At 42.0% G+C, this 71,418-nt stretch overlaps 1 protein-coding gene and 8 non-coding genes across 11 annotated transcripts; all 9 read left to right on the top strand.

The window, feature by feature from the left end:
- The first annotated feature begins 28,132 nt into the window (after positions 1-28,132).
- Positions 28,133-28,254, top strand: TRNAF-AAA (transfer RNA phenylalanine (anticodon AAA)). The gene is made up of 2 exons: positions 28,133-28,170; positions 28,209-28,254. It is a non-coding gene; the product is annotated as a tRNA-Phe (tRNA).
- Positions 28,255-30,589: 2,335 nt separating this feature from the next.
- TRNAF-AAA (transfer RNA phenylalanine (anticodon AAA)) lies at positions 30,590-30,711 on the top strand. Its single transcript has 2 exons — positions 30,590-30,627; positions 30,666-30,711. It is a non-coding gene; the product is annotated as a tRNA-Phe (tRNA).
- Positions 30,712-32,415: 1,704 nt separating this feature from the next.
- LOC149659228 (uncharacterized) lies at positions 32,416-38,806 on the top strand. 3 transcript variants are annotated; one of them, XM_089843967.1, is made up of 6 exons: positions 32,416-35,531; positions 35,593-35,820; positions 35,875-36,013; positions 36,127-36,440; positions 37,572-37,932; positions 38,212-38,806. In XM_089843967.1, the coding sequence occupies exons 1-6, from the start codon at positions 35,361-35,363 to the stop codon at positions 38,688-38,690; spliced, it is 1,692 nt and encodes a 563-aa protein (XP_089700093.1). In that variant the 5' UTR covers positions 32,416-35,360; the 3' UTR covers positions 38,691-38,806. The 3 variants fall into 3 exon arrangements, with proteins under 3 accessions (XP_089700093.1, XP_089700092.1, XP_089700095.1); XM_089843966.1 differs by having other exon boundaries at positions 36,127-36,485; XM_089843969.1 differs by having other exon boundaries at positions 35,399-35,531; positions 35,615-35,820; positions 36,127-36,485.
- Positions 38,807-40,445: 1,639 nt separating this feature from the next.
- On the top strand, positions 40,446-40,567 carry TRNAF-AAA (transfer RNA phenylalanine (anticodon AAA)). The gene is made up of 2 exons: positions 40,446-40,483; positions 40,522-40,567. It is a non-coding gene; the product is annotated as a tRNA-Phe (tRNA).
- A 2,148-nt stretch (positions 40,568-42,715) lies between these two features.
- TRNAF-AAA (transfer RNA phenylalanine (anticodon AAA)) lies at positions 42,716-42,837 on the top strand. The gene is made up of 2 exons: positions 42,716-42,753; positions 42,792-42,837. It is a non-coding gene; the product is annotated as a tRNA-Phe (tRNA).
- Positions 42,838-52,369: 9,532 nt separating this feature from the next.
- On the top strand, positions 52,370-52,491 carry TRNAL-CAA (transfer RNA leucine (anticodon CAA)). The gene is made up of 2 exons: positions 52,370-52,407; positions 52,446-52,491. It is a non-coding gene; the product is annotated as a tRNA-Leu (tRNA).
- Positions 52,492-52,935: 444 nt separating this feature from the next.
- On the top strand, positions 52,936-53,057 carry TRNAF-AAA (transfer RNA phenylalanine (anticodon AAA)). The gene is made up of 2 exons: positions 52,936-52,973; positions 53,012-53,057. It is a non-coding gene; the product is annotated as a tRNA-Phe (tRNA).
- A 4,603-nt stretch (positions 53,058-57,660) lies between these two features.
- On the top strand, positions 57,661-57,782 carry TRNAL-CAA (transfer RNA leucine (anticodon CAA)). Its single transcript has 2 exons — positions 57,661-57,698; positions 57,737-57,782. It is a non-coding gene; the product is annotated as a tRNA-Leu (tRNA).
- A 444-nt stretch (positions 57,783-58,226) lies between these two features.
- TRNAF-AAA (transfer RNA phenylalanine (anticodon AAA)) lies at positions 58,227-58,348 on the top strand. Its single transcript has 2 exons — positions 58,227-58,264; positions 58,303-58,348. It is a non-coding gene; the product is annotated as a tRNA-Phe (tRNA).
- Positions 58,349-71,418: the final 13,070 nt, after the last annotated feature.

The following is a 71,418-nucleotide window of genomic DNA, read 5'->3' as shown; positions in this document are numbered from 1 at the left end:
TCATTTTTACTGTTGAAGATAAATATATTTTTAAGTTTTATTTTTATATTTATATTTATATATATATATTCATATTTTCACAACCATTACCCACTGGAATTAACCAAGGTCGAGGCCCGGCCGGGCCCCGGAGAGGGGGTAGCCCTCACATGAGCGGTTCCAGTATGAGCGGATTCCGAACTAGCGGTTCCCTAAATAGCGGTCCTCATAACAGCGGTTCCCTAAATAGCAGTTTTCCCGAAATGACAGTTTACCCGTTACAGCAGTTACCGATACAGTTGTTCTCGTAAACGTGGCGTACCGTTACAGCAGTTCTCAAAAGAGCAGAAAAACGGGGATGCGAAAAACTATAGTTATTTATTATGGTGCAGGCTGGGTTATATGAACTCAAATAGAACTAGGTCAGAAACGTATATTCTGGTTTGGTTAAGTTGATTATTTGAACTCCATAGTATTAGGTCAGGCCAGGTTGGGTTGGTTTGGGATTTTAAGGGGTTTTCTTTTGGTATAGTCCCATTGGACCGAAACCGCTTTTTGGTTTTTTATGGAGAATATATTTAAATTTCCAGCCCAATGGCGGGTTTCTGCTGAGTGCGAATTTATTTGAAAGAATTAGTTAATTAAATGTCTGTAAGGATTTCAAATCACTGCAGCAGCATGGTAGAATATCAGGCTTTTAATTCAGATGCTCGGGTTCAAACCCAGAGAAGGAAATGGTAAGTTTGGTTAGGTTTAGTTTGGTTAGGTCAGGTTCGGTTCGGTTCGGTTAGGTTAGGTTAGGTTATTATCCTATTAATTAGCTGCCACCTTTTCCAAAACATTATCTTACTAATTAGCTGCCACCTTTTCCAAAATATTCTCCTAATAGTTATTTGCCACCTTTTTCAAAACAATGCAATTCTCTGCATTATCAATCATTCTGAAAATTAAATTTTGCATTTCAAACATCAATATAGGCCTATATATACAACGAAAACAGTAGGGTAAAAATAATTCCTTAAAAAAAAGTGAAAACGTTTGATTTTTAAATTTTGATATATATTTTCCCAAAACCGCACATTTGGGCTGTTTTCGGTTGAATGGGAAACGCGTTCGGTCGAATGGGACACAAGCTTTTTTTCGATTGGTTTGAGTTAGGTTAGTTATATTTTGGAAATAGTGTAACAATGTTAGGCCTTTTCCAAAATATTGTTGTTTATCATCATAGACTTTCCAATTAATAATATGCCTTTTCCAAAAAATTAGGTCACTTTACCAATGTTACGCCTTTTCCAAAATATTGTGTTTATCTTCATTAACTTCCCAAATTCTAGGAGAGCGGTCGCTCTCTTAGATAAGACTTGATACTCCCTCTAATGCTAAAGGAGGGTTCTTTGATTGGCTGTAACTTTTTTCGTATTGTGTTTGCCGCTTTGAAATTTTGCAAGTGAACTAAAATTTGGGCCCTACTTTTGTGGTTAAAATTTCAAAGAGATCCAACTAATATTTAATTCTATAATGAAAAAAGTTGTTAAGGGTGGTTTTAGAATCCATAAAATTATTAAGACATTTGGTGAAAGATACTATATTGTTCCATTGAGATAACATGGGATTTTTTGGAAAAATGACCTTAATTGCGATCGTGTATAAAGAAAACTATTCATTCGTTACGTTTGGGAACCATCTTAAATGAAAGATATTAGTCCATAGATGTGCCTTTTCTTAGTTTCAATAAGATAAATTAAGTTTAAGTATTGATTTTTATCATTATTAACACATACTTTGACTTACGTTGTTTTGGGTATTGGAATTACGGCGTTTTACCACTGTTAGAGACACGCATTTTAGCCCTAATTTTTTATGTTGGACTTACGGCGTTTTTGTTGTGATTCACGCCGTTAGAGGGATATTAAGCAAGAAAAACATGGCGTTTGAGCTCTTGTAGGTGCTTTGCCCAGGTTTTTGTGGGTACTTGTGGGTTCTTGTGGGTGCTTTTAGGTACTTGTGGGTGCTTGTAGGTACTTGTGGGTTCTTGTGGGTACATGTGGGTTCTTGTGGGTACTTGTGGGTACTTGTAGGTACTTGTGGGTTCTTGTGGGTTCTTGAGGGTGCTGGTAGGTACTTGTGGGTTCTTGTGGGTTCTTGACAGTGCTTGTAGGTACTTGTGGGTTCTTGTGGGTACTTGTGGGTTCTTGTGGGTGCTTGTAGGTACTTGTGTGTTCTTGTGGGTACTTGTGGGTGCTTGTAGGTACTTGTGGGTGCTTATAGGTGCTTGTGGACACTTGTGGGTGCTTGTAGGTACGTGTGGGTGCTTGTAGGTACTTATGGGTACTTGCAGGTACTTGTAGGTACTTGTGGGTGCTTGTAGGTACTTGTAGGTACTTTGGGTACTTGTGGGTACTTGTAGGTACTCGTGGGTACTTGTAGGTACTTGTGGGTACTTGTAGGTACTTGTGGGTGCTTGTAGGTACTTGTGGGTGCTTGTAGGTGCTTGTGGGTACTTTTAGGTACTTGTGGGTACTTTTAGGTACTTGTGGGTACTTTTAGGTACTTGTGGGTACTTTTAGGTACTTGAAGGTACTTGTGGGTGCTTGTGGGTACTTGTGGGTGCTTGTAGGTACTTGTGGGTACTTGTAGGTACTTGTGGGTACTTGTAGGTACTTGTGGGTACTTGTAGGTACTTATGGGTACTTGTAGGTACTTGTGGGTACTTGTGGGTACTTGTAGGTACTTGTGGGTACTTGTAGGTACTTGTGGGTACTTGTGGGTACTTGCCCCGGGTACTTGTGGGTGCTTGAAGGTACTTGTGGGCACTTGCCTCGGGTACTTGTAGGTACTTGCCCCGGGTACTTGTGGGTGCTTGAAGGTACTTGTGGGTACTTGCCACGGTTGCCTCTGGGTACTTGCCACGGATGCCTCTGGGTGCTTGCAGGTACTTGACCCGGGTGCTCCTGGGTGCTTACCCCGGGTGCTTGTAGGTACTTGTGGGTGCTTGTAGGTACTTGTGGGTGCTTGTGGGTACTTGTGGGTGCTTGTGGGTACTTGTGGGTGCTTGTGGGTACTTGTGGGTACTTGTAGGTACCTGTGGGTACTTGTGGATACTTGTGGGTACTTGTGGGTGCTTGTAGGTGCTTGTGGATACTTGTAGGTGCTTTTGGGTGCTTGTAGGTACTTGTATGTACTTGTGGGTACTCGTTGGTATTTGTGGGTACTTGTAGGTACTTGTGGGTACTTGTGGGTACTTGTAGGTACTTGTGGGTACTTGTAGGTACTTGTGGGTACTTGTGGGTACTTGTAGGTACTTGTAGGTACTTGTAGGTACTTATGGGTACTTGTAGGTACTTGTGGGTACTTGTAGGTACTTGTGGGTACTTGTAGATACTTGTGGGTACTTGTGGGTACTTGTAGATACTTGTGGGTACTTGTGGGTACTTGTAGATACTTGTTAGTGCTTGTAGATACTTGTGGGTACTTGTAGATACTTGTGGGTACTTGTAGATACTTGTGGGTACTTGTGGGTACTTGTAGATACTTGTGGGTACTTGTAGATACTTGTGGGTACTTGTAGATACTTGTGGGTATTTGTAGGTACTTTTGGGTGCTTGTGGGTGCTTGTGGGTGCTTGTAGGTACTTGTGGGTGCTTGTGGGTACTTGTGGGTGCTTGTTGGTACTTGTAGGTACTTGTGGGTGCTTGTAGGTACTTGTAGGTACTTGTGGGTGCTTGTGGGTACTTGTGGGTGCTTGTGGGTGCTTGTGGGTACTTGTAGGTACTTGTGGGTGCTTGTGGGTACTTGTAGGTACTTGTGGGTACTTGTGGGTACTTGTAGGTAATTGTGGGTGCTTATAGGTACTTGTGGGTGCTTGAAGATACTTGTGGGTGCTTGTGGGTACTTACCCCGGGTGTTTGTCCCGGGTACTTGTGGGTGCTTGTGAGTGCTTTTGGGTACTTGTGGGAGCTTGTGGGTACTTGTGGGTGCTTGTAGATACTTGTGGGTACTTACCCCGGGTGCTTGTCCCGGGTACTTGTGGGTGCTTGTGAGTGCTTTTGGGTACTTGTCGGTGCTTGTAGGTACTTGTGGGTGCTTGTAGGTACTTGTGGGTGCTTGTAGGTACTTGTGGGTTCTTGTGGGTACTTGTGGGTCCCTTATCACTGTCCCAACCTACGCGACTTCCAACCACTAGCATAGCCCACTCGATCACGCTCTCTTTTCTCCGGCTACATATTTTGAAGATGGCACTTTCTAGGCGTATTAACAATCTTGGATCATCTTTGTGAACTTTTAGGGTAGCCCTGACAATATTTTTTTTAAGGTTTTAAGCTTAATATCAAACAAACGTTAGTTTATGCTTCAAAAAAAGTGTGAAATTGAAAATCTCGGATCGTCTTTATGAAGTTTTAAGGATATCGGAATTTCATATTGGGCTTATGACAATTTTGAGCTAAATGATAAACGGACATCAGCATTTTTAAAAATTTTGTAAAATTGTCAATTTGGTCCTATTTCTGGAATTTTTAGGGGGGGACGCCTCGCGTTTAAATAAATAATTGTAAAAAAATTGTATTATGTACAGTTAATTACAATAAGAATACAAACTTTTATTGATTTACGTTTTTTTTTGAAGTATCATTAGAAATAAATGTCTGATTGAGCTAAAGTTATGGTCCCCTATATATATATGTTTCTGCTTCGTGCAGATTTTGAAAATGTAAAACAGTTTCTTAACATTCTTAATTAAAATGAAGACTGAAGGAACAGATATTAATCAAAAATGTCTTGATTAGAATCAAGACATAAAAGTATCGATAAGACTGAGGTTATCACTTGTCTGAAGGATCAGATATTAATTTTTCTTTTTAATTGAAACTTAAATGCATGCTTAAGAAAAAACAACGTTCCATTACCGTTTTCCGTTGAAATAAATTATTTTACTGGTAATCGATTTCAAAAATTTACTTACCTCGGCTTTTCGACCACAATTCCATTCCCCGAAAACATTTTATCATTACATTAATTACTTTTGGGAGATAACGTGTCAAAATAACCTATAAAACAATAAAAAACTGTAATAGCGGTCTGTTAAGCCATGACAACAACCTTTTATAAGTTACAACGACTATATAACCCATTCGAGACTAACAGGACCTGAGCAAACTATAGCTTAACCTGCTACTAGTACGAAGAGGGAGAATTGATGTAAACTGGAGTGGAAATTTCATCATGTGCGACCTGCGGCCCAGAAACTCTCCCATAGTCTCAGTGTGTGTAGAACATAATGTTTTTCGCTGTTATCTGCCAAAATCAATCTTTCTAGGTAGTGACGCCTCCTCACTTGAATATTTCATGATATATTAAGGTTAGAACGAACAAAATTCTAGATTACTATTTTCACTACCATGTCCCTCTGCTACCTTGAAGCAAAATTTCCTCTCTTTTTGCTGCTCATTACCGGTGCCATTCCCTTGACTTTCTGTTCGTTATAACTACTATCATGAGTTATTTATTTCAAACCAAAATATAAAAAATGGATTCTTTTTCCATTTGTGCTACTTAGAATATAACGTTGTGCCGCGCCTTATCAAATAGTCTCTAACTATTGTTAGAATCTAGAGAGAGAAATTGGGCAGTAACACTGATCATGCCCTGAACTATGAGAAAGAACAATACGACGGTTCACTAAAGTACACTTGATATTACATCATTTTGCAAAACCGCGAGTAAAAATGTTACTGTCCCTATTGAATTTGGCGCCATTGGTTTTAGAATAATTAAAATGTTCCACTGCGAAGCGTGCTGGTCAAGAATGGGGATGTAACGTCTTTAGGAACCTTTTAAAACGCAAAAGCCATACACGTACTCTCCCAAAAGTAATTAATGTAATGATAAAATGTTTTCGGGGAATGGAATTGTGGTCGAAAAGCCGAGATAAGTAAATTTTTGAAATTGATTACCAGTAAAATAATTTATTTCAACGGAAAACGGTAATGGAACGTTGTTTTTTCTTAAGAATGCATTTAAGTTTCAATTAAAAAGAAAAATTAATATCTGATCCTTCAGACAAGTGATAACCTCAGTCTTATCGATACTTTTATGTCTTGATTCTAATCAAGACATTTTTGATTAATAATAATATGCCCTTTTTAAAAAATTAGTTCACATTACTGATTAAATTATCACTGAATAAACTAACATAAAAACCAACGAACATAACTGTATTGTTAAGAAATGCTCAAAACTCAAGACAAACACTGCTATTTCCCAAAATAGCAGCTGCTATTTCTTGAAGAGCAGTTATGATTAACGCCGCTGTTTTTTGGAATCGCGGTTGCTATTTCGAGAACTGCTATTCGGAGTATTGCTGATACGAGTCACACCCCCCCCCTGAGAGGTACGGGCCCCGGGAAAATGGACCGAATTGCCCCCTCTCTCGACGGCCCAGAAGATGTTGAAGCTTTTCCGTGGCCTATCGCGAGAGAAACAAAACTTAAACCTCCGTTTATATTTTACTTTCATGCTTAGTGAGAAAAGGGGAAAACAAGGGACTGAGAGCACATTAAGAGAAGGTTAAAGTTTAAAAACTACTACTCTTCATCACTTTTTGAATTTTACTGTTTACCTCTGGTTGAAGATAAATTTATTTTTAAGTTTTATATTTATATTTTTACAACCATTATCCACTAGAATTAACCAAGGTCGAGGCCCGGCCGGGCCCCCGAGAGGTACGGGCCCGGGAAAAAGGACCGAACTGCCCCCTCTCTCAACGGCCCTGTGCATTATAACGACATACTCCCCTCTCATTTTAGGGGTCGGCTTGGGGGGCCCTTTTCAAAACGGTGGCAGATGGCTGTGCAGCTTGCCAGTCCGCCCCCGTCGATGATCCTGCCGTTGATGGTCGAATATCCGTTCCAAGATGGTTGATTTTCCTGCCGTTTATTGTCGGTAGTCCGTTCAAACCTGGTCGTGTTTCTGTGTAACTTCGCGCAATCAAATTAATGTGCACATTAGCACATGGTTTAATCTGTCCAGATTGGTTAAAAATCTCTGCTGTCTCAGAGTCACTACTCTGCACATGATTTTGTCCAAGATTGAACAGTTTTTTTAACAGTGTAGGCGAAAATGGCCAACTTTGTTGTGTATGAGACAGCCTGGCAGTCCGGTATTTGTTTACCTCTAAGCTGACAAGTCAGCTGGTTTTCAACTTTAGAGTTAATACAGCCCTTTGAAGTTAAATAATTAGAAATTAGAAATATTATTAAATGAATGAATCTCTACGGTTGCAGTTGTGTCGAAATGAGACCAATTAAATATGTGTCATTGATATTTAGCTCTGATATTTTCAGAAATTTAATAAAAAATAGTGTTACGTATTTAACCAGAATTTATCTTAATTCATTTAACAATAATAAAGTGTTGTAAAATAAAAAGCCAGAGAATGGGATCCTCTTAATAACCAATACCACGATCCATAAGCGTAAGTTTGTAAAATTTTTGGTAAACCACACTTGCGCCTAAGAAACATTTATTACCAATAATTTCAGAAACTTTGATTTCATTGAGAAGGCTTAGTAGCAGAACCGCTGAACAGTGTGTTACTTATTGAACATAAACCGAAAATAATATCATTTAATTAAATATTGTGTTACAAAAGACTTAAAAAAAACAGCCGCAAATTGGAAGAGCTACGTTGGTATGTCGAAACTAAGAAAACGTGTTAGAGATCCAATGAACCACAATGGTTCTTAATTTTAATATAGAACTTTATTAAATGAAAGAATCTATACAGTTCTGTTTGTCATTATTTCCCTTGAAAAGTTATCGCCAGCGTTTAGTCAGCGACTCAGCGGAGGTTTTATCATTAAGGTGTAAAATTTAACTCTACATCTTATTAATGTGTCCCAGCTTTCACAGATAACAATATAGTAATTGTTTGATCTACCAGTAAGATAAATAACTTATTTTTTAATAATTTATTTGAATCTACCACCAGTATTCATAATGTCTGGCTTTTGCTCCAAATAACCGAAGTTGATGTTGCCTATAACATCAACATAACGCTATTTTGACCGAGACTTAGCAAAAATTGCTTAATAATGAAGTATTCTGGTGATTCTAAAGATTAAAATAATTGTAGTAAATTTCAATGAGGTTTTTTTTACGAAAATAATAAAAATCAGACCTAATTAGCCTGCATTTCAATTCCAATTAAAAACATTTTTTTTTAACCGGGTGCTCGAACGCCATGTTTTTCTTCCTTAAGTCCCCCTAACGGAAACGGCGTGAAATGGTGAATCACGACAAAACGCCGTAAGTCCCACATAATAAATTATTCGTAAATTGCGTGTCTCTTACATTGATAAAACGCAGTAACTTTAATACCCAAAACAACGTAAGTCAAGGCATGTAATTAAAATTATGAGAAACAATACTTAATCTAAATTTTTCTTAATGAAAATAATTAACGCCAATTATGATAACGGGGCTTTCATTTAAGACCGTTTTCAAATCTATCAAACGTATAGTTATTTTTGCAAGGGTATGGACAAAATGGCCAAGTTTAGAAAATTTCCTTTGTTATTTCTATGGAGATTTTCAAGTTTTTCGTCAAAATCTGTGATTAATTTTATGGATGTGAAAACCACCCTTAGCAACTTCATAATTTATAAAATTAACTATTACAAATATCTTCTTGAAATTTTAACCACACATAAAGGGCCAGGATTTTAGTTAAGTGGCATTTTTTCAAAACCGTAAACATAATACGAAACAAGTTACGGCCAACCATCCTTATACATTAGAGGCAGTATGAAGTCTTATCTAAGAGAGCTACCGCTCACCTAGAATACCATCAGTAGTCTATAACCGTGACCTTAAAATATGGTCGCATGGGTCGCATGTGCCAGAGTGCATAGGAATAGGGCTGCGAGAATAAGAAATAACAATGTTTTTGGTAGAGATAGTAGGATTACAATATTAAAAATACCATAATATATGGATTTGAAAATTTGGAAGATAATAAATATCCTGAATTTTTACCAATTTATATTGACAAGTTTCACAGTTAGAAAAACTTGCACCACCCAAGTTTACACTGCTAATTAAAGGTGCATAGCTTCGAAATTATTAAGTATTACTATAAACAACATTTGCTACTCTCTTGTTTGTAGTCTGTCAAAATGATTAATTTTCCTTTTTATCCCGCTTAATAGTTAGCTTGACCGTTTTGATACTTCCTAGTTTGCTTTTGTTTAGTACTTTGGTTGCTTTCAAACCGTTTGAAATTGGTCAACCGTAAGCAATAAAAGATTGTATCATTATTACGCATTTTATTAGTATCTGTGCAAACCGTATGGATTTTAGTGGCCGCCCCTAAGGCCGCGCGCGGTCTATGTTTTGGAGCAGACGCCGCATGTACCACTAATTCCTTTGTCCCACGTGACCTAAGTTCTCTGGACTCAATTTGGCCCAGCTCCAGCCCGTCACATCCGCATATGTCGCACATATTTGGTGGCCGCCATTTTGGCCAAGTTGGAAATCCAAAATACGTAGTATTTATATAAATCCATGCTTTGGCTATGCTAAGCCTTAGTGTGATCAGAGTTAGTGATATTCAATTGTCAGAAGTACGGTAGTTCACTGGAGTCTTTTAATTATTTGTTATATTAATTAAAGTTATTATTAAAAAGGTCAAACATAACTATTATTATACACGGGTGTAAAGTAATTTAGAAAATTAATGAAATTTACGGAGATAAACCACGTGTAATTAGAGTTAAATAATAATTTATTTAAAACATCCAAATTAAAAATGAGACGTTTCGAGCCGCGGCTCGTCGTTCAGTCTCAAGTTTTTCGAAGCTCAAATTAGACAATTAGCATCTGTGTATTCTGGTCCTCGTATGAGGGGGTGGGTTCGAATCCCACTTCTGACACGATATGTTTTATGAAATTAACTGGAAGATATGTAATTTATAAAACGTCCAAATTAGAAGTGACCACGTCAGGATGGCGGAGCGGTCTAAGGCGCAAGACTCAAGGGGCGTAGTTTCTTTCGTTCACAACGTGAATCTGTGTATTCTGGTCCTCGTATGAGGGCGTGGGTTCGAATCCCACTTCTGACACGATATGTTTTATGAAATTAACTGGAAGAGATGTAATTTATAAAACGTCCCAATTGGATGAATCCAAGTCAGGATGGCCGAGCGGTATAAGCCGCCAGACTCAAGGGGCTCAGTTTCTTTCGTTCACAACGTGAATCTGTGTATTCTGGTCCTCGTATGAGGGCGTGGGTTCGAATCCCACTTCTGACACGATATGTTTTATGAAATTAACTGGAAGAGATGTAATTTATAAAACGTCCCAATTGAATGAATCCAAGTCAGGGTGGCCGAGCGGTCTAAGGCGCCAGACTCAAGGGGCTCAGTTTCCTTCGTTCACAACGTGAATCTGTGTATTCTGGTCCTCGTATGAGGGCGTGGTTTCGAATCCCACTTCTGACACGTTATGTTTTATGAAATTAACTGGAAGAGATGTAATTTATAAAACGTCCAAATTAGAAGTGACCACGTCAGGATGGCGGAGCGGTCTAAGGCGCAAGACTCAAGGGGTCGTAGTTTCTTTCGTTCACAACGTCAATCTGTGTATTCTGGTCCTCGTATGAGGGCGTGGGTTCGAATCCCAATTCTGACACGATATGTTTTATGAAATTAACTGGAAGAGATGTAATTTATAAAACTTCCAAATTAGAAGTGACCACGTCAGGATGGCGGATCGGCCTAAGGCGCAAAACTCAAGGGGCTCAGTTTCCTTCGTTCACAACGTGAATCTGTGTATTCTGGTCCTCGTATGAGGGGGTGGGTTCGAATGCCACTTCTGACACGATATGTTTTATGAAATTAACTGGAAGAGATGTAATTTATAAAACGTCCAAATTAGAAGTGACCACGTCAGGATGGCGGAGCGGTCTAAGGCGCAAGACTCAGGGGGCGTAGTTTCTTTCGTTCACAACGTGAATCTGTGTATTCTGGTCCTCGTATGAGGGCGTGGGTTCGAATGCCACTTCTGACACGATATGTTTTATGAAATTAACTGGAAGAGATGTAATTTATAAAATGTCCCAATTGAATGAATCCAAGTCAGGGTGGCCGAGCGGTGTAAGGCGCCAGACTCAAGGGGCTCAGTTTCCTTCGTTCACAACGTGAATCTGTGTATTCTGGTCATCGTATGAGGGCGTGAGTTCGAATCCCTTTTCTGACACGAAGTGGTTTATGAAATTAACTGGAAGAGATGTAATTTATAAAACGTCCCAATTGGATGAATCCAAGTCAGGATGGCCGAGCGGTCTAAGCCGCCAGACACAAGGGGCTCAGTTTCTTTCGTTCACAACGTGAATCTGTGTATTCTGGTCCTCGTATGAGGGCGTGGGTTCGAATCCCACTTCTCACACGATATGTTTTATGAAATTAACTGGAAGAGATGTAATTTATAAAACGTCCAAATTAGAAGTGACCACGTCAGGATGGCGGAGCGGTCTAAGGCGCAAGACTCAAGGGGTCGTAGTTTCTTTCGTTCACAACGTGAATCTGTATATTCCGGTCCTCGTATGAGGGCGTGGGTTCGAAGCCCACTTCTGACACGATATGTTTTATGAAATTAACTAGAATAGATGTAATTTATAAAACGTCCAAATTAGAAGTGACCACGTCAGGATGGCGGATCGGTCTAAGGCGCAAAACTCAAGGGGCTCAGTTTCCTTCGTTCACAACGTGAATCTGTGTATTCTGGTCCTCGTATGAGGGGGTGGGTTCGAATGCCACTTCTGACACGATATGTTTTATGAAATTAACTGGAAGAGATGTAATTTCTAAAACGTCCCAATTGAAAGAATCCATGTCAGGATGGCCGAGCGGTCTAAGGCGCAAGACTCAAGGGGTTAGTTTCTTTCGTTCACAACGTGAATCTGTGTATTCTGGTCCTCGTATGAGGGCGTGGGTTCGAATCCCACTTCTGACACGATATGTTTTATGAAATTAACTGGAAGAGATGTAATTTATAAAACGTCCCAATTGAATGAACCCAAGTCAGGGTGGCCGAGCGGTCTAAGGCGCCAGACTTAAGGGGCTCAGTTTCCTTCGTTCACAACGTGAATCTGTGTATTCTGGTCATCGTATGAGGGCGTGGGTTCGAATCCCACTTCTGACACGAAGTGGTTTATGAAATTAACTGGAAGAGATGTAATTTATAAAACGTCCAAATTAGAAGTGACCACGTCAGGATGGCGGAGCGGTCTAAGGCGCAAGACTCAAGGGGCGTAGTTTCTTTCGTTCACAACGTGAATCTGTGTATTCTGGTCCTCGTATGAGGGCGTGGGTTCGAATCCCACTTCTGACACGATATGTTTTATGAAATTAACTGGAAGAGATGTAATTTATAAAACGTCCCAATTGGATGAATCCAAGTCAGGATGGCCGAGCGGTATAAGCCGCCAGACTCAAGGGGCTCAGTTTCTTTCGTTCACAACGTGAATCTGTGTATTCTGGTCCTCGTATGAGGGCGTGGGTTCGAATCCCACTTCTGACACGATATGTTTTATGAAATTAACTGGAAGAGATGTAATTTATAAAACGTCCCAATTGAATGAATCCAAGTCAGGGTGGCCGAGCGGTCTAAGGCGCCAGACTCAAGGGGCTCAGTTTCCTTCGTTCACAACGTGAATCTGTGTATTCTGGTCCTCGTATGAGGGCGTGGTTTCGAATCCCACTTCTGACACGTTATGTTTTATGAAATTAACTGGAAGAGATGTAATTTATAAAACGTCCAAATTAGAAGTGACCACGTCAGGATGGCGGAGCGGTCTAAGGCGCAAGACTCAAGGGGTCGTAGTTTCTTTCGTTCACAACGTCAATCTGTGTATTCTGGTCCTCGTATGAGGGCGTGGGTTCGAATCCCAATTCTGACACGATATGTTTTATGAAATTAACTGGAAGAGATATAATTTATAAAACTTCCAAATTAGAAGTGACCACGTCAGGATGGCGGATCGGCCTAAGGCGCAAAACTCAAGGGGCTCAGTTTCCTTCGTTCACAACGTGAATCTGTGTATTCTGGTCCTCGTATGAGGGGGTGGGTTCGAATGCCACTTCTGACACGATATGTTTTATGAAATTAACTGGAAGAGATGTAATTTATAAAACGTCCAAATTAGAAGTGACCACGTCAGGATGGCGGAGCGGTCTAAGGCGCAAGACTCAGGGGGCGTAGTTTCTTTCGTTCACAACGTGAATGTGTGTATTCTGGTCCTCGTATGAGGGCGTGGGTTCGAATGCCACTTTTGACACGATATGTTTTATGAAACTAACTGGAAGAGATGTAATTTATAAAACGTCCAAATTAGAAGTGACCACGTCAGGATGGCGGATCGGTCTAAGGCGCAAAACTCAAGGGGCTCAGTTTCCTTCGTTCACAACGTGAATTTGTGTATTCTGGTCCTCGTATGAGGGGGTGGGTTCGAATGCCACTTCTGACACGATATGTTTTATGAAATTAACTGGAAGAGATGTAATTTATAAAAAGTCCAAATTTGAAGTGACCACGTCAGGATGGCGGAGCGGTCTAAGGCGCAAGACTCAAGGGGCGTAGTTTCTTTCGTTCACAACGTGAATCTGTGTATTCTGGTCCTCGTATGAGGGCGTGGGTTCGAATCCCACTTCTGACACGATATGTTTTATGAAATTAACTGGAAGAGATGTAATTTATAAAACGTCCCAATTGGATGAATCCAAGTCAGGATGGCCGAGCGGTCTAAGCCGCCAGACTCAAGGGGCTCAGTTTCTTTCGTTCACAACGTGAATCTGTGTATTCTGGTCCTCGTATGAGGGCGTGGGTTCGAATCCCACTTCTGACACGATATGTTTTATGAAATTAACTGGAAGAGATGTAATTTATAAAACGTCCCAATTGAATGAATCCAAGTCAGGGTGGCCGAGCGGTCTAAGGCGCCAGACTCAAGGGGCTCAGTTTCCTTCGTTCACAACGTGAATCTGTGTATTCTGGTCCTCGTATGAGGGCGTGGTTTCGAATCCGACTGCTGACACGATATGTTTTATGAAATTAACTGGAAGAGATGTAATTTATAAAACGTCCAAATTAGAAGTGACCACGTCAGGATGGCGGAGCGGTCTAAGGCGCAAGACTCAAGGGGTCGTAGTTTCTTTCGTTCACAACGTGAATCTGTGTATTCTGGTCCTCGTATGAGGGCGTGCGTTCGAATCCCACTTCTGACACGATATGTTTTATGAAATTAACTGGAAGAGATGTAATTTATAAAACGTCGCAATTGGATGAATCCAAGTCAGGATGGCCGAGCGGTCTAAGCCGCCAGACTCAAGGGGCGTAGTTTCTTTCGTTCACAACGTGAATCTGTGTATTCTGGTCCTCGTATGAGGGCGTGGGTTCGAATCCCAATTCTGACACGATATGTTTTATGAAATTAACTGGAAGAGATGTAATTTATAAAACGTCCCAATTGAATGAATCCAAGTCAGGGTGGCCGAGCGGTCTAAGGCGCCAGACTTAAGGGGCTCAGTTTCCTTCGTTCACAACGTGAATCTGTGTATTCTGGTCATCGTATGAGGGCGTGGGTTCGAATCCCACTTCTGACACGAAGTGGTTTATGAAATTAACTGGAAGAGATGTAATTTATAAAACGTCCAAATTAGAAGTGACCACGTCAGGATGGCGGAGCGGTCTAAGGCGCAAGACTCAAGGGGCGTAGTTTCTTTCGTTCACATCGTGAATCTGTGTATTCTGGTCCTCGTATGAGGGCGTGGGTTCGAATCCCACTTCTGACACGATATGTTCTATGAAATTAACTGGAAGAGATGTAATTTATAAAACGTCCCAATTGGATGAATCCAAGTCAGGATGGCCGAGCGGTATAAGCCCCCAGACTCAAGGGGCTCAGTTTCTTTCGTTCACAACGTGAATCTGTGTATTCTGGTCCTCGTATGAGGGCGTGGGTTCGAATCCCACTTCTGACACGATATGTTTTATGAAATTAACTGGAAGAGATGTAATTTATAAAACGTCCCAATTGAATGAATCCAAGTTAGGGTGGCCGAGCGGTCTAAGGCGCCAGACTCAAGGGGCTCAGTTTCCTTCGTTCACAACGTGAATCTGTGTATTCTGGTCCTCGTATGAGGGCGTGGTTTCGAATCCCACTTCTGACACGTTATGTTTTATGAAATTAACTGGAAGAGATGTAATTTATAAAACGTCCAAATTAGAAGTGACCACGTCAGGATGGCGGAGCGGTCTAAGGCGCAAGACTCAAGGGGTCGTAGTTTCTTTCGTTCACAACGTCAATCTGTGTATTCTGGTCCTCGTATGAGGGCGTGGGTTCGAATGCCACTTCTGACACGATATGTTTTATGAAATTAACTGGAAGAGATGTAATTTATAAAACGTCCAAATTAGAAGTGACCACGTCAGGATGGCGGAGCGGTCTAAGGCGCAAGACTCAGGGGGCGTAGTTTCTTTCGTTCACAACGTGAATGTGTGTATTCTGGTCCTCGTATGAGGGCGTGGGTTCGAATGCCACTTTTGACACGATATGTTTTATGAAACTAACTGGAAGAGATGTAATTTATAAAACGTCCAAATTAGAAGTGACCACGTCAGGATGGCGGATCGGTCTAAGGCGCAAAACTCAAGGGGCTCAGTTTCCTTCGTTCACAACGTGAATTTGTGTATTCTGGTCCTCGTATGAGGGGGTGGGTTCGAATGCCACTTCTGACACGATATGTTTTATGAAATTAACTGGAAGAGATGTAATTTATAAAAAGTCCAAATTTGAAGTGACCACGTCAGGATGGCGGAGCGGTCTAAGGCGCAAGACTCAAGGGGCGTAGTTTCTTTCGTTCACAACGTGAATCTGTGTATTCTGGTCCTCGTATGAGGGCGTGGGTTCGAATCCCACTTCTGACACGATATGTTTTATGAAATTAACTGGAAGAGATGTAATTTATAAAACGTCCCAATTGGATGAATCCAAGTCAGGATGGCCGAGCGGTCTAAGCCGCCAGACTCAAGGGGCTCAGTTTCTTTCGTTCACAACGTGAATCTGTGTATTCTGGTCCTCGTATGAGGGCGTGGGTTCGAATCCCACTTCTGACACGATATGTTTTATGAAATTAACTGGAAGAGATGTAATTTATAAAACGTCCCAATTGAATGAATCCAAGTCAGGGTGGCCGAGCGGTCTAAGGCGCCAGACTCAAGGGGCTCAGTTTCCTTCGTTCACAACGTGAATCTGTGTATTCTGGTCCTCGTATGAGGGCGTGGTTTCGAATCCGACTGCTGACACGATATGTTTTATGAAATTAACTGGAAGAGATGTAATTTATAAAACGTCCAAATTAGAAGTGACCACGTCAGGATGGCGGAGCGGTCTAAGGCGCAAGACTCAAGGGGTCGTAGTTTCTTTCGTTCACAACGTGAATCTGTGTATTCTGGTCCTCGTATGAGGGCGTGCGTTCGAATCCCACTTCTGACACGATATGTTTTATGAAATTAACTGGAAGAGATGTAATTTATAAAACGTCGCAATTGGATGAATCCAAGTCAGGATGGCCGAGCGGTCTAAGCCGCCAGACTCAAGGGGCGTAGTTTCTTTCGTTCACAACGTGAATCTGTGTATTCTGGTCCTCGTATGAGGGCGTGGGTTCGAATCCCAATTCTGACACGATATGTTTTATGAAATTAACTGGAAGAGATGTAATTTATAAAACGTCCCAATTGAATGAATCCAAGTCAGGGTGGCCGAGCGGTCTAAGGCGCCAGACTTAAGGGGCTCAGTTTCCTTCGTTCACAACGTGAATCTGTGTATTCTGGTCATCGTATGAGGGCGTGGGTTCGAATCCCACTTCTGACACGAAGTGGTTTATGAAATTAACTGGAAGAGATGTAATTTATAAAACGTCCAAATTAGAAGTGACCACGTCAGGATGGCGGAGCGGTCTAAGGCGCAAGACTCAAGGGGCGTAGTTTCTTTCGTTCACATCGTGAATCTGTGTATTCTGGTCCTCGTATGAGGGCGTGGGTTCGAATCCCACTTCTGACACGATATGTTCTATGAAATTAACTGGAAGAGATGTAATTTATAAAACGTCCCAATTGGATGAATCCAAGTCAGGATGGCCGAGCGGTATAAGCCCCCAGACTCAAGGGGCTCAGTTTCTTTCGTTCACAACGTGAATCTGTGTATTCTGGTCCTCGTATGAGGGCGTGGGTTCGAATCCCACTTCTGACACGATATGTTTTATGAAATTAACTGGAAGAGATGTAATTTATAAAACGTCCCAATTGAATGAATCCAAGTTAGGGTGGCCGAGCGGTCTAAGGCGCCAGACTCAAGGGGCTCAGTTTCCTTCGTTCACAACGTGAATCTGTGTATTCTGGTCCTCGTATGAGGGCGTGGTTTCGAATCCCACTTCTGACACGTTATGTTTTATGAAATTAACTGGAAGAGATGTAATTTATAAAACGTCCAAATTAGAAGTGACCACGTCAGGATGGCGGAGCGGTCTAAGGCGCAAGACTCAAGGGGTCGTAGTTTCTTTCGTTCACAACGTCAATCTGTGTATTCTGGTCCTCGTATGAGGGCGTGGGTTCGAATGCCACTTCTGACACGATATGTTTTATGAAATTAACTGGAAGAGATGTAATTTATAAAACGTCCAAATTAGAAGTGACCACGTCAGGATGGCGGAGCGGTCTAAGGCGCAAGACTCAGGGGGCGTAGTTTCTTTCGTTCACAACGTGAATGTGTGTATTCTGGTCCTCGTATGAGGGCGTGGGTTCGAATGCCACTTTTGACACGATATGTTTTATGAAACTAACTGGAAGAGATGTAATTTATAAAACGTCCAAATTAAAAGTGACCACGTCAGGATGGCGGATCGGTCTAAGGCGCAAAACTCAAGGGGCTCAGTTTCCTTCGTTCACAACGTGAATTTGTGTATTCTGGTCCTCGTATGAGGGGGTGGGTTCGAATGCCACTTCTGACACGATATGTTTTATGAAATTAACTGGAAGAGATGTAATTTATAAAAAGTCCAAATTTGAAGTGACCACGTCAGGATGGCGGAGCGGTCTAAGGCGCAAGACTCAAGGGGCGTAGTTTCTTTCGTTCACAACGTGAATCTGTGTATTCTGGTCCTCGTATGAGGGCGTGGGTTCGAATCCCACTTCTGACACGATATGTTTTATGAAATTAACTGGAAGAGATGTAATTTATAAAACGTCCCAATTGGATGAATCCAAGTCAGGATGGCCGAGCGGTCTAAGCCGCCAGACTCAAGGGGCTCAGTTTCTTTCGTTCACAACGTGAATCTGTGTATTCTGGTCCTCGTATGAGGGCGTGGGTTCGAATCCCACTTCTGACACGATATGTTTTATGAAATTAACTGGAAGAGATGTAATTTATAAAACGTCCCAATTGAATGAATCCAAGTCAGGGTGGCCGAGCGGTCTAAGGCGCCAGACTCAAGGGGCTCAGTTTCCTTCGTTCACAACGTGAATCTGTGTATTCTGGTCCTCTTATGAGGGCGTGGTTTCGAATCCGACTGCTGACACGATATGTTTTATGAAATTAACTGGAAGAGATGTAATTTATAAAACGTCCAAATTAGAAGTGACCACGTCAGGATGGCGGAGCGGTCTAAGGCGCAAGACTCAAGGGGTCGTAGTTTCTTTCGTTCACAACGTGAATCTGTGTATTCTGGTCCTCGTATGAGGGCGTGCGTTCGAATCCCACTTCTGACACGATATGTTTTATGAAATTAACTGGAAGAGATGTAATTTATAAAACGTCCCAATTGGATGAATCCAAGTCAGGATGGCCGAGCGGTCTAAGCCGCCAGACTCAAGGGGCGTAGTTTCTTTCGTTCACAACGTGAATCTGTGTATTCTGGTCCTCGTATGAGGGCGTGGGTTCGAATCCCAATTCTGACACGATATGTTTTATGAAATTAACTGGAAGAGATGTAATTTATAAAACGTCCCAATTGAATGAATCCAAGTCAGGGTGGCCGAGCGGTCTAAGGCGCCAGACTTAAGGGGCTCAGTTTCCTTCGTTCACAACGTGAATCTGTGTATTCTGGTCATCGTATGAGGGCGTGGGTTCGAATCCCACTTCTGACACGAAGTGGTTTATGAAATTAACTGGAAGAGATGTAATTTATAAAACGTCCAAATTAGAAGTGACCACGTCAGGATGGCGGAGCGGTCTAAGGCGCAAGACTCAAGGGGCGTAGTTTCTTTCGTTCACATCGTGAATCTGTGTATTCTGGTCCTCGTATGAGGGCGTGGGTTCGAATCCCACTTCTGACACGATATGTTCTATGAAATTAACTGGAAGAGATGTAATTTATAAAACGTCCCAATTGGATGAATCCAAGTCAGGATGGCCGAGCGGTATAAGCCCCCAGACTCAAGGGGCTCAGTTTCTTTCGTTCACAACGTGAATCTGTGTATTCTGGTCCTCGTATGAGGGCGTGGGTTCGAATCCCACTTCTGACACGATATGTTTTATGAAATTAACTGGAAGAGATGTAATTTATAAAACGTCCCATTTGAATGAATCCAAGTCAGGGTGGCCGAGCGGTCTAAGGCGCCAGACTCAAGGGGCTCAGTTTCCTTCGTTCACAACGTGAATCTGTGTATTCTGGTCCTCGTATGAGGGCGTGGTTTCGAATCCCACTTCTGACACGTTATGTTTTATGAAATTAACTGGAAGAGATGTAATTTATAAAACGTCCAAATTAGAAGTGACCACGTCAGGATGGCGGAGCGGTCTAAGGCGCAAGACTCAAGGGGTCGTAGTTTCTTTCGTTCACAACGTCAATCTGTGTATTCTGGTCCTCGTATGAGGGCGTGGGTTCGAATCCCAATTCTGACACGATATGTTTTATGAAATTAACTGGAAGAGATGTAATTTATAAAACTTCCAAATTAGAAGTGACCACGTCAGGATGGCGGATCGGCCTAAGGCGCAAAACTCAAGGGGCTCAGTTTCCTTCGTTCACAACGTGAATCTGTGTATTCTGGTCCTCGTATGAGGGGGTGGGTTCGAATGCCACTTCTGACACGATATGTTTTATGAAATTAACTGGAAGAGATGTAATTTATAAAACGTCCAAATTTGAAGTGACCACGTCAGGATGGCGGAGCGGTCTAAGGCGCAAGACTCAAGGGGTCGTAGTTTCTTTCGTTCACAACGTCAATCTGTGTATTCTGGTCCTCGTATGAGGGCGTGGGTTCGAATCCCAATTCTGACACGATATGTTTTATGAAATTAACTGGAAGAGATGTAATTTATAAAACTTCCAAATTAGAAGTGACCACGTCAGGATGGCGGATCGGCCTAAGGCGCAAAACTCAAGGGGCTCAGTTTCCTTCGTTCACAACGTGAATCTGTGTATTCTGGTCCTCGTATGAGGGGGTGGGTTCGAATGCCACTTCTGACACGATATGTTTTATGAAATTAACTGGAAGAGATGTAATTTATAAAACTTCCAAATTAGAAGTGACCACGTCAGGATGGCGGATCGGCCTAAGGCGCAAAACTCAAGGGGCTCAGTTTCCTTCGTTCACAACGTGAATCTGTGTATTCTGGTCCTCGTATGAGGGGGTGGGTTCGAATGCCACTTCTGACACGATATGTTTTATGAAATTAACTGGAAGAGATGTAATTTATAAAACGTCCAAATTTGAAGTGACCACGTCAGGATGGCGGAGCGGTCTAAGGCGCAAGACTCAAGGGGTCGTAGTTTCTTTCGTTCACAACGTCAATCTGTGTATTCTGGTCCTCGTATGAGGGCGTGGGTTCGAATCCCAATTCTGACACGATATGTTTTATGAAATTAACTGGAAGAGATGTAATTTATAAAACTTCCAAATTAGAAGTGACCACGTCAGGATGGCGGATCGGCCTAAGGCGCAAAACTCAAGGGGCTCAGTTTCCTTCGTTCACAACGTGAATCTGTGTATTCTGGTCCTCGTATGAGGGGGTGGGTTCGAATGCCACTTCTGACACGATATGTTTTATGAAATTAACTGGAAGAGATGTAATTTATAAAACGTCCAAATTAGAAGTGACCACGTCAGGATGGCGGAGCGGTCTAAGGCGCAAGACTCAAGGGGAGTAGTTTCTTTCGTTCACAACGTGAATCTGTGTATTCTGGTCCTCGTATGAGGGCGTGGGTTCGAATGCCACTTTTGACACGATATGTTTTATGAAACTAACTGGAAGAGATGTAATTTATAAAACGTCCAAATTAGAAGTGACCACGTCAGGATGGCCGAGCGGTCTAAGCCGCCAGACTCAAGGGGCGTAGTTTCTTTCGTTCACAACGTGAATCTGTGTATTCTGGTCCTCGTATGAGGGCGTGGGTTCGAATCCCAATTCTGACACGATATGTTTTATGAAATTAACTGGAAGAGATGTAATTTATAAAACGTCCCAATTGAATGAATCCAAGTCAGGGTGGCCGAGCGGTCTAAGGCGCCAGACTTAAGGGGCTCAGTTTCCTTCGTTCACAACGTGAATCTGTGTATTCTGGTCATCGTATGAGGGCGTGGGTTCGAATCCCACTTCTGACACGAAGTGGTTTATGAAATTAACTGGAAGAGATGTAATTTATAAAACGTCCAAATTAGAAGTGACCACGTCAGGATGGCGGAGCGGTCTAAGGCGCAAGACTCAAGGGGCTCAGTTTCCTTCGTTCACAACGTGAATCTGTGTATTCTGGTCCTCGTATGAGGGCGTGGTTTCGAATCCCACTTCTGACACGATATGTTTTATGAAATGAACTGGAAGAGATGTAATTTATAAAAAGTCCAAATTAGAAGTGACCACGTCAGGATGGCGGAGCGGTCTAAGGCGCAAGACTCAAGGGGCGTAGTTTCTTTCGTTCACATCGTGAATCTGTGTATTCTGGTCCTCGTATGAGGGCGTGGGTTCGAATCCCACTTCTGACACGATATGTTCTATGAAATTAACTGGAAGAGATGTAATTTATAAAACGTCCCAATTGGATGAATCCAAGTCAGGATGGCCGAGCGGTATAAGCCCCCAGACTCAAGGGGCTCAGTTTCTTTCGTTCACAACGTGAATCTGTGTATTCTGGTCCTCGTATGAGGGCGTGGGTTCGAATCCCACTTCTGACACGATATGTTTTATGAAATTAACTGGAAGAGATGTAATTTATAAAACGTCCCAATTGAATGAATCCAAGTTAGGGTGGCCGAGCGGTCTAAGGCGCCAGACTCAAGGGGCTCAGTTTCCTTCGTTCACAACGTGAATCTGTGTATTCTGGTCCTCGTATGAGGGCGTGGTTTCGAATCCCACTTCTGACACGTTATGTTTTATGAAATTAACTGGAAGAGATGTAATTTATAAAACGTCCAAATTAGAAGTGACCACGTCAGGATGGCGGAGCGGTCTAAGGCGCAAGACTCAAGGGGTCGTAGTTTCTTTCGTTCACAACGTCAATCTGTGTATTCTGGTCCTCGTATGAGGGCGTGGGTTCGAATCCCAATTCTGACACGATATGTTTTATGAAATTAACTGGAAGAGATGTAATTTATAAAACTTCCAAATTAGAAGTGACCACGTCAGGATGGCGGATCGGCCTAAGGCGCAAAACTCAAGGGGCTCAGTTTCCTTCGTTCACAACGTGAATCTGTGTATTCTGGTCCTCGTATGAGGGGGTGGGTTCGAATGCCACTTCTGACACGATATGTTTTATGAAATTAACTGGAAGAGATGTAATTTATAAAACGTCCAAATTTGAAGTGACCACGTCAGGATGGCGGAGCGGTCTAAGGCGCAAGACTCAAGGGGTCGTAGTTTCTTTCGTTCACAACGTCAATCTGTGTATTCTGGTCCTCGTATGAGGGCGTGGGTTCGAATCCCAATTCTGACACGATATGTTTTATGAAATTAACTGGAAGAGATGTAATTTATAAAACTTCCAAATTAGAAGTGACCACGTCAGGATGGCGGATCGGCCTAAGGCGCAAAACTCAAGGGGCTCAGTTTCCTTCGTTCACAACGTGAATCTGTGTATTCTGGTCCTCGTATGAGGGGGTGGGTTCGAATGCCACTTCTGACACGATATGTTTTATGAAATTAACTGGAAGAGATGTAATTTATAAAACGTCCAAATTAGAAGTGACCACGTCAGGATGGCGGAGCGGTCTAAGGCGCAAGACTCAAGGGGAGTAGTTTCTTTCGTTCACAACGTGAATCTGTGTATTCTGGTCCTCGTATGAGGGCGTGGGTTCGAATGCCACTTTTGACACGATATGTTTTATGAAACTAACTGGAAGAGATGTAATTTATAAAACGTCCAAATTAGAAGTGACCACGTCAGGATGGCCGAGCGGTCTAAGCCGCCAGACTCAAGGGGCGTAGTTTCTTTCGTTCACAACGTGAATCTGTGTATTCTGGTCCTCGTATGAGGGCGTGGGTTCGAATCCCAATTCTGACACGATATGTTTTATGAAATTAACTGGAAGAGATGTAATTTATAAAACGTCCCAATTGAATGAATCCAAGTCAGGGTGGCCGAGCGGTCTAAGGCGCCAGACTTTAGGGGCTCAGTTTCCTTCGTTCACAACGTGAATCTGTGTATTCTGGTCATCGTATGAGGGCGTGGGTTCGAATCCCACTTCTGACACGAAGTGGTTTATGAAATTAACTGGAAGAGATGTAATTTATAAAACGTCCAAATTAGAAGTGACCACGTCAGGATGGCGGAGCGGTCTAAGGCGCAAGACTCAAGAGGCTCAGTTTCCTTCGTTCACAACGTGAATCTGTGTATTCTGGTCCTCGTATGAGGGCGTGGTTTCGAATCCCACTTCTGACACGATATGTTTTATGAAATGAACTGGAAGAGATGTAATTTATAAAAAGTCCAAATTAGAAGTGACCACGTCAGGATGGCGGAGCGGTCTAAGGCGCAAGACTCAAGGGGCGTAGTTTCTTTCGTTCACATCGTGAATCTGTGTATTCTGGTCCTCGTATGAGGGCGTGGGTTCGAATCCCACTTCTGACACGATATGTTCTATGAAATTAACTGGAAGAGATGTAATTTATAAAACGTCCCAATTGGATGAATCCAAGTCAGGATGTCCGAGCGGTATAAGCCCCCAGACTCAAGGGGCTCAGTTTTTTTCGTTCACAACGTGAATCTGTGTATTCTGGTCCTCGTATGAGGGCGTGGGTTCGAATCCCACTTCTGACACGATATGTTTTATGAAATTAACTGGAAGAGATGTAATTTATAAAACGTCCCAATTGAATGAATCCAAGTTAGGGTGGCCGAGCGGTCTAAGGCGCCAGACTCAAGGGGCTCAGTTTCCTTCGTTCACAACGTGAATCTGTGTATTCTGGTCCTCGTATGAGGGCGTGGTTTCGAATCCCACTTCTGACACGTTATGTTTTATGAAATTAACTGGAAGAGATGTAATTTATAAAACGTCCAAATTAGAAGTGACCACGTCAGGATGGCGGAGCGGTCTAAGGCGCAAGACTCAAGGGGTCGTAGTTTCTTTCGTTCACAACGTCAATCTGTGTATTCTGGTCCTCGTATGAGGGCGTGGGTTCGAATGCCACTTCTGACACGATATGTTTTATGAAATTAACTGGAAGAGATGTAATTTATAAAACGTCCAAATTAGAAGTGACCACGTCAGGATGGCGGAGCGGTCTAAGGCGCAAGACTCAGGGGGCGTAGTTTCTTTCGTTCACAACGTGAATGTGTGTATTCTGGTCCTCGTATGAGGGCGTGGGTTCGAATGCCACTTTTGACACGATATGTTTTATGAAACTAACTGGAAGAGATGTAATTTATAAAACGTCCAAATTAAAAGTGACCACGTCAGGATGGCGGATCGGTCTAAGGCGCAAAACTCAAGGGGCTCAGTTTCCTTCGTTCACAACGTGAATTTGTGTATTCTGGTCCTCGTATGAGGGGGTGGGTTCGAATGCCACTTCTGACACGATATGTTTTATGAAATGAACTGGAAGAGATGTAATTTATAAAAAGTCCAAATTTGAAGTGACCACGTCAGGATGGCGGAGCGGTCTAAGGCGCAAGACTCAAGGGGCGTAGTTTCTTTCGTTCACAACGTGAATCTGTGTATTCTGGTCCTCGTATGAGGGCGTGGGTTCGAATCCCACTTCTGACACGATATGTTTTATGAAATTAACTGGAAGAGATGTAATTTATAAAACGTCCCAATTGGATGAATCCAAGTCAGGATGGCCGAGCGGTCTAAGCCGCCAGACTCAAGGGGCTCAGTTTCTTTCGTTCACAACGTGAATCTGTGTATTCTGGTCCTCGTATGAGGGCGTGGGTTCGAATCCCACTTCTGACACGATATGTTTTATGAAATTAACTGGAAGAGATGTAATTTATAAAACGTCCCAATTGAATGAATCCAAGTCAGGGTGGCCGAGCGGTCTAAGGCGCCAGACTCAAGGGGCTCAGTTTCCTTCGTTCACAACGTGAATCTGTGTATTCTGGTCCTCGTATGAGGGCGTGGTTTCGAATCCGACTGCTGACACGATATGTTTTATGAAATTAACTGGAAGAGATGTAATTTATAAAACGTCCAAATTAGAAGTGACCACGTCAGGATGGCGGAGCGGTCTAAGGCGCAAGACTCAAGGGGTCGTAGTTTCTTTCGTTCACAACGTGAATCTGTGTATTCTGGTCCTCGTATGAGGGCGTGCGTTCGAATCCCACTTCTGACACGATATGTTTTATGAAATTAACTGGAAGAGATGTAATTTATAAAACGTCCCAATTGGATGAATCCAAGTCAGGATGGCCGAGCGGTCTAAGCCGCCAGACTCAAGGGGCGTAGTTTCTTTCGTTCACAACGCGAATCTGTGTATTCTGGTCCTCGTATGAGGGCGTGGGTTCGAATCCCAATTCTGACACGATATGTTTTATGAAATTAACTGGAAGAGATGTAATTTATAAAACGTCCCAATTGAATGAATCCAAGTCAGGGTGGCCGAGCGGTCTAAGGCGCCAGACTTAAGGGGCTCAGTTTCCTTCGTTCACAACGTGAATCTGTGTATTCTGGTCATCGTATGAGGGCGTGGGTTCGAATCCCACTTCTGACACGAAGTGGTTTATGAAATTAACTGGAAGAGATGTAATTTATAAAACGTCCAAATTAGAAGTGACCACGTCAGGATGGCGGAGCGGTCTAAGGCGCAAGACTCAAGTGGCGTAGTTTCTTTCGTTCACATCGTGAATCTGTGTATTCTGGTCCTCGTATGAGGGCGTGGGTTCGAATCCCACTTCTGACACGATATGTTCTATGAAATTAACTGGAAGAGATGTAATTTATAAAACGTCCCAATTGGATGAATCCAAGTCAGGATGGCCGAGCGGTATAAGCCCCCAGACTCAAGGGGCTCAGTTTCTTTCGTTCACAACGTGAATCTGTGTATTCTGGTCCTCGTATGAGGGCGTGGGTTCGAATCCCACTTCTGACACGATATGTTTTATGAAATTAACTGGAAGAGATGTAATTTATAAAACGTCCCATTTGAATGAATCCAAGTCAGGGTGGCCGAGCGGTCTAAGGCGCCAGACTCAAGGGGCTCAGTTTCCTTCGTTCACAACGTGAATCTGTGTATTCTGGTCCTCGTATGAGGGCGTGGTTTCGAATCCCACTTCTGACACGTTATGTTTTATGAAATTAACTGGAAGAGATGTAATTTATAAAACGTCCAAATTAGAAGTGACCACGTCAGGATGGCGGAGCGGTCTAAGGCGCAAGACTCAAGGGGTCGTAGTTTCTTTCGTTCACAACGTCAATCTGTGTATTCTGGTCCTCGTATGAGGGCGTGGGTTCGAATCCCAATTCTGACACGATATGTTTTATGAAATTAACTGGAAGAGATGTAATTTATAAAACTTCCAAATTAGAAGTGACCACGTCAGGATGGCGGATCGGCCTAAGGCGCAAAACTCAAGGGGCTCAGTTTCCTTCGTTCACAACGTGAATCTGTGTATTCTGGTCCTCGTATGAGGGGGTGGGTTCGAATGCCACTTCTGACACGATATGTTTTATGAAATTAACTGGAAGAGATGTAATTTATAAAACGTCCAAATTAGAAGTGACCACGTCAGGATGGCGGAGCGGTCTAAGGCGCAAGACTCAAGGGGAGTAGTTTCTTTCGTTCACAACGTGAATCTGTGTATTCTGGTCCTCGTATGAGGGCGTGGGTTCGAATGCCACTTTTGACACGATATGTTTTATGAAACTAACTGGAAGAGATGTAATTTATAAAACGTCCAAATTAGAAGTGACCACGTCAGGATGGCGGATCGGTCTAAGGCGCAAAACTCAAGGGGCTCAGTTTCCTTCGTTCACAACGTGAATTTGTGTATTCTGGTCCTCGTATGAGGGGGTGGGTTCGAATGCCACTTCTGACACGATATGTTTTATGCAATTAACTGGAAGAGATGTAATTTATAAAAAGTCCAAATTTGAAGTGACCACGTCAGGATGGCGGAGCGGTCTAAGGCGCAAGACTCAAGGGGCGTAGTTTCTTTCGTTCACAACCTGAATCTGTGTATTCTGGTCCTCGTATGAGGGGTGGGTTCGAATGCCACTTCTGACACGATATGTTTTATGAAATTAACTGGAAGAGATGTAATTTATAAAAAGTCCAAATTAGAAGTGACCACGTCAGGATGGCGGAGCAGTCTAAGGCGCAAGACTCAAGGGGCGTAGTTTCTTTCGTTCACAACGTGAATCTGTGTATTCTGGTCCTCGTATGAGGGCGTGGGTTCGAATCCCACTTCTGACACGATATGTTTTATGAAATTAACTGGAAGAGATGTAATTTATAAAAAGTCCAAATTAGAAGTGACCACGTCAGGATGGCGGAGCGGTCTAAGGCGCAAGACTCAAGGGGTTAGTTTCTTTCGTTCACAACGTGAATCTGTGTATTCTGGTCCTCGTATGAGGGCGTGGGTTCGAATTCCACTTCTGACACGAAGTGGTTTATGAAATTAACTGGAAGAGATGTAATTTATAAAACGTCCAAATTAGAAGTGACCACGTCAGGATGGCGGAGCGGTCTAAGACGCCAGACTAAAGGGGCTTAGTTTCTTTCGTTCATAACGTGAATCTGTGTATTCTGGTCCTCGTATGAGGGCGTGGGTTCGAATCCCACTTCTGACACGATATGTTTTATGAAATTAACTGGAAGAGATGTAATTTATAAAAAGTCCAAATTTGAAGTGACCACGTCAGGATGGCGGAGCGGTCTAAGGCGCAAGACTCAAGGGGCGTAGTTTCTTTCGTTCACAACGTGAATCTGTGTATTCTGGTCCTCGTATGAGGGCGTGGGTTCGAATGCCACTTCTGACACGATATGTTTTATGAAATTAACTGGAAGAGATGTAATTTCTAAAACGTCCCAATTGGATGAATCCAAGTCAGGATGGCCGAGCGGTCTAAGCCGCCAGACTCAAGGGGTCGTAGTTTCTTTCGTTCACAACGTGAATCTGTGTATTCCGGTCCTCGTATGAGGGCGTGGGTTCGAAGCCCACTTCTGACACGATATGTTTTATGAAATTAACTAGAATAGATGTAATTTATAAAACGTCCAAATTAGAAGTGACCACGTCAGGATGGCGGATCGGTCTAAGGCGCAAAACTCAAGGGGCTCAGTTTCCTTCGTTCACAACGTGAATCTGTGTATTCTGGTCCTCGTATGAGGGGGTGGGTTCGAATGCCACTTCTGACACGATATGTTTTATGAAATTAACTGGAAGAGATGTAATTTCTAAAACGTCCCAATTGAAAGAATCCATGTCAGGATGGCCGAGCGGTCTAAGGCGCAAGACTCAAGGGACTCAGTTTCCTTCGTTCACAACGTGAATCTGTGTATTCTGGTCCTCGTATGAGGGCGTGGGTTCGAATCCCACTTCTGACACGAAGTGGTTTATGAAATTAACTGGAAGAGATGTAATTTATAAAATGTCCCAATTGAATGAATCCAAGTCAGGGTGGCAGGGCGGTGTAAGGCGCCAGACTCAAGGGGCTCAGTTTCCTTCGTTCACAACGTGAATCTGTGTATTCTGGTCATCGTATGAGGGCGTGGGTTCGAATCCCACTTCTGACACGAAGTGGTTTATGAAATTAACTGCAAGAGATGTAATTTATAAAACGTCCAAATTAGAAGTGACCACGTCAGGATGGCGGATCGGTTTAAGGCGCAAGACTCAAGGGGCGTAGTTTCTTTCGTTCACAACGTGAATCTGTGTATTCTGGTCCTCGTATGAGGGCGTGGTTTCGAATCCCACTTCTGACACGATATGTTTTATGAAATGAACTGGAAGAGATGTAATTTATAAAAAGTCCAAATTAGAAGTGACCACGTCAGGATGGCGGAGCGGTCTAAGGCGCAAGACTCAAGGGGCGTAGTTTCTTTCGTTCACAACGTGAATCTGTGTATTCTGGTCCTCGTTTGAGGGCGTGGGTTCGAATCCCACTTCTGACACGATATGTTTTATGAAATTAACTGGAAGAGATGTAATTTATAAAATGTCCCAATTGAATGAATCCAAGTCAGGGTGGCCGAGCGGTGTAAGGCGCCAGACTCAAGGGGCTCAGTTTCCTTCGTTTACAACGTGAATCTGTGTATTCTGGTCATCGTATGAGGGCGTGGGTTCGAATCCCACTACTGACACGAAGTGGTTTATGAAATTAACTGGAAGAGATGTAATTTATAAAACGTCCAAATTAGAAGTGACCACGTCAGGATGGCGGAGCGGTCTAAGACGCCAGTCTTAAGGGGCTTAGTTTCTTTCATTCACTACGTGAATCTGTGGATTCTGCTCCTCGTATGAGGGCGTGGGTTCGAATCCCACTTCTCACACGATATGTTTTATGAAATTAACTGGAAGAGATGTAATTTATAAAACGTCCAAATTAGAAGTGACCACGTCAGGATGGCGGATCGGTCTAAGGCGCAAAACTCAAGGGGCTCAGTTTCCTTCGTTCACAACGTGAATCTGTGTATTCTGGTCCTCGTATGAGGGGGTGGGTTCGAATCCCACTTCTGACACGATATGTTTTATGAAATTAACTGGAAGAGATGTAATTTATAAAAAGTCCAAATTAGAAGTGACCACGTCAGGATGGCGGAGCAGTCTAAGGCGCAAGACTCAAGGGGCGTAGTTTCTTTCGTTCACAACTTGAATCTGTGTATTCTGGTCCTCGTATGAGGGCGTGGGTTCGAATCCCACTTCTGACACGATATGTTTTATGAAATTAACTGGAAGAGATGTAATTTATAAAAAGTCCAAATTAGAAGTGACCACGTCAGGATGGCGGAGCGGTCTAAGGCACAAGACTCAAGGGGTTAGTTTCTTTCGTTCACAACGTGAATCTGTGTATTCTGGTCCTCGTATGAGGGCGTGGGTTCGAATGCCACTTCTGACACGAAGTGGTTTATGAAATTAACTGGAAGAGATGTAATTTATAAAACGTCCAAATTAGAAGTGACCACGTCAGGATGGCGGAGCGGTCTAAGACGCCAGACTAAAGGGGCTTAGTTTCTTTCGTTCACAACGTGAATCTGTGTATTCTGGTCCTCGTATGAGGGCGTGGGTTCGAATCCCACTTCTGACACGATATGTTTTATGAAATTAACTGGAAGAGATGTAATTTATAAAATGTCCCAATTGAATGAATCCAAGTCAGGGTGGCCGAGCGGTGTAAGGCGCCAGACTCAAGGGGCTCAGTTTCCTTCGTTTACAACGTGAATCTGTGTATTCTGGTCATCGTATGAGGGCGTGGGTTCGAATCCCACTACTGACACGAAGTGGTTTATGAAATTAACTGGAAGAGATGTAATTTATAAAACGTCCAAATTAGAAGTGACCACGTCAGGATGGCGGAGCGGTCTAAGACGCCAGTCTTAAGGGGCTTAGTTTCTTTCATTCACAACGTGAATCTGTGGATTCTGCTCCTCGTATGAGGGCGTGGGTTCGAATCCCACTTCTCACACGATATGTTTTATGAAATTAACTGGAAGAGATGTAATTTATAAAACGTCCAAATTAGAAGTGACCACGTCAGGATGGCGGATCGGTCTAAGGCGCAAAACTCAAGGGGCTCAGTTTCCTTCGTTCACAACGTGAATCTGTGTATTCTGGTCCTCGTATGAGGGGGTGGGTTCGAATCCCACTTCTGACACGATATGTTTTATGAAATTAACTGGAAGAGATGTAATTTATAAAAAGTCCAAATTAGAAGTGACCACGTCAGGATGGCGGAGCAGTCTAAGGCGCAAGACTCAAGGGGCGTAGTTTCTTTCGTTCACAACTTGAATCTGTGTATTCTGGTCCTCGTATGAGGGCGTGGGTTCGAATCCCACTTCTGACACGATATGTTTTATGAAATTAACTGGAAGAGATGTAATTTATAAAAAGTCCAAATTAGAAGTGACCACGTCAGGATGGCGGAGCGGTCTAAGGCACAAGACTCAAGGGGTTAGTTTCTTTCGTTCACAACGTGAATCTGTGTATTCTGGTCCTCGTATGAGGGCGTGGGTTCGAATGCCACTTCTGACACGAAGTGGTTTATGAAATTAACTGGAAGAGATGTAATTTATAAAACGTCCAAATTAGAAGTGACCACGTCAGGATGGCGGAGCGGTCTAAGACGCCAGACTAAAGGGGCTTAGTTTCTTTCGTTCACAACGTGAATCTGTGTATTCTGCTCCTCGTATGAGGGCGTGGGTTCGAATCCCACTTCTCACACGATATGTTTTATGAAATTAACTGGAAGAGATGTAATTTATAAAACGTCCAAATTAGAAGTGACCACGTCAGGATGGCGGATCGGTCTAAGGCGCAAAACTCAAGGGGCTCAGTTTCCTTCGTTCACAACGTGAATCTGTGTATTCTGGTCCTCGTATGAGGGGGTGGGTTCGAATCCCACTTCTGACACGATATGTTTTATGAAATTAACTGGAAGAGATGTAATTTATAAAAAGTCCAAATTAGAAGTGACCACGTCAGGATGGCGGAGCAGTCTAAGGCGCAAGACTCAAGGGGCGTAGTTTCTTTCGTTCACAACTTGAATCTGTGTATTCTGGTCCTCGTATGAGGGCGTGGGTTCGAATCCCACTTCTGACACGATATGTTTTATGAAATTAACTGGAAGAGATGTAATTTATAAAAAGTCCAAATTAGAAGTGACCACGTCAGGATGGCGGAGCGGTCTAAGGCACAAGACTCAAGGGGTTAGTTTCTTTCGTTCACAACGTGAATCTGTGTATTCTGGTCCTCGTATGAGGGCGTGGGTTCGAATGCCACTTCTGACCAGTAGTGGGCACCTTCTGAAGACCCTTCCTTGGGAGTGCGCCACCACGCCTTCTTTACCCATAATTTCCTTGGAGGGGAGAATGAATGTTTGTAGGACAATATAGCCTTCATTAAAAACAAGACTTGTCATTGGAAGATGCTCATACTCTTCAAATTAGCGTACCTTCCATAAAACTGTCAACGGCCCTGGAAATAAACTTGCTTTGGAGTACCTTCCCGCTCTAAGAAATGGAAGGTACTTCTATGTTAGGCAAAATGAGTCTCCTTTTTTCGGGAAAAAGTTCCTCTTTCCTTATTAAAGAATGCAACAAGCTAAGGATGTAGGGTCACCTTTTTTGTTTTTGAATACACAGTGCCAAAGATAAACGTTTTTGGTGGGGTGGGGGGATATTCATTGCCGAAGAAGGGAAATTTTTTAGTGCGTGGGGGAGTATTCATTGCCGAAGAATGGATCTTCCCGGTGGGTGGGTGAATAGGCAATGCCAAAAAGGGATATTTTTGAAGGGGGGGGTGAATTCGCATTGGTCAAGAAGAGACCTTTTTATTGTTGTTGTGAGTTCAATGTCAAGGAAATAGGTTACGACCTTAAAAAATTATAAATAAAAAAACGGATAACGTACAAAAGGGGTCTTGGGTGGTTTCCATTTGATTGTAATTTAGAACTTAACGGAGCTATCAGCGATAAGAGTTTAAAAACCTTCAAGTGGCCCAAAAAAGTAATCGAATTTCTGGCAATGAACAACAGGCGGCTTTCACGGTGAATTAGTCTTACATAATATAGTGAATACACAAGACATGGGTACACGTACGTTTCCATTAAACTTTATTCATCTGAGATTCGACGTTTTTGTGTGTTAATCAAAGAATAATTATATTATTCCATCAATGTCTCAAGACTCACAGGATTGTCAAAACCTGTAAGTTTAATCGGCTATTCGTATTATCAGGATATTATATGTAATAGTCCGATTGTAAAAATGCATCCAGAGAAAGAAGGGCATAAGGTCACGCCGCCAAGATGCACCGCTAGAGGTGGCCTGATTTGATAGCCTCCCATATCATACATATAGTGATCTCGGGTTCTGTCTTGCGTTGCCTCTTAGGGTGAGGGAATTCTCCCGACTTGTTAAATTAGATCTCCTTACCGGTGTTACCTGGTGTTCCTTTTCAATCGCAACTTGCTGAAGGTACTCTGTAGCATAGGGCTAACCACCAGCCGTCTGTGCATTGAAAAGGGACCCTCCTGTAAAACTACAAGTGTTGCACGATGATAGTGATTTCAAAACCCTTCTATCTATACGTAACATTTATGGTTTTATGAAACCGAATTCTAGAGCTGCGTGTTGTAGTGAAACGAAATTCGTCAAGTGTCGTAGATGTTATGTTAAATATGCCTTATTCCATTTAAATGTGTCTATACCGAGGTCTATACTCGGTTTCAGTCGGAACTGAGGGACATTAAGTTGATTCCTGCGATGTGTTACTTTATGGCATACGACTCAGCGTGTCCGGTTCTCTCAATAAGCCATATGGCGATATCATTAAATTTATGTCTTGAGTGAAACCGGGTATACCGCTGTTTAACATTTAAACACCTAATATTTGATTTCATGCCTAGCTTAACAGATTCCTTGCTATCAGCGGACTGTAGTTGTGACGTAGGTCACGCGACACCTTGTTCGTCGCAAAGGAGCGAAAGACCATCTAATTACAATGCTGAGCTTAATGACGACGATTTTCTAAACAAATTTTTGTCAGGAAAGTTTGGTAAAAAGAACATTCAGGATCACTTTGTTTATAAGCACAGTTTACCAAAACCTTCAAAGAAAGTGGTGCTCAGTTGCAAGTACTGTGCGAAATGTCTTCAGTCGGATTCTGCCAACAATTTTGAGCGGCATATTTTGGTATATATAACTAATTACTAGTCTAATCAGGTCTCATCGTAAGGCATATTGTATCGTGGTTCTCATGCATACTAGAAAATAAGGCATAAGTAACACAATTACACCGGTTCAAGGCCTACGAGATATCTTTAGAGGATGTCTGAATATGTCCCTCAAAACGGGAGAATTTAAAGTTAAAATCGAGTAACATAGTCCACCTCTTTTGGTTTTGGAAGAAAGTATCAACGGCCGTGTTTTGCTTATCAGAGGTAATTTTGGTAGTTGTGTAAAGGGGATGTAAATTGAGGTGGCGATTTGTGGTGGAGAGAGGTATCATGCTAATTTGAGGTATCATGCTAATTTGAGGTCCACAGGCTTACGCTGTCTCGTCCGTTCTAGTCTTTCCACGTACACACTAGGTAGTGTAAAACGTTTTTGTACAGTGGAAGGCAGATGTTTACATTTGTTTGTATTTTACTTTTTATGGTTGCATGGTGAGAAAATGTCTCGTTTATGCCAAGGTCCCAATTCCATGCAAATCCGCCCGTTCATACGGTGAAACTTTGCTCCCACTGGGTTTTCTAGCAAACTGTACCAGACCTCGCTGGTCAATGTCCCTGACGGTGCGAACGTAACGCCTCGACGATAAAGAGAGCAATCACGAGCGAATGTGGAAGGAAACATTTGGACGTGGCCTTGTCGTACCGCTTGGCGTATACGTTCGTGCTCGATGGTTGGTTGTTTTATCAATTTTGTGGGAGGAACGTCACAGACATTCACCCAGTCCCCCAGAATATGCCGTTTAATAATGGATAGTCTTATTGCTGCGTCAATGATGCTAGATTTACCATGGGCGGGAGGGTATGCAACGGGTGCACGATTCCTCCGGAATTCACCTTTAACTACCTGATTTAGTTCAAATTCAATTATTTATCAGCAAAAACATCCGGACAAATTTTTAAAACCCATTCCTGAGAAGAGACCTCAAGACGATTTGCTACCTGATTTTGGAAGGAAGAAAACTAAGAAAGTTAAATTAAGTGACACCGCGCAAACTTCCTACAAAATGGGCATTGTGGACCTTATTTGCAGTGCCGCTCTGCCATTTAACCTTGTCGACAGTGATGGATGGCGCCGGTTTATGGGCACTGTTGCACCGCACATTAATGTCCAGTGTCGTCGTACGGTCGTACGTGATTTGGGAGATATTGTAAATGAATTGAAGCCCAAAATTAAAGTCAGCATTATTTGAGGCCTTTGAATTTGAAATCCATTTCTAACATTAGGTTAATGTTTAGTCTCTTCTTTCTGGGATTCAAGAAAAAACCCTACACATAACATTAGATGTATGGAGTAGCCGACAACGCCAATCGGTTTTGGGCATCAGATGCCAATACATATGTAACAAATGGCAAATGAACAATATTTTGGTTTCCTTCTCACACTTTCCGGGTAAGCACTCTGGTGAAGCTATCTACGCCAAGATACTAGAAGAGTTGGCTGAAGTTGGAATTGAACCATCTCAAGTATAACTAATACAATGTGTAGTTGTTTAATGGAACTAACAATGAAAGTTTTAGGTTTCGTGTATCTGTGCAGACAATGCAGCGAATATCACAAAAGCCTTAAACATGTTCGAGGTTTTCCACGAACCTTGGCTTATACATGAAGATGATGTGGATTCTCAGGATTCATCAGAAAACGTAGTACTTGACGAAGGTAAAGTTAATTACTTGAGTAGTGCCGCGCAATAAATAAATTGAAATACGAAGAATGTCAGCAGCTTCGAGTCTTCTACAATAAATTGTACTTGTCCTTTATTTATCTTGCAGCTTGGGGTGAGATGGCAGCACGTTTTGGATTCACAAAATTATCCGAGAAATCGCCAGATAAACATTTAATTGCTGAAAACATAGACGATTTAAAGGACTTTGAGCCTATAGTCAGAACGACTGCTTGGGAACGTAAATACTGTGTTGCTCATACGCTACAGCTAGCCATTAACGATTCAATCAAAACCGATGAAGTAGCCAAACCCTTGTTAAGTCGTTTGCAAGCATGGATTAACTTCTTCCGGCGTTCTGCGAAGTGGACTGATGAACTTAAGTCCAAAACCAATGGCATAGACCTTAAACAAGCCGGAGGAGTAAGATGGTCAGCTTTATTTTTCGCTCTAGAGCGATTTACAAGGGTTAGTTAAAACAACCATAGCAGAGAAAAGGACATACTGTTCTTAGAATATGTATACTTTGTAGCCATTAAGTGATAATGAGGCACAAGACAATCATTTCGACTGATCCTAAAAACTTGTAAATCATTAACATCACACAATAATTATACATATGCAGGGTGACCCGGTACCCTAGGTCATACATTTGGGGCGTTATTCTATGCGTGGTGCTTGTCATAAATGTCCAATGACATAATTACATTTCTGGATCGGGTTCCGAGGTATGAGGTCATTAAGTTCAAGAAACATTTGAGCTCCATTCTTGCTGCAATAGTTTGTTATTTAAACGTAATTTAATTTTTGGAAACTCCCGTCTTTGTAGTTCAAACGGTAAAGAGTTTAAGTAATTGACCGATAAACGTGTAGCACTCTAAACGTGAACTATAACTCGGCGGGCTTATTTTCAAGAAGTCTGTCTGAATAATTGAATCGTAATGTAGTACTACTGCTCAATGGCACCATCTCATCTGTTCCGTAACTCGGAAACCGGTACAGATAAGTAATTAAGTCCTTAGGCATTTTGAACAAGTACCACACGTAGATTACCCCCCCCCCCAATTGACAACCTAGCGTATCGGGTCACCCTGTATTCAGGGTGTTTTTCAAAGGTACATGGTAAATTATGGCCCGTGTTCTTTCGGTCCAATTGAGTGGAAATTGTCAAAGACTATTGGGTCTACGCAGTTATGGAACTCAAAAACCGGTAAAATAGCCAGAAATGAGGAGAAATAAGGATTGCTCTTAAAAGCATCTTGGTAGAATTATTCGGCAATAACAGAAACCTTCGATCTAAGAATGTTTTAGAACCTTTCTAGAAGAAATGCATTAAATGGAATTTGCATTAGCTTTTCTCGGCTAATGTTTGGGGTTCCATATCTCCGTAACAAAACGTTGTAGACCCCATGTTCTTTCAATTTCCACTCAGTTTGAGCCACCGAACACACCAATTAATTTGTGTCGGACTGCTTCCAAAACACCCTCAATAGTTTTAAAAGTTCTCCCATTTCATTATCACTTTCAATGTAGTTTATGTAAATGTATTTTCAGGATAATATGCTTGAGGGCATGTTGAATGCTTTTTCTAAAGCAAGGAAAGATAAAGTCAAAATAGCTTTTGACTTGCCTACGCATGAAGATGTAGAAGACGCTAAGGAAGTAGTAGAACTTTTGCGACCTCTTAAAACCGGAACTGATTTCTTCCAGAAATCTGGGATAATTTCTTCAAGAGTTATTGGGGAATTGATAACCATTTTTAAGAAAACATACGAAGTTAAGAGCAAAAAATTTGCGAAGTTGCAAAGCGACTTGTTGAGAAATTTAGAAACAAGATTCTACAAAACACTTGATGATCCCACCTATATACTTGCTTCTCTGCTTGACCCAAACATAAAGTTCGTGCTCTTTGACAGTAAGTTCCATGTAATAAACTAAACCTAGGTTATAATTACAAGAATCTTCAACAAATCGAATTTCAACATTTAGTTGATTCGGTTTGGGCGTTCTTGTGTATTTCTCGGCTGTAATTTAACTTATTTCATAAATTGGTAACAGAGGAGCATGCGCTCAGGGGAAATTTCCCTCTAATGACCAGCGTGCGCCTATGGGCATGTTTCTCTGTCTGTTGTTTATGGACTTGTCTATGGTTTAATTTCAGTTAAATATGTGTCATTTGTTTTTAATGTTTCAGGTGAATATACTGTTCCAAAATGGGTGGAAAAGTATCCAAAATATAAATGTCCCTCGAGAATAAGGGCAGAAACGGTCTTCAAAGAAGCTGTTTTAAAAGAAAGAGTCCGAGAACCCGAAATCAACATATCTGGTTCTTCAATTCCCGATGAACCCTATTGCCCGTTCAGCTCTTTAGGCTTGCCCATTGGTACTGATGCTCCGAGGTCCCCATTAAATGAAATCCACTTGTACAAGATGGAACCCAGATCGAATCAGCCTGATGTGGCTCTGAGTTATTGGAGAACCAAAGAACGCGAGTTCCCCATCCTCGCTTCGCTCGCCAAACGATACTTGGCTGTTCCTGCTACATCGGCAGATGTTGAAAGATTATTTTCAATTGCTGGATTTATATTGAGGGCAAGAAGAAGTTCACTTTCACTAAAGCACGTTGCTCAAATCCTTATTTATAGAGAGTATAAGGACATTAATGATAAATAAGCCCAAATGTATATTTATAATCTTGCTTCTCATTTCCTTCGTTTGTATAATTTGAACCAATAATAATAACATGTATTTCTGACATTGGATTAAACATTAGACAATGAACCATTGAATTAAGGTGTTTGTAATCTTGTTACATTTCCTGATGTGGAAAACATAGACAAGCTATATAATTTGACGGAGCTTAGGTTAGGGTTCCGCAGATGTCCTATTAATCTAAATAAAGTTGTCCTGGTAATATGTTTTGTGATATTTATGTAAGTGGGAAAACGGGTCGGGGAAAGTTGACAATACCTAAATTGCAAATTACAACACGTAAGCCGTGTTATCAGGAAGAATGAGAATATGGAAGATTTAAATTGCGGCACTAGAGAAACGAAATGGGAGGGGCCTGACAAGATTGCACCGAATAAAGAAAGAATATTCACTTGCATTTAGCGTATACTGTCTATCGAGCTAGATTTATACAACGTGATTCAAAACGCCATGGCCACAGTAATAGGCTATGCAGTTCAGGCTACGCTGGATCCTACATAATCTTTGAGCTCAAGTATCGTTGTCTTATCTCATGTAATTGGAAGGAAATCGACATTAATGACAATCACAAATCATTTCAATTAAGTACCAAACTGTCGTCCCGTTAAAGTAACTTTGGCTGCCATGGAAGGAAGCATAAGCAACATTCGTTAGCCTCTACAAATCGCTTTAATAATTTTTGAAAACTAGTGTCAATTAATTGCTGGTAAAACAGAGATAAGATCCAGTTATGTGCCTGAGGAAAGCAAATGTTTATACGTTAAATTGAGGCTAATTGAAATAAATGAAAATGCAGACCGTGCGTAACATTCATCTTTAGTAGCCTATTTACAAAGTTCACCCTTCTTATGAAGTTTTAAATTGGTCGATAATGGGCCCTGGCATGAAGCAACGACATTGTGAAACCCTGATTCCAAACAAACCGTTCGTCTGGAATTATTGCTCCATACTAGCCCTCCATGAGCGACCAATGGTAAAATGCCCGTTTTTCTGGAACATGAAGTAAGAACTTCTCTCGTCAACCTTCTATAACTTTAAACCATTTAAACTGAGATAACATTAACATAACCTAACCAGGTTGACTCAGTTTTAAAAAGAAGGTCGATAATTGAAGGTACTATTTAATCTACAAAACTTCCCGCCAAGCATTGTCGTGTTTCCTTCTAAAGAAGGTAAGCTCTCCACCAGAAGCAAGCACCTTCTGTTTCGTAGAAGGAAATCGTTTCTTCTAAGGATTAAAAAGCTATACTAGTGACGAGGAGCTAACCACTCACTGGTTCCTTTAATACCTATTACGAGCTTAGTGTAATCGTTTTAGCGCTTTCAAGGATAGTGCTTTGAAAGATTATGTGTAATCTATTAGTATCATCAGATGTTCAATGTGTTCACCGACTACGCTGAATGTCAGGCCTATCGAGAACTGAAGAGCGAAGACACCTTCTAACCCTAGACATTCTGCCTCTCCGAATTATTCTACCTATTGTTTTCTCGTAACTCTGTAACTCTTATATATGGAAGGGATTGGAGACAATTTTTAAAAAAGCTTCTGAGAAGGTAAAGCGTGGCTAATCGGTACAACCCTCCACGGCGAAGAAAGAGAAAAGAAGTCACAAGAAGAAATCACGAAATGCCCACCACTGCTTCTGACACGAAGTGGTTTATGAAATTAACTGGAAGAGATGTAATTTATAAAACGTCCAAATTAGAAGTGACCACGTCAGGATGGCGGAGCGGTCTAAGACGCCAGACTAAAGGGGCTTAGTTTCTTTCGTTCACAACGTGAATCTGTGTATTCTGGTCCTCGTATGAGGGCGTGGGTTCGAATCCCACTTCTGACACGATATGTTTTATGAAATTAACTGGAAGAGATGTAATTTATAAAATGTCCCAATTGAATGAATCCAAGTCAGGGTGGCAGGGCGGTGTTAGGCGCCAGACTCAAGGGGCTCAGTTTCCTTCGTTCACAACGTGAATCTGTGTATTCTGGTCATCGTGTGAGGGCGTGGGTTCGAATCCCACTTCTGACACGAAGTGGTTTATGAAATTAACTGGAAGAGATGTAATTTATAAAACGTCCAAATTAGAAGTGACCACGTCAGGATGGCGGATCGGTTTAAGGCGCAAGACTCAAGGGGCGTAGTTTCTTTCGTTCACAACGTGAATCTGTGTATTCTGGTCCTCGTATGAGGGCGTGGTTTCGAATCCCACTTCTGACACGATATGTTTTATGAAATTAACTGGAAGAGATGTAATTTATAAAACGTCCCAATTGAATGAATCCAAGTCAGGGTGGCCGAGCGGTCTAAGGCGCCAGACTCAAGGGGCTCAGTTTCCTTCGTTCACAACGTGAATCTGTGTATTCTGGTCCTCGTATGAGGGCGTGGTTTCGAATCCCACTTCTGACACGATATGTTTTATGAAATTAACTGGAAGAGATGTAATTTATAAAACGTCCAAATTAGAAGTGACCACGTCAGGATGGCGGAGCGGTCTAAGGCGCAAGACTCAAGGGGACGTAGTTTCTTTCGTTCACAACGTGAATCTGTGTATTCTGGTCCTCGTATGAGGGCGTGGGTTCGAATCCCACTTCTGACACGATATGTTTTATGAAATTAACTGGAAGAGATGTAATTTATAAAACGTCCCAATTGGATGAATCCAAGTCAGGATGGCCGAGCGGTCTAAGCCGCCGGACTCAAGGGGCTCAGTTTCTTTCGTTCACAACGTGAATCTGTGTATTCTGGTCCTCGTATGAGGGCGTGGGTTCGAATCCCACTTCTGACACGATATGTTTTATGAAATTAACTGGAAGAGATGTAATTTATAAAACGTCCCAATTGAATGAATCCAAGTCAGGGTGGCCGAGCGGTCTAAGGCGCCAGACTCAAGGGGCTCAGTTTCCTTCGTTCACAACGTGAATCTGTGTATTCTGGTCCTCGGATGAGGGCGTGGTTTCGAATCCCACTTCTAACACGATATATTTTATGAAATTAACTGGAAGAGATGTAATTTATAAAACGTCCAAATTAGAAGTGACCACGTCAGGATGGCGGAGCGGTCTAAGGCGCAAGACTCAAGGGGTCGTAGTTTCTTTCGTTCACAACGTGAATCTGTGTATTCCGGTCCTCGTATGAGGGCGTGGGTTCGAATCCCACTTCTGACACGATATGTTTTATGAAATTAACTAGAATAGATGTAATTTATAAAACGTCCAAATTAGAAGTGACCACGTCAGGATGGCGGAGCGGTCTAAGGCGCAAGACTCAAGGGGTCGTAGTTTCTTTCGTTCACAACGTGAATCTGTGTATTCTGGTCCCCGTATGAGGGCGTGGGTTCGAATCCCACTTCTGACACGATATGTTTTATGAAATTAACTGGAAGAGATGTAATTTATAAAACTTCCAAATTAGAAGTGACCACGTCAGGATGGCGGATCGGTCTAAGGCGCAAAACTCAAGGGGCTCAGTTTCCTTCGTTCACAACGTGAATCTGTGTATTCTGGTCCTCGTATGAGGGGGTGGGTTCGAATCCCACTTCTGACACGATATGTTTTATGAAATTTACTGGAAGAGATGTAATTTATAAAAAGTCCAAATTAGAAGTGACCACGTCAGGATGGCGGAGCAGTCTAAGGCGCAAGACTCAAGGGGCGTAGTTTCTTTCGTTCACAACTTGAATCTGTGTATTCTGGTCCTCGTATGAGGGCGTGGGTTCGAATCCCACTTCTGACACGATATGTTTTATGAAATTAACTGGAAGAGATGTAATTTATAAAAAGTCCAAATTAGAAGTGACCACGTCAGGATGGCGGAGCGGTCTAAGGCACAAGACTCAAGGGGTTAGTTTCTTTCGTTCACAACGTGAATCTGTGTATTCTGGTCCTCGTATGAGGGCGTGGGTTCGAATGCCACTTCTGACACGAAGTGGTTTATGAAATTAACTGGAAGAGATGTAATTTATAAAACGTCCAAATTAGAAGTGACCACGTCAGGATGGCGGAGCGGTCTAAGACGCCAGACTAAAGGGGCTTAGTTTCTTTCGTTCACAACGTGAATCTGTGTATTCTGGTCCTCGTATGAGGGCGTGGGTTCGAATCCCACTTCTGACACGATATGTTTTATGAAATTAACTGGAAGAGATGTAATTTATAAAATGTCCCAATTGAATGAATCCAAGTCAGGGTGGCAGGGCGGTGTAAGGCGCCAGACTCAAGGGGCTCAGTTTCCTTCGTTCACAACGTGAATCTGTGTATTCTGGTCATCGTGTGAGGGCGTGGGTTCGAATCCCACTTCTGACACGAAGTGGTTTATGAAATTAACTGGAAGAGATGTAATTTATAAAACGTCCAAATTAGAAGTGACCACGTCAGGATGGCGGATCGGTTTAAGGCGCAAGACTCAAGGGGCGTAGTTTCTTTCGTTCACAACGTGAATCTGTGTATTCTGGTCCTCGTATGAGGGCGTGGTTTCGAATCCCACTTCTGACACGATATGTTTTATGAAATTAACTGGAAGAGATGTAATTTATAAAACGTCCCAATTGAATGAATCCAAGTCAGGGTGGCCGAGCGGTCTAAGGCGCCAGACTCAAGGGGCTCAGTTTCCTTCGTTCACAACGTGAATCTGTGTATTCTGGTCCTCGTATGAGGGCGTGGTTTCGAATCCCACTTCTGACACGATATGTTTTATGAAATTAACTGGAAGAGATGTAATTTATAAAACGTCCAAATTAGAAGTGACCACGTCAGGATGGCGGAGCGGTCTAAGGCGCAAGACTCAAGGGGACGTAGTTTCTTTCGTTCACAACGTGAATCTGTGTATTCTGGTCCTCGTATGAGGGCGTGGGTTCGAATCCCACTTCTGACACGATATGTTTTATGAAATTAACTGGAAGAGATGTAATTTATAAAACGTCCCAATTGGATGAATCCAAGTCAGGATGGCCGAGCGGTCTAAGCCGCCGGACTCAAGGGGCTCAGTTTCTTTCGTTCACAACGTGAATCTGTGTATTCTGGTCCTCGTATGAGGGCGTGGGTTCGAATCCCACTTCTGACACGATATGTTTTATGAAATTAACTGGAAGAGATGTAATTTATAAAACGTCCCAATTGAATGAATCCAAGTCAGGGTGGCCGAGCGGTCTAAGGCGCCAGACTCAAGGGGCTCAGTTTCCTTCGTTCACAACGTGAATCTGTGTATTCTGGTCCTCGGATGAGGGCGTGGTTTCGAATCCCACTTCTAACACGATATATTTTATGAAATTAACTGGAAGAGATGTAATTTATAAAACGTCCAAATTAGAAGTGACCACGTCAGGATGGCGGAGCGGTCTAAGGCGCAAGACTCAAGGGGTCGTAGTTTCTTTCGTTCACAACGTGAATCTGTGTATTCCGGTCCTCGTATGAGGGCGTGGGTTCGAATCCCACTTCTGACACGATATGTTTTATGAAATTAACTAGAATAGATGTAATTTATAAAACGTCCAAATTAGAAGTGACCACGTCAGGATGGCGGAGCGGTCTAAGGCGCAAGACTCAAGGGGTCGTAGTTTCTTTCGTTCACATCGTGAATCTGTGTATTCTGGTCCCCGTATGAGGGCGTGGGTTCGAATCCCACTTCTGACACGATATGTTTTATGAAATTAACTGGAAGAGATGTAATTTATAAAACTTCCAAATTAGAAGTGACCACGTCAGGATGGCGGATCGGTCTAAGGCGCAAAACTCAAGGGGCTCAGTTTCCTTCGTTCACAACGTGAATCTGTGTATTCTGGTCCTCGTATGAGGGGGTGGGTTCGAATCCCACTTCTCACACGATATGTTTTATGAAATTAACTGGAAGAGATGTAATTTATAAAACGTCCCAATTGAATGAATCCAAGTCAGGGTGGCCGAGCGGTCTAAGGCGCCAGACTCAAGGGGCTCAGTTTCCTTCGTTCACAACGTGAATCTGTGTATTCTGGTCCTCGGATGAGGGCGTGGTTTCGAATCCCACTTCTAACACGATATATTTTATGAAATTAACTGGAAGAGATGTAATTTATAAAACGTCCAAATTAGAAGTGACCACGTCAGGATGGCGGAGCGGTCTAAGGCGCAAGACTCAAGGGGTCGTAGTTTCTTTCGTTCACAACGTGAATCTGTGTATTCCGGTCCTCGTATGAGGGCGTGGGTTCGAATCCCACTTCTGACACGATATGTTTTATGAAATTAACTAGAATAGATGTAATTTATAAAACGTCCAAATTAGAAGTGACCACGTCAGGATGGCGGAGCGGTCTAAGGCGCAAGACTCAAGGGGTCGTAGTTTCTTTCGTTCACAACGTGAATCTGTGTATTCTGGTCCCCGTATGAGGGCGTGGGTTCGAATCCCACTTCTGACACGATATGTTTTATGAAATTAACTGGAAGAGATGTAATTTATAAAACTTCCAAATTAGAAGTGACCACGTCAGGATGGCGGATCGGTCTAAGGCGCAAAACTCAAGGGGCTCAGTTTCCTTCGTTCACAACGTGAATCTGTGTATTCTGGTCCTCGTATGAGGGGGTGGGTTCGAATCCCACTTCTCACACGATATGTTTTATGAAATTAACTGGAAGAGATGTAATTTATAAAACGTCCCAATTGAAAGAATCCATGTCAGGATGGCCGAGCGGTCTAAGGCGCCAGACCCAAGGGGCTTAGTTTCTTTCGTTCACAACCTGAATCTGTGTATTCTGGTCCTCGTATGAGGGCGTGGGTTCGAATGCCACTTCTGACACGATATGTTTTATGAAATTAACTGGAAGAGATGTAATTTATAAAAAGTCCAAATTAGAAGTGACCACGTCAGGATGGCGGAGCGGTCTAAGGCGCAAGACTCAAGGGGCGTAGTTTCTTTCGTTCACAACGTGAATCTGTGTATTCTGGTCCTCGTATGAGGGCGTGGGTTCGAATCCCACTTCTGACACGATATGTTTTATGAAATTAACTGGAAGAGATGTAATTTATAAAACGTCCCAATTGGATGAATCCAAGTCAGGATGGCCGAGCGGTCTAAGCCGCCAGACTGAAGGGGCTCAGTTTCTTTCGTTCACAACGTGAATCTGTGTATTCTGGTCCTCGTGTGAGGGCGTGGGTTCGAATCCCACTTCTGACACGATATGTTTTATGAAATTAACTGGAAGAGATGTAATTTATAAAACGTCCCAATTGAATGAATCCAAGTCAGGGTGGCCGAGCGGTCTAAGGCGCCAGACTCAAGGGGCTCAGTTTCCTTCGTTCACAACGTGAATCTGTGTATTCTGGTCCTCGTATGAGGGCGTGGTTTCGAATCCCACTTCTGACACGATATGTTTTATGAAATTAACTGGAAGAGATGTAATTTATAAAACGTCCAAATTAGAAGTGACTACGTCAGGATGGCGGAGCGGTCTAAGGCGCAAGACTCAAGGGGTCGTAGTTTCTTTCGTTCACAACGTGAATCTGTGTATTCTGATCCTCGTATGAGGGCGTGGGTTCGAATCCCACTTCTGACACGATATGTTTTATGAAATTAACTAGAATAGATGTAATTTATAAAACGTCCAAATTAGAAGTGACCACGTCAGGATGGCGGAGCGGTCTAAGGCGCAAGACTCAAGGGGTCGTAGTTTCTTTCGTTCACAACGTGAATCTGTGTATTCTGGTCCCCGTATGAGGGCGTGGGTTCGAATCCCACTTCTGACACGATATGTTTTATGAAATTAACTGGAAGAGATGTAATTTATAAAACTTCCAAATTAGAAGTGACCACGTCAGGATGGCGGATCGGTCTAAGGCGCAAAACTCAAGGGGCTCAGTTTCCTTCGTTCACAACGTGAATCTGTGTATTCTGGTCCTCGTATGAGGGGGTGGGTTCGAATCCCACTTCTCACACGATATGTTTTATGAAATTAACTGGAAGAGATGTAATTTATAAAACGTCCCAATTGAAAGAATCCATGTCAGGATGGCCGAGCGGTCTAAGGCGCCAGACCCAAGGGGCTTAGTTTCTTTCGTTCACAACCTGAATCTGTGTATTCTGGTCCTCGTATGAGGGCGTGGGTTCGAATGCCACTTCTGACACGATATGTTTTATGAAATTAACTGGAAGAGATGTAATTTATAAAACGTCCCAATTGAATGAATCCAAGTCAGGGTGGCCGAGCGGTCTAAGGCGCCAGACTCAAGGGGCTCAGTTTCCTTCGTTCACAACGTGAATCTGTGTATTCTGGTCCTCGTATGAGGGCGTGGTTTCGAATCCCACTTCTGACACGATATGTTTTATGAAATTAACTGGAAGAGATGTAATTTATAAAACGTCCAAATTAGAAGTGACTACGTCAGGATGGCGGAGCGGTCTAAGGCGCAAGACTCAAGGGGTCGTAGTTTCTTTCGTTCACAACGTGAATCTGTGTATTCTGATCCTCGTATGAGGGCGTGGGTTCGAATCCCACTTCTGACACGATATGTTTTATGAAATTAACTGGAAGAGATGTCATTTATAAAACTTCCAAATTAGAAGTGACCACGTCAGGATGGCGGATCGGTCTAAGGCGCAAAACTCAAGGGGCTCAGTTTCCTTCGTTCACAACGTGAATCTGTGTATTCTGGTCCTCGTATGAGGGGGTGGGTTCGAATGCCACTTCTGACACGATATGTTTTATGAAATTAACTGGAAGAGATGTAATTTATAAAACGTCCAAATTAGAAGTGACCACGTCAGGATGGCGGAGCGGTCTAAGGCGCAAGACTCAAGGGGTCGTAGTTTCTTTCGTTCACAACGTGAATCTGTGTATTCTGGTCCCCGTATGAGGGCGTGGGTTCGAATCCCACTTCTGACACGATATGTTTTATGAAATTAACTGGAAGAGATGTAATTTATAAAACTTCCAAATTAGAAGTGACCACGTCAGGATGGCGGATCGGTCTAAGGCGCAAAACTCAAGGGGCTCAGTTTCCTTCGTTCACAACGTGAATCTGTGTATTCTGGTCCTCGTATGAGGGGGTGGGTTCGAATGCCACTTCTGACACGATATGTTTTATGACATTAACTGGAAGAGATGTAATTTATAAAACGTCCAAATTAGAAGTGACCACGTCAGGATGGCGGAGCGGTCTAAGGCGCAAGACTCAAGGGGTCGTAGTTTCTTTCGTTCACAACGTGAATCTGTGTATTCTGGTCCTCGTATGAGGGCGTGGGTTCGTATCCCACTTCTGACACGAAGTGGTTTATGAAATTAACTGGAAGAGATGTAATTTATAAAACGTCCAAATTAGAAGTGACCACGTCAGGATGGCGGATCGGTCTAAGGCGCAAAACTCAAGGGGCTCAGTTTCCTTCGTTCACAACGTGAATCTGTGTATTCTGGTCCTCGTATGAGGGGGTGGGTTCGAATCCCACTTCTGACACGATGTGTTTTATGAAATTAACTGGAAGAGATGTAATTTATAAAACGTCCCAATTGAAAGAATCCATGTCAGGATGGCCGAGCGGTCTAAGGCGCCAGACCCAAGGGGCTTAGTTTCTTTCGTTCACAACCTGAATCTGTGTATTCTGGTCCTCGTATGAGGGCGTGGGTTCGAATGCCACTTCTGACACGATATGTTTTATGAAATTAACTGGAAGAGATGTAATTTATAAAAAGTCCAAATTAGAAGTGACCACGTCAGGATGGCGGAGCGGTCTAAGGCGCAAGACTCAAGGGGCGTAGTTTCTTTCGTTCACAACGTGAATCTGTGTATTCTGGTCCTCGTATGAGGGCGTGGGTTCGAATCCCACTTCTGACACGATATGTTTTATGAAATTAACTGGAAGAGATGTAATTTATAAAACGTCCCAATTGGATGAATCCAAGTCAGGATGGCCGAGCGGTCTAAGGCGCCAGACTCAAGGGGCTCAGTTTCCTTCGTTCACAACGTGAATCTGTGTATTCTGGTCCTCGTATGAGGGCGTGGTTTCGAATCCCACTTCTGACACGATATGTTTTATGAAATTAACTGGAAGAGATGTAATTTATAAACCGTCCAAATTAGAAGTGACTACGTCAGGATGGCGGAGCGGTCTAAGGCGCAAGACTCAAGGGGTCGTAGTTTCTTTCGTTCACAACGTGAATCTGTGTATTCTGATCCTCGTATGAGGGCGTGGGTTCGAATCCCACTTCTGACACGATATGTTTTATGAAATTAACTGGAAGAGATGTAATTTATAAAACTTCCAAATTAGAAGTGACCACGTCAGGATGGCGGATCGGTCTAAGGCGCAAAACTCAAGGGGCTCAGTTTCCTTCGTTCACAACGTGAATCTGTGTATTCTGGTCCTCGTATGAGGGGGTGGGTTCGAATGCCACTTCTGACACGATATGTTTTATGAAATTAACTGGAAGAGATGTAATTTATAAAATGTCCAAATTAGAAGTGACCACGTCAGGATGGCGGAGCGGTCTAAGGCGCAAGACTCAAGGGGTCGTAGTTTCTTTCGTTCACAACGTGAATCTGTGTATTCTGGTACTCGTATGAGGGCGTGGGTTCGAATCCCACTTCTGACACGAAGTGGTTTATGAAATAACCTGGAAGAGATGTAATTTATAAAACGTCCAAATATGAAGTGACCACGTCAGGATGGCGGATCGGTCTAAGGCGCAAGACTCAAGGGGTCGTAGTTTCTTTCGTTCACAACGTGAATCTGTGTATTCCGGTCCTCGTATGAGGGCGTGGGTTCGAATTCCACTTCTGACACGATATGTTTTATGAAATTAACTAGAATAGATGTAATTTATAAAACGTCCAAATTAGAAGTGACCACGTCAGGATGGCGGAGCGGTCTAAGGCGCAAGACTCAAGGGGTCGTAGTTTCTTTCGTTCACAACGTGAATCTGTGTATTCTGGTCCCCGTATGAGGGCGTGGGTTCGAATCCCACTTCTGACACGATATGTTTTATGAAATTAACTGGAAGAGATGTAATTTATAAAACTTCCAAATTAGAAGTGACCACGTCAGGATGGCGGATCGGTCTAAGGCGCAAAACTCAAGGGGCTCAGTTTCCTTCGTTCACAACGTGAATCTGTGTATTCTGGTCCTCGTATGAGGGGGTGGGTTCGAATGCCACTTCTGACACGATATGTTTTATGAAATTAACTGGAAGAGATGTAATTTATAAAACGTCCAAATTAGAAGTGACCACGTCAGGATGGCGGAGCGGTCTAAGGCGCAAGACTCAAGGGGTCGTAGTTTCTTTCGTTCACAACGTGAATCTGTGTATTCTGGTCCTCGTATGAGGGCGTGGGTTCGAATCCCACTTCTGACACGAAGTGGTTTATGAAATTAACTGGAAGAGATGTAATTTATAAAACGTCCAAATTAGAAGTGACCACGTCAGGATGGCGGATCGGTCTAAGGCGCAAAACTCAAGGGGCTCAGTTTCCTTCGTTCACAACGTGAATCTGTGTATTCTGGTCCTCGTATGAGGGGGTGGGTTCGAATCCCACTTCTGACACGATGTGTTTTATGAAATTAACTGGAAGAGATGTAATTTATAAAACGTCCCAATTGAAAGAATCCATGTCAGGATGGCCGAGCGGTCTAAGGCGCCAGACCCAAGGGGCTTAGTTTCTTTCGTTCACAACCTGAATCTGTGTATTCTGGTCCTCGTATGAGGGCGTGGGTTCGAATGCCACTTCTGACACGATATGTTTTATGAAATTAACTGGAAGAGATGTAATTTATAAAAAGTCCAAATTAGAAGTGACCACGTCAGGATGGCGGAGCGGTCTAAGGCGCAAGACTCAAGGGGCGTAGTTTCTTTCGTTCACAACGTGAATCTGTGTATTCTGGTCCTCGTATGAGGGCGTGGGTTCGAATCCCACTTCTGACACGATATGTTTTATGAAATTAACTGGAAGAGATGTAATTTATAAAACGTCCCAATTGGATGAATCCAAGTCAGGATGGCCGAGCGGTCTAAGCCGCCAGACTCAAGGGGCTCAGTTTCTTTCGTTCACAACGTGAATCTGTGTATTCTGGTCCTCGTGTGAGGGCGTGGGTTCGAATCCCACTTCTGACACGATATGTTTTATGAAATTAACTGGAAGAGATGTAATTTATAAAACGTCCCAATTGAATGAATCCAAGTCAGGGTGGCCGAGCGGTCTAAGGCGCCAGACTCAAGGGGCTCAGTTTCCTTCGTTCACAACGTGAATCTGTGTATTCTGGTCCTCGTATGAGGGCGTGGTTTCGAATCCCACTTCTGACACGATATGTTTTATGAAATTAACTGGAAGAGATGTAATTTATAAAACGTCCAAATTAGAAGTGACCACGTCAGGATGGCGGAGCGGTCTAAGGCGCAAGACTCAAGGGGCGTAGTTTCTTTCGTTCACAACGTGAATCTGTGTATTCTGGTCCTCGTATGAGGGCGTGGGTTCGAATCCCACTTCTGACACGATATGTTTTATGAAATTAACTGGAAGAGATGTGATTTATAAAACGTCCCAATTGGATGAATCCAAGTCAGGATGGCCGAGCGGTCTAAGCCGCCAGACTCAAGGGGCTCAGTTTCTTTCGTTCACAACGTGAATCTGTGTATTCTGGTCCTCGTGTGAGGGCGTGGGTTCGAATCCCACTTCTGACACGATATGTTTTATGAAATTAACTGGAAGAGATGTAATTTATAAAACGCCCCAATTGAATGAATCCAAGTCAGGGTGGCCGAGCGGTCTAAGGCGCCAGACTCAAGGGGCTCAGTTTCCTTCGTTCACAACGTGAATCTGTGTATTCTGGTCCTCGTATGAGGGCGTGGTTTCGAATCCCACTTCTGACACGATATGTTTTATGAAATTAACTGGAAGAGATGTAATTTATAAAACGTCCAAATTAGAAGTGACTACGTCAGGATGGCGGAGCGGTCTAAGGCGCAAGACTCAAGGGGTCGTAGTTTCTATCGTTCACAACGTGAATCTGTGTATTCTGATCCTCGTATGAGGGCGTGGGTTCGAATCCCACTTCTGACACGATATGTTTTATGAAATTAACTGGAAGAGATGTAATTTATAAAACTTCCAAATTAGAAGTGACCACGTCAGGATGGCGGATCGGTCTAAGGCGCAAAACTCAAGGGGCTCAGTTTCCTTCGTTCACAACGTGAATCTGTGTATTCTGGTCCTCGTATGAGGGGGTGGGTTCGAATGCCACTTCTGACACGATATGTTTTATGAAATTAACTGGAAGAGATGTAATTTAAAACGTCCAAATTAGAAGTGACCACGTCAGGATGGCGGAGCGGTCTAAGGCGCAAGACTCAAGGGGTCGTAGTTTCTTTCGTTCACAACGTGAATCTGTGTATTCTGGTACTCGTATGAGGGCGTGGGTTCGAATCCCACTTCTGACACGAAGTGGTTTATGAAATTAACTGGAAGAGATGTAATTTATAAAACGTCCAAATTTGAAGTGACCACGTCAGGATGGCGGATCGGTCTAAGGCGCAAAACTCAAGGGGCTCAGTTTCCTTCGTTCACAACGTGAATCTGTGTATTCTGGTCCTCGTATGAGGGGGTGGGTTCGAATCCCACTTCTGACACGATGTGTTTTATGAAATTAACTGGAAGAGATGTAATTTATAAAACGTCCCAATTGAAAGAATCCATGTCAGGATGGCCGAGCGGTCTAAGGCGCCAGACTCAAGGGGCTTAGTTTCTTTCGTTCACAACCTGAATCTGTGTATTCTGATCCTCGTATGAGGGCGTGGGTTCGAATCCCACTTCTGACACGATATGTTTAATGAAATTAACTGCAAGAGATGTAATTTATAAAACGTCCAAATAAGAAGTGACCACGTCAGGATGGCGGAGCGGTCTAAGGCGCAAGACTCAAGGGGCGTAGTTTCTTTCGTTCACAACGTGAATCTGTGTATTCTGGTCCTCGTATGAGGGCGTGGGTTCGAATCCCACTTCTGACACGATATGTTGTATGAAATTAACTGAAAGAGATGTAATTTATAAAAAGTACAAATTAGAAGTGACCACGTCAGGATGGCGGAGCGGTCTAAGGCGCAAGACTCAAGGGGTTAGTTTCTTTCGTTCACAACGTGAATCTGTGTATTCTGGTCCTCGTATGAGGGCGTGGGTTCGAATGCCACTTCTGACACGAAGTGGTTTATGAAATTAACTGGAAGAGATGTAATTTATAAAACGTCCAAATTAGAAGTGACCACGTCAGGATGGCGGAGCGGTCTAAGACGCCAGACTAAAGGGGCTTAGTTTCTTTCGTTCACAACGTGAATCTGTGTATTCTGGTCCTCGTATGAGGGCGTGGGTTCGAATCCCACTTCTGACACGATATGTTTTATGAAATTAACTGGAAGAGATGTAATTTATAAAACGTCCCAATTGAAAGAATCCATGTCAGGATGGCCGAGCGGTGTAAGGCGCCATACTCAAGGGACTCAGTTTCCTTCGTTCACAACGTGAATCTGTGTATTCTGGTCCTCGTATGAGGGCGTGGGTTCGAATCCCACTTCTGACACGATATGTTTTATGAAATTAACTGGAAGAGATGTAATTTATAAAATGTCCCAATTGAATGAATCCAAGTCAGGGTGGCAGGGCGGTGTAAGGCGCCAGACTCAAGGGGCTCAGTTTCCTTCGTTCACAACGTGAATCTGTGTATTCTGGTCATCGTATGAGGGCGTGGGTTCGAATCCCACTTCTGACACGAAGTGGTTTATGAAATTAACTGGAAGAGATGTAATTTATAAAACGTCCAAATTAGAAGTGACCACGTCAGGATGGCGGATCGGTTTAAGGCGCAAGACTCAAGGGGCGTAGTTTCTTTCGTTCACAACGTGAATCTGTGTATTCTGGTCCTCGTATGAGGGCGTGGTTTCGAATCCCACTTCTGACACGATATGTTTTATGAAATGAACTGGAAGAGATGTAATTTATAAAAAGTCCAAATTAGAAGTGACCACGTCAGGATGGCGGAGCGGTCTAAGGCGCAAGACTCAAGGGGCGTAGTTTCTTTCGTTCACAACGTGAATCTGTGTATTCTGGTCCTCGTTTGAGGGCGTGGGTTCGAATCCCACTTCTGACACGATATGTTTTATGAAATTAACTGGAAGAGATGTAATTTATAAAACGTCCCAATTGAATGAATCCAAGTCAGGGTGGCCGAGCGGTCTAAGGCGCCAGACTCAAGGGGCTCAGTTTCCTTCGTTCACAACGTGAATCTGTGTATTCTGGTCCTCGTATGAGGGCGTGGTTTCGAATGCCACTTCTGACACGATATGTTTTATGAAATTAACTGGAAGAGATGTAATTTATAAAACTTCCAAATTAGAAGTGACCACGTCAGGATGGCGGATCGGTCTAAGGCGCAAAACTCAAGGGGCTCAGTTTCCTTCGTTCACAACCTGAATCTGTGTATTCTGGTCCTCGTATGAGGGCGTGGGTTCGAATGCCACTTCTGATACGATATGTTTTATGAAATTAACTGGAAGAGATGTAATTTATAAAACGTCCAAATTAGAAGTGACCACGTCAGGATGGCGGAGCGGTCTAAGGCGCAAGACTCAAGGGGTCGTAGATTCTATCGTTCACAACGTAAATCTGTGTATTCTGGTCCTCGTATGAGGGCGTGGGTTCGAATCCCACTTCTGACACGATATGTTTTATGAAATTAACTGGAAGAGATGTAATTTATAAAACTTCCAAATTAGAAGTGACCACGTCAGGATGGCGGATCGGTCTAAGGCGCAAAACTCAAGGGGCTCAGTTTCCTTCGTTCACAACGTGAATCTGTGTATTCTGGTCCTCGTATGAGGGGGTGGGTTCGAATGCCACTTCTGACACGATATGTTTTATGAAATTAACTGGAAGAGATGTAATTTATAAAATGTCCAAATTAGAAGTGACCACGTCAGGATGGCGGATCGGTCTAAGGCGCAAAACTCAAGGGGCTCAGTTTCCTTCGTTCACAACCTGAATCTGTGTATTCTGGTCCTCGTATGAGGCCGTGGGTTCGAATGCCACTTCTGATACGATATGTTTTATGAAATTAACTGGAAGAGATGTAATTTATAAAATGTCCCAATTGAATGAATCCAAGTCAGGGTGGCCGAGCGGTGTAAGGCGCCAGACTCAAGGGGCTCCGTTTCTTTCGTTCACAACGTGAATCTGTGTATTCTGGTCATCGTATGAGGGCGTGGGTTCGAATCCCACTTCTGACACGAAGTGGTTTATGAAATTAACTGGAAGAGATGTAATTTATAAAACGTCCAAATTAGAAGTGACCACGTCAGGATGGCGGAGCGGTCTAAGACGCCAGTCTTAAGGGGCTTAGTTTCTTTCGTTCACAACGTGAATCTGTGGATTCTGCTCCTCGTATGAGGGCGTGGGTTCGAATCCCACTTCTCACACGATATGTTTTATGAAATTAACTAGAATAGATGTAATTTATTAAACGTCCAAATTGGAAGTGACCACGTCAGGATGGCGGATCGGTCTAAGGCGCAAAACTCAAGGGGCTCAGTTTCCTTCGTTCACAACGTGAATCTGTGTATTCTGGTCCTCGTATGAGGGGGTAGGTTCGAATGCCACTTCTGACACGATATGTTTTATGAAATTAACTGGAAGAGATGTAATTTATAAAACGTCCCAATTGAAAGAATCCATGTCAGGATGGCCGAGCGGTCTAAGGCGCAAGACTCAAGGGGTTAGTTTCTTTCGTTCACAACGTGAATCTGTGTATTCTGGTCCTCGTATGAGGGCGTGGGTTCGAATGCCACTTCTGACACGAAGTGGTTTATGAAATTAACTGGAAGAGATGTAATTTATAAAACGTCCAAATTAGAAGTGACCACGTCAGGATGGCGGATCGGTCTAAGACGCCAGACTAAAGGGGCTTAGTTTCTTTCGTTCACAACGTGAATCTGTGGATTCTGCTCCTCGTATGAGGGCGTGGGTTCGAATCCCACTTCTGACACGATATATTTTATGAAATTAACTGGAAGAGATGTAATTTATAAAACGTCCAAATTAGAAGTGACCACGTCAGGATGGCGGAGCTGTCTAAGGCGCCAGACTCAAGGGGCGTAGTTTCTTTCGTTCACAACGTGAATCTGTGTATTCTGGTCCTCGTATGAGGGCGTGGGTTCGAATCCCACTTCTGACACGATATGTTTTATGAAATTAACTGGAAGAGATGTAATTTATAAAACGTCCCAATTGGATGAATCCAAGTCAGGATGGCCGAGCGGTCTAAGCCGCCAGACTCAAGGGGCTCAGTTTCTTTCGTTCACAACGTGAATCTGTGTATTCTGGTCCTCGTGTGAGGGCGTGGGTTCGAATCCCACTTCTGACACGATATGTTTTATGAAATTAACTGGAAGAGATGTAATTTATAAAACGTCCCAATTGAATGAATCCAAGTCAGGGTGGCCGAGCGGTCTAAGGCGCCAGACTCAAGGGGCTCAGTTTCCTTCGTTCACAACGTGAATCTGTGTATTCTGGTCCTCGTATGAGGGCGTGGTTTCGAATCCCACTTCTGACACGATATGTTTTATGAAATTAACTGGAAGAGATGTAATTTATAAAACGTCCAAATTAGAAGTGACCACGTCAGGATGGCGGAGCGGTCTAAGGCGCAAGACTCAAGGGGCGTAGTTTCTTTCGTTCACAACGTGAATCTGTGTATTCTGGTCCTCGTATGAGGGCGTGGGTTCGAATCCCACTTCTGACACGATATGTTTTATGAAATTAACTGGAAGAGATGTGATTTATAAAACGTCCCAATTGGATGAATCCAAGTCAGGATGGCCGAGCGGTCTAAGCCGCCAGACTCAAGGGGCTCAGTTTCTTTCGTTCACAACGTGAATCTGTGTATTCTGGTCCTCGTGTGAGGGCGTGGGTTCGAATCCCACTTCTGACACGATATGTTTTATGAAATTAACTGGAAGAGATGTAATTTATAAAACGCCCCAATTGAATGAATCCAAGTCAGGGTGGCCGAGCGGTCTAAGGCGCCAGACTCAAGGGGCTCAGTTTCCTTCGTTCACAACGTGAATCTGTGTATTCTGGTCCTCGTATGAGGGCGTGGTTTCGAATCCCACTTCTGACACGATATGTTTTATGAAATTAACTGGAAGAGATGTAATTTATAAAACGTCCAAATTAGAAGTGACTACGTCAGGATGGCGGAGCGGTCTAAGGCGCAAGACTCAAGGGGTCGTAGTTTCTATCGTTCACAACGTGAATCTGTGTATTCTGATCCTCGTATGAGGGCGTGGGTTCGAATCCCACTTCTGACACGATATGTTTTATGAAATTAACTGGAAGAGATGTAATTTATAAAACTTCCAAATTAGAAGTGACCACGTCAGGATGGCGGATCGGTCTAAGGCGCAAAACTCAAGGGGCTCAGTTTCCTTCGTTCACAACGTGAATCTGTGTATTCTGGTCCTCGTATGAGGGGGTGGGTTCGAATGCCACTTCTGACACGATATGTTTTATGAAATTAACTGGAAGAGATGTAATTTAAAACGTCCAAATTAGAAGTGACCACGTCAGGATGGCGGAGCGGTCTAAGGCGCAAGACTCAAGGGGTCGTAGTTTCTTTCGTTCACAACGTGAATCTGTGTATTCTGGTACTCGTATGAGGGCGTGGGTTCGAATCCCACTTCTGACACGAAGTGGTTTATGAAATTAACTGGAAGAGATGTAATTTATAAAACGTCCAAATTTGAAGTGACCACGTCAGGATGGCGGATCGGTCTAAGGCGCAAAACTCAAGGGGCTCAGTTTCCTTCGTTCACAACGTGAATCTGTGTATTCTGGTCCTCGTATGAGGGGGTGGGTTCGAATCCCACTTCTGACACGATGTGTTTTATGAAATTAACTGGAAGAGATGTAATTTATAAAACGTCCCAATTGAAAGAATCCATGTCAGGATGGCCGAGCGGTCTAAGGCGCCAGACTCAAGGGGCTTAGTTTCTTTCGTTCACAACCTGAATCTGTGTATTCTGATCCTCGTATGAGGGCGTGGGTTCGAATCCCACTTCTGACACGATATGTTTAATGAAATTAACTGCAAGAGATGTAATTTATAAAACGTCCAAATAAGAAGTGACCACGTCAGGATGGCGGAGCGGTCTAAGGCGCAAGACTCAAGGGGCGTAGTTTCTTTCGTTCACAACGTGAATCTGTGTATTCTGGTCCTCGTATGAGGGCGTGGGTTCGAATCCCACTTCTGACACGATATGTTGTATGAAATTAACTGAAAGAGATGTAATTTATAAAAAGTACAAATTAGAAGTGACCACGTCAGGATGGCGGAGCGGTCTAAGGCGCAAGACTCAAGGGGTTAGTTTCTTTCGTTCACAACGTGAATCTGTGTATTCTGGTCCTCGTATGAGGGCGTGGGTTCGAATGCCACTTCTGACACGAAGTGGTTTATGAAATTAACTGGAAGAGATGTAATTTATAAAACGTCCAAATTAGAAGTGACCACGTCAGGATGGCGGAGCGGTCTAAGACGCCAGACTAAAGGGGCTTAGTTTCTTTCGTTCACAACGTGAATCTGTGTATTCTGGTCCTCGTATGAGGGCGTGGGTTCGAATCCCACTTCTGACACGATATGTTTTATGAAATTAACTGGAAGAGATGTAATTTATAAAACGTCCCAATTGAAAGAATCCATGTCAGGATGGCCGAGCGGTGTAAGGCGCCATACTCAAGGGACTCAGTTTCCTTCGTTCACAACGTGAATCTGTGTATTCTGGTCCTCGTATGAGGGCGTGGGTTCGAATCCCACTTCTGACACGATATGTTTTATGAAATTAACTGGAAGAGATGTAATTTATAAAATGTCCCAATTGAATGAATCCAAGTCAGGGTGGCAGGGCGGTGTAAGGCGCCAGACTCAAGGGGCTCAGTTTCCTTCGTTCACAACGTGAATCTGTGTATTCTGGTCATCGTATGAGGGCGTGGGTTCGAATCCCACTTCTGACACGAAGTGGTTTATGAAATTAACTGGAAGAGATGTAATTTATAAAACGTCCAAATTAGAAGTGACCACGTCAGGATGGCGGATCGGTTTAAGGCGCAAGACTCAAGGGGCGTAGTTTCTTTCGTTCACAACGTGAATCTGTGTATTCTGGTCCTCGTATGAGGGCGTGGTTTCGAATCCCACTTCTGACACGATATGTTTTATGAAATGAACTGGAAGAGATGTAATTTATAAAAAGTCCAAATTAGAAGTGACCACGTCAGGATGGCGGAGCGGTCTAAGGCGCAAGACTCAAGGGGCGTAGTTTCTTTCGTTCACAACGTGAATCTGTGTATTCTGGTCCTCGTTTGAGGGCGTGGGTTCGAATCCCACTTCTGACACGATATGTTTTATGAAATTAACTGGAAGAGATGTAATTTATAAAACGTCCCAATTGAATGAATCCAAGTCAGGGTGGCCGAGCGGTCTAAGGCGCCAGACTCAAGGGGCTCAGTTTCCTTCGTTCACAACGTGAATCTGTGTATTCTGGTCCTCGTATGAGGGCGTGGTTTCGAATGCCACTTCTGACACGATATGTTTTATGAAATTAACTGGAAGAGATGTAATTTATAAAACTTCCAAATTAGAAGTGACCACGTCAGGATGGCGGATCGGTCTAAGGCGCAAAACTCAAGGGGCTCAGTTTCCTTCGTTCACAACCTGAATCTGTGTATTCTGGTCCTCGTATGAGGGCGTGGGTTCGAATGCCACTTCTGATACGATATGTTTTATGAAATTAACTGGAAGAGATGTAATTTATAAAACGTCCAAATTAGAAGTGACCACGTCAGGATGGCGGAGCGGTCTAAGGCGCAAGACTCAAGGGGTCGTAGATTCTATCGTTCACAACGTAAATCTGTGTATTCTGGTCCTCGTATGAGGGCGTGGGTTCGAATCCCACTTCTGACACGATATGTTTTATGAAATTAACTGGAAGAGATGTAATTTATAAAACTTCCAAATTAGAAGTGACCACGTCAGGATGGCGGATCGGTCTAAGGCGCAAAACTCAAGGGGCTCAGTTTCCTTCGTTCACAACGTGAATCTGTGTATTCTGGTCCTCGTATGAGGGGGTGGGTTCGAATGCCACTTCTGACACGATATGTTTTATGAAATTAACTGGAAGAGATGTAATTTATAAAATGTCCAAATTAGAAGTGACCACGTCAGGATGGCGGATCGGTCTAAGGCGCAAAACTCAAGGGGCTCAGTTTCCTTCGTTCACAACCTGAATCTGTGTATTCTGGTCCTCGTATGAGGGCGTGGGTTCGAATGCCACTTCTGATACGATATGTTTTATGAAATTAACTGGAAGAGATGTAATTTATAAAATGTCCCAATTGAATGAATCCAAGTCAGGGTGGCCGAGCGGTGTAAGGCGCCAGACTCAAGGGGCTCAGTTTCCTTCGTTCACAACGTGAATCTGTGTATTCTGGTCATCGTATGAGGGCGTGGGTTCGAATCCCACTTCTGACACGAAGTGGTTTATGAAATTAACTGGAAGAGATGTAATTTATAAAACGTCCAAATTAGAAGTGACCACGTCAGGATGGCGGAGCGGTCTAAGACGCCAGTCTTAAGGGGCTTAGTTTCTTTCGTTCACAACGTGAATCTGTGGATTCTGCTCCTCGTATGAGGGCGTGGGTTCGAATCCCACTTCTCACACGATATGTTTTATGAAATTAACTAGAATAGATGTAATTTATTAAACGTCCAAATTGGAAGTGACCACGTCAGGATGGCGGATCGGTCTAAGGCGCAAAACTCAAGGGGCTCAGTTTCCTTCGTTCACAACGTGAATCTGTGTATTCTGGTCCTCGTATGAGGGGGTAGGTTCGAATGCCACTTCTGACACGATATGTTTTATGAAATTAACTGGAAGAGATGTAATTTATAAAACGTCCCAATTGAAAGAATCCATGTCAGGATGGCCGAGCGGTCTAAGGCGCAAGACTCAAGGGGTTAGTTTCTTTCGTTCACAACGTGAATCTGTGTATTCTGGTCCTCGTATGAGGGCGTGGGTTCGAATGCCACTTCTGACACGAAGTGGTTTATGAAATTAACTGGAAGAGATGTAATTTATAAAACGTCCAAATTAGAAGTGACCACGTCAGGATGGCGGATCGGTCTAAGACGCCAGACTAAAGGGGCTTAGTTTCTTTCGTTCACAACGTGAATCTGTGGATTCTGCTCCTCGTATGAGGGCGTGGGTTCGAATCCCACTTCTGACACGATATATTTTATGAAATTAACTGGAAGAGATGTAATTTATAAAACGTCCAAATTAGAAGTGACCACGTCAGGATGGCGGAGCTGTCTAAGGCGCCAGACTCAAGGGGCTCAGTTTCCTTCGTTCACTAGAAATAATTGTCGCTTGAGATATGCATATATGCAAACAATAGCGTAAAACTGCAAATGAGTTAATTTAGTAAAATTACTGAAATATTCAGCATTCATATTGCTTCAAAGCAATAGCCTAGTGGTTAAGGCGCCTGTGTAGTAAACAGGATATCATGAGTTCGAATCTCGTCGTAGCCTCGTTGTTATGATACTTAAACTAGTTTTCGTAGCTATTAAATTTTGAAAAACTAAAAATAATAGTTGCTTGAGATGTGCATATATGCAAACAATAGGGTAAAACTACAAACGAGTTTATTTTGTAAAATTACTGAAATATTCAGCATTAATCTTACTACGTAATATGGGTTCCGTGGCTTAGTGGTTATTTCAGTTTTCAATAAACATTGAACTTTGGAAAATATTTGAATGTTATATAAAATTAAGAGGGTATGCAATATTGCACGTCGCACTCAAGAATGGTACAAGAAACCTTCGAAAATCTATGCAACTCTAGTTTTGTTCCATCATAGGTGGTCCCAACTCGGACACATTCTCAACTATTTCAGTTTTCAATAAACATTGAACTTTTGGAAAATATTTGAATGTTATATAAAATGAGGAGAGTATGCAATATTGCACGTCGAGCTCAAGAATGGTCTGAGAAGCGTTCGAAAATCTATGCAACTTTGGTTTTATTATATCAGAGGTGGTCCCGACTCGGACACATTCTCAACTATATCAGTTTTCAATAAACATTGAACTTTGGAGAATCCACGAAATATTGTGTCTTTTTATGTTCAGTCTGAACTGTTGCAACTGATAATTCGAGGCAGCAAAACTGAGAATAATTATGTTTACAATGAACTCTTCAGAATTTGTGGTGGGAAGGCTAAGTATACAGATTGGTGCCTCGTCCCCACTAGCAAAAACTAGTCAGGCCGACACCAATCCTTACCAATTGGTCCGAAGTGTTATCGGACTGTCGGTCGACCATACTTCATGTCCAAGCCATTGAGTAGTCAAGGCGAACTCGAATAATCATAACAAGGCCTTCCAGCCGACTCAAAACTAACTAGTCGAAGAGCAGTTAGAAAACGAAATGCCGTCGCTAAACCGACTAATAATATTAAGACGGTCTAGTGACACGCATCTACCTTTTCTAACTGGGGCTCGACTAATTCTGAGAGAGCGGTAGCTCTCTTAGATAAGACTTCAGACTGCCATTAATGTATAACGGGGGTTTTTTGTTTGGATGTAACCTTTTTCGTGTTATGTTTACAATTTTTAAAATTCCTCTGAACTACAATTTGGACCCTTAATATGTGGTTAAATTTTCAAAATGATAAAAAATAAAGTTTCTAAGGGTGGTTTTCATTTCCATAAAATTAATCAGTGTTTTTGGCGAAAACGTTCAAATTTTCCCTTAGAAATAACATGGGAGTTATTCTCCATTTTACCCATTTTGTCGCCATCTTTTTGAAATGTAATATTCGTTTGTTACGTTTGGGAACGGTTTTATATCCAAATATAAACCTTTTTCTAGGAGTAAATTTAAGGTTTTTGAGAAAAATGAAGTTTAAGTGTTACATTACATGTTTTTACCTCTCCGAGTGACGTATGTCACAGAGAGGTTCTAATTTCGACGTGTCTGCGTCTGCATACGATTGAGAAGTGGGGATTCTGACAATCTTTTCACCCACATAGTGGGGACCCGACTTACATGTGGGGATATTTTAAAGTCGTCACATGTAAGTAATTAGATAAATGATATAATTAGACTAATTAGAGCCCAAATTAATTTTTTTAAAAAAGTCCCCACTTGTAAGGTACTTGGGTTTTTCACATTTCAAGTGGGGACCATGGAAATTTACACATATCCGAGAGATGTCGCCAGAGGTTTTTACACACCCGGGTACCAAGTTGTACGAAATGAGCACCATATGGTCTCTTCGGCGTACATGTGGGGGCTCAAAAATGGGTTTTCATTACAATAAGCACCGATAGATGTCGCTACTTTAGAAATACAAAATATACATTATTCAGCGATAACAATATAAAATCTTGTATCTCACAGACCGAACGGTGATTTTTTTCATAATTTAATTACACTTGACGTACGCAAACTACTTTTCCTAATTCTTTAGGCGTCATTAAATTAACTTCGTTTAAAACATTAACTAGATTAAAAAAACTATATGTCCCCAGATGTATATTAAAAAGACGGCCAAGTTCCCCACATATTAAAATGGGACTAAATTTACATATAATGTAAATTTCATCATAATTATCAATATTTTAATTAAAAAAAGTGAATTAAAATGAATTTTAAAAACATGTATTTTAACAACCCCACTTGTCCGTTGAAATGACAGCGAAGGTCCCCACTTGTAAAATTTTCGAGTTTAAAAAAATATCTTCAAATACTTGAAGGAACCATAAAGATCCTATTTCTAAAATTTCATCATAATAATCAATATTTTAATAACAAAAGCATAATATACATGTAATTAGAATATGTGTGTATAAAAGACCCCACTTGTCTGTTGAAATGACTGTGAAGGTCCCCACTTGTAAATTTATCAAGTGTGAAAAATTATCTTCAAATACTTGACACTAATTCAAAATCTTAAAATTTATACAAAAAAGTCCCAAGATATAAGGTAGGAAGACGGGTTAGGTCCCCACTTGTAAACCTGAAGTTAGCTCAAAACTTAACTGTTAAGCTAGAAATAGGACTGATTACTTAAATTTCATTCTGATAATCTATATTTTAGCTATAAAATTAAAATATACATGAAATTTGAAAATGTGTGTTTAAAAGACCCCACTTGTCTGTTGAAATGACAGTGAAGGTCCCCACTTGTAAATTTATCAAGTGTGAAAAATTATCTTCAAATACTTGACACTAATTCAAAATCTTAAAATTTATACAAAAAAGTCCCAAGATATAAGGTAGGAAGACGGGTTAGGTCCCCACTTGTAAACCTGAAATTAGCTCAAAACTTAAGTGTTAAACTAGATATAGGACTGATTACTTAAATTTCATTCTGATAATCAATATTTTAACTATAAAATTATAATATACATGAAATTTCAAAATGTGTGTTTAAAAGACCCCACTTGTCTGTTGAAATGACGGTGAAGGTCCCCACTTGTAAATTAATCGAGTGTGCAAAAATTATCTTGATGGAACCATTTAGGCTTTGACACTAATTCATAATATAATAATTTATACACAAATGTCCCCAGATATAAGGTAGGAAGATGGTTTAGGTCCGCACTTGTAAACCTGAAATTAGCTCAAAAACTTAAGTGTTAAGCTAGAAATAGGACTGATTACTTAAATTTCATTCTGATAATCAATACTTTAACTATGACAGAAAAAGTTTTATGTATAACAGTATGAGTTATTAAAGTCTTTGAGAGAGGATTTATTTTGTTGTTTGATTGACTAGATGTTTTTTTTCCTGTGGATTTATGGAATTCATTGGCGAGGAAGGAGGCGTGGGCTGTTCAGTAAATTTTTAAAGCGTTCGATGGCTATAACCATCTTAACACAAAAATCGAATTAAATTTACAATTAATCTTTAAATTAACAACGAAATACCTTAAATTACCACTATAAACCTGATATTAGCACTTTTAACTTAAACCTATCCCTTTAAAACAATCTGAAAAGAAATTCACGGTTTCCAAAAATAACTACAATGAAAGAGGAAATAGCCCATCAAATTTGACAGCGAACTTTCTAGAACTATCCTATACCACAGTATCCAGAGTGCAAAATGAAATACCTAGCAAAGAAAACTTTTTCCAAGAAACCAGAGAAATACTACGCTTATTTAGACCACCAAGCAACAAGACCTTGAATCAATATCCTGGTACCTGGCCCGACAAACTTCTAAAACATTTTTTTAACCCTTAAAGTGACCAATCCGTATTTGGTCCCAAAACAAAACGTTTTGCCTATTCGCTATTAACATGAATCCGCCCGGCTACGTCATAAATATGGTCCAATATTCGCCAAACCAAAGTCAATCAACAAACGTCATTGTTCCAGAGATCCTCGTGAAAACTTGAAGTTATTTATACAAAGTCCCTCCTGTCCCACCCTCAGTCGATACATGAACTTACTAACGAAACCCTGTCGGCTCATCCTTAAGAAATCCTAAGAAGTACGGAGATTTTATCGAAAGCTTTATTTTTATTCATTTTGATATCTTTATTTTTTATCAATTTGAATCCTTAATTTTTCGGAAGAGAATCAGAGATTTATTTTTAACCCCTAAATTTTTGAAGAAGAGAAGGAACGCGAGTGCGTGAAATATTAAAAGAAAAAAAAAAGAAAATAATTAAACCATAAATCGCGAAAGAAGATAAAACAAGTTGGGAAAACCAAAATTTTACCTCTCCGAGTCAAGACGACTACTTACAAACTTATTTACCCAGATATGGAAATGTTTCTTAATTTAAAATTTATGAAATATTAAAGCAGTATACAAAGCATAGCAAATATACTGTAAATCAGACGACATTTTACATCCAATAATGATATACTTGTACACATTAAAATCATCCGATGGCGGAGAAACGGGAAATGAAGAGATAAAACTTTGGAGGGATACTACCTTTACGTGTTTGTAAAGGCCCAGTTTTCTACTCCTCAACTGTATGCCCTCTATGTTCAAAGCCATATTCACAACAGGGTTGCCATATAAACACTATCCTCTCGTTTCACCTCAACGATTATCTTAAATTGTCAACATGACTGTTAACGTTACATAACACCAAAGCTTCTTTGTGGCTACACACACTGAAAGTAAATGCCCACCATAAAAAGCATGAAAACACGAAGCTATTATCCGATTACGATCAGACCTTTCACTGGTCTGGGCTGCGTTCAGCAGAGCTCACCAAAAAAGACAGCAGAATTGGAAATGTTTACCGGTGAGCTCTGTCGTCATAGCTTTTCTCCGGTCATCGGCGATTTATAAATGACGCTAGCGCAATGAAGCGTGCAAGGTACCAAGGTTTAACAAAAATTATATGATAACATATTTATAGAGATAGATAACAACTTTTATAATTAAAATTAGAAACTAACATTTCTCTTAAAATTCTCGCGTGATCAACTGGTTTCACGCCAATTAAATAGCTATAGTCCCATAGAGCTATTTGTATTAATTCCTCCATGGTATTTTCGCCAAGCTGAGAACTACGCGTTTTACGTCACGTTATTCAAAAAGCCGACTATTCTCTTTGAAGACCGCGCTAGCTCAGCGCGAACCACCGTGACGTCAAAATGTAGGACACTGCTATCAGCGCTGGGCTCTGCTGAACGCGGCCCAGATTTCCACCATGATTATAAAATCTAAGCCTAATTATTTAAAAGAGTATTTAACTTTCGGCTCACTCTGAACCGTTAATGTCTCTGGATTACAGAAACGAAAACCATCCCCAAGCGTTTACTTTTTGATTCACTAGGCCTATTGACAAATAAAAGTTCATTCGACCATCAAAGTAGCGTTGTGCTTGTATTAACTTTAGAAAGGATTATGCTATAAAGAGATGTAGTATAGCTTAAGTAATATATAAACATCCATTTTAAATAATAATATTAAAAACAATCTTTGGAATATCAAAATGAAATAGAGCTTTAAAGCTACAAAAGTACTAAATGCATCATAATTACGAAAAATATTTCCACATATTCACTTTATATTAAGGATAAAGGGAATATTATGGTTCTGCAGGATTTCTTTACACATCAAAACAAAACGAACTTCTAACGCAGCGCACTACTGTAACAACGGACGGACACACACAGACAAAAACATAGACTGCTTTTTAACTCTTTCCGTATTAATTTTGAATTGAGAAACAAGATTATCTTAAATATTAAAATAAATATAATTAATATTTAATATTTTCTTCTTTAGTTATTCGCCTTATTGAACGTTACATCGTTTTTAAAAAGAACAATTAAACATTCTTGAGAGACTTGACTAATATTGGCGTTTGAAATGAAGCATACGCCGGTTGCTTCGCTTAACTCAAATAGGTAGTATATAAGGGTGTCGAACTACAGCTAAAAGCAAGAACAACCGCAATTGCGAAGACCTATCGTGGACAACCCACCCTAGGGAGGCTAGACGTTTCTCGTAACCCTAGCTGATCGCCGCGAATGTCTTAAACCCAACGATGACGATGGAGTAGAAGCCAGGTGTGCAGACTGGTGTCCATGTGGGATGGACAAAAACAAAGACCAGAAGATGGTGGTGTAGAAGCCAGGTGAACAGACTGGTGTCCATGTGGGATGGACAATGACCAGAAGATGGTGGTGTTAGAAGCCAGTATGTACAGGCTGGTGTCAAAGTGGAATGGACCAAAACAAAGACCAGAAGATGGTGGTGATTAGAAGCCAGTATGTACAGACTGGTGTCCAAGTGGAATGGACGAAGGCCAGAAGATGGTGGTGATTAGAAGCCAGTATGTACAGACTGGTGTCCAAGTGGAATGGACGAAGGCCAGAAGATGGTGGTGATTAGAAGCCAGTAAGTACAGACTGGTGTCCATGTGGGACGGACAAAAACCAGAAGATAGTGGTGTGAGAATTCAAAAAGAGGAGCCATTTCCGTGACTGTGAAAGCAGTTCGGAAATGGCGAACACGTTTGCTCCGATTTGGAAACTGCGAACGCGGTCACGTGGGTGTAACAACAGACACACACACACACAGACACACCCACAGACACAAACGATCGTTACAGAACCTCTCCGTGACATACGTCACTCGGAGAGGTAAAAAGAAAAAATCTACATAAAAAAAACGAGAAAAGATAATTGTGATGATGCTATATGAAACAAGATGACAAAATTATACTCTAATAAGAATGTTATTGGAACACAGGAAATTAATTAAACTATACAATACCGGCAGAAAAGCAAGTAACAAATACATAATAAGGCTACTAATCTATAACTCACCAATTTAACTTGGAAACTACAAGCATGGAGGCTTCCTACCATTAACACAGGGAGACCAAGCCACCTAGAGTGTCAAATCGTCTGTTATTTTACACTCTAAGTTGCGTGGTCTCCTTGTGCATATGGTATGAATCCTCCTTGCGTGTAAACTATGTATACTTTGCTCATATTTATAGGGCGCCAATGTAAGGAACTATAGATAGTTTTCACACATGGAGGATTCATACCATTTACACCAGGAAGCCAGGCTACCTGGAGGACAAAAGCAGACAGGTTTTGTCCTCCAGGTAGCCCGGCCTCCTGTAGTAAATGGTTTGAATTCTCCATGTGTGAAAACTATCTATATTTCGTCATTAATTATATTTGTTCCCAAATTTTACCATGTTATATGGTATTCATGTCAAACACATTAAAACTGTTAACATTTTTTCCTGTGCCCCGGGTTTAATATAATTCATCACATTTTTGTAATAAATTTAATTATTTATCTTACTTACAAAATAAAAATTAAACTGTCACTGGCGCATCCTTTTTATCGTCATCGATTTCGATATCGATGACGACATCTTGTGGGGGCTTTGGTTGCGCCCCCTCACCGACCTCCATGCCCTCAGGCGTTTTCTCCTCCTTTTTTTCTTTTCCAATAATAGAAATAGGCTATTAACTATCTTTAATGAATTTAGACTATCTGCTTGTTTGTTAAGCCATTCATTTGGTTTAACAATTATTACACACATGGAGGATTCATACCATTACACCAGAAGGCAAAGAGATATGTGAAGGAAAAAAGCGAAAGGGGTTTTTGTCTTCCAAGTAGCCAGGCCTCCTGGCGAAAATGGTGTGAATCCTCCATTTGTGAAAACTAAATATAGTTTAGGGACCAGGGTGAGAAATAAGGAAAATCTTTAAACTGGTCATTTGACCAGTAGAGCCCAAGGGTTTTAATTAAAAAACTGGTCAATGACCACTTAATATTTCTACATACTGTCAGAGCTGCACTGAAATGGTTCTAGGTTTTATATACTGTTTATTTGTTTTATATGAATTGATTTCTATATCTCACTCAAAAGTTAGTTTATATATGTTAATAAAAATAATTAAACTTGGAACCTTTAATGGAAACATGTTCCATTTTAATACGAATAGAATTTTCTAGGTTTGAAGTGTTTAAATTTGTTGTATTACAAACACTAAAGCCTCTTACAATGAAAGACTAACGACTCATAAAAACAACGCACATCGCAGCTAGTCTATAGGCACTGGTGCTAACCGGTCCGGATAACGGCGTTCCGTCACTTTCCCCTTCCGTTTTTCATTGAATCATTGCTTACAAGCAATATGTCACCATGGAGTAGTATAACAGGAGACTAATTGTTGTGTTATGCTTCTACAAGTAAACTTTTATTGTATATACATCAAAACTACTCCATGGTACAGTGCCCCGGGAATTTATTTTTTACTAAAGAAGGGCAATTTAAAAAGTGGTCACGGTGACCACTAGACCCCCAGGGATTTAATAAATAAACTGGTCAAGGCAATTTTTAAACTGGTCATTTGCCCAGTGCCACCGCCTTATTTCTCACCCTGTTAGGGACTAGACTTTGGATAGAAAAAGGCCGGGTGTTTAGAATTAACTAGTCATGAGAGAGTAGAGGACGGGATAAAAAGTGTTATGCTACCAGTCTTGCAACCACGGAGTTGTATCATTTCTTAAAATACATCTCCGTGGAAGTATCAAGAATGAATTGTTCATATTGATTAGTTGGCTCTAACTTGTTATAATATTTAAACGACACATATAGGGCAAATAATTAACTCCATGCCTCGGACGACAGCCTATTCTGTATATACTCTATTACAACATCGGTTGTCAGCAACCGCAAAGCTTGGTCTCTATGTAACGTAGCTTTGTACGTGCTGTCAAGAGACGAAAACCTTCAGGATCTTCAGGATTTAAAATATCCGCGAGTATCTTTAGCTCGAGTGCACGGACCTCTAGGTCTTAGTTTCAAATACGTGCAGTAGGCTGTGGCAATGTTACACGTATTTGAGGCTAAGGCCTAGAGGGCCGTGCACTCGAGCTAAAAAACTGGCGGATATTTTAAATTCTGAAGATCCTGAAGTTTTTTGTCTCTTGAAAGCACGTACAAAGCTACGTTACATAGAGACCAAGCTTTGCGGTTGCTGACAACCGATGTTGTAACAGAGTATATACAGAATACACCACTTTGACATTACCTAGGGCGCCACAGCGGGCTACTGCGAACTAGTACTTATTAAGAAGGGCAGGGAAAAAACCGCGTGGGGTTGCGCTTTTGCTAGTAGGGGTAACAAAGAGCAGTTTCCAGTCTTTCCCCTTGAGGCGCTTCGAGCGCGGGGCATCGGGCATGCGCACAACAGAATGTCGAAGTGGTGTATTAGCTGTCGTTCGAGATAGGGAGTTGCCTATCCTATAGCGTGAAAACTAATTTCCTCACGCGCATTCTTTATCCATGGTCACACTAACAGCTTCTAAAAAAAGGATCCCGTATCTTTGAGAGCAGGGCAATCCCTTATAAAATGCCCTTGTTTTTTACACGAGTAACACACTCGCGGACGCCTCCCCCCACGTTTATCAACACCTCCTCGACCACCACGACCGCCTCGACCGCCGCGACCGCCTTTACCACCTCGGCCGCCGCGACCACCTCGAATTCCATTGTTTGTTACGTAAACGTTACCGCCTATCTTCCAGTTGTCCATTTTTTAAGCCTTGGCCGGTTAACAAGGAATTAAAAAAAATCACAATTTAACAACAAAAAGTGCTCCCTATCAATTTTCAAACTAGATCATATAAATAAACTTTTAAGTTTAGCTTAAAAACAAATTAAAAACAAAATAATTCTTAAATAAATTTTGGCATAGAACTCACTTTCGTTCCTTAAAATTTGAATGTTGAGACACTGACTATAGCCCACTCGATCACGCACTCCACCGTCGTGGAGCGCGTGATCGAGTGGGCTAAGCACTGATAGTGTTAAATAAAAGAGAGGAATAATAATAATAATTAAAAATTTAAATATTTGTGTGAATGCTGAGCTCCACAAAGGAGCCGCCCTGTGTTTTTAAAACTATTATGGGACATTTTAAAATTTTATTGGACAATGTCCAGTGTCCTGTGCTTATTTCCGGCCCAGCCTATAAATGTTCTTGTGCTTATTTTCGGTCCTGTACACAACTTTGACTTTTTAACTAAGCCTTTTTTATGTTAAGCGCCACGTTTTCGGGCGCCTTTCGGTGTTTTGGTACGTATTCTCCAACACATTTTCTTCTGCTACTACTAAGACTTAC

Source organism: Phalangium opilio, unplaced genomic scaffold, assembly GCF_054372755.1.
Source record: "Phalangium opilio isolate 3A_F unplaced genomic scaffold, DU_Popi_V2 ptg000073l_1, whole genome shotgun sequence".
Classification (NCBI taxonomy): domain Eukaryota; kingdom Metazoa; phylum Arthropoda; class Arachnida; order Opiliones; family Phalangiidae; genus Phalangium; species Phalangium opilio.
The sequence above is the reverse complement of the archived record's forward strand: the minus strand, read 5'-3'. Positions and strand labels throughout refer to the sequence as shown.

Excerpts from the sequence above, each read along its gene's own strand:
- LOC149659228 (XM_089843966.1), top strand. The coding sequence starts at position 35,361 with ATGGGCATTGTGGACCTTATTTGCAGTGCCGCTCTGCCATTTAACCTT. Across the intron at positions 36,014-36,126 it reads AAACGTAGTACTTGACGAAG|CTTGGGGTGAGATGGCAGCA; the intron begins GTAAAGTTAATT and ends TTTATCTTGCAG. Across the intron at positions 37,933-38,211 it reads AAAGTTCGTGCTCTTTGACA|GTGAATATACTGTTCCAAAA; the intron begins GTAAGTTCCATG and ends TTAATGTTTCAG.